The 72,089-nt window shown below is 36.8% G+C and overlaps 4 protein-coding genes across 7 annotated transcripts; all 4 read left to right on the top strand.

Moving 5' to 3' along the window:
- Positions 1-263: 263 nt before the first annotated feature.
- LOC141594820 (uncharacterized) lies at positions 264-1,096 on the top strand. Its single transcript, XM_074414812.1, has 2 exons — positions 264-320; positions 410-1,096. Exons 1-2 carry the CDS (start codon positions 264-266, stop codon positions 1,094-1,096), a joined length of 744 nt encoding a protein of 247 aa, XP_074270913.1.
- Positions 1,097-12,136: 11,040 nt separating this feature from the next.
- LOC141596557 (uncharacterized) lies at positions 12,137-16,396 on the top strand. Its single transcript, XM_074416763.1, has 9 exons — positions 12,137-12,285; positions 12,411-12,491; positions 13,765-13,854; positions 13,942-14,108; positions 14,831-14,900; positions 15,131-15,210; positions 15,467-15,529; positions 15,692-15,768; positions 16,155-16,396. The coding sequence occupies exons 1-9, from the start codon at positions 12,208-12,210 to the stop codon at positions 16,253-16,255; spliced, it is 807 nt and encodes a 268-aa protein (XP_074272864.1). The 5' UTR covers positions 12,137-12,207; the 3' UTR covers positions 16,256-16,396.
- Positions 16,397-17,152: 756 nt separating this feature from the next.
- LOC141596558 (bifunctional L-3-cyanoalanine synthase/cysteine synthase, mitochondrial-like) lies at positions 17,153-23,257 on the top strand. Of its 2 annotated transcripts, XR_012522504.1 has the most exons (11): positions 17,153-17,580; positions 20,107-20,216; positions 20,312-20,369; positions 20,531-20,794; positions 21,107-21,244; positions 21,348-21,399; positions 21,493-21,572; positions 21,928-21,987; positions 22,073-22,153; positions 22,774-23,015; positions 23,209-23,257. XR_012522504.1 is itself a non-coding variant. In XM_074416764.1 (10 exons), the coding sequence occupies exons 1-10, from the start codon at positions 17,398-17,400 to the stop codon at positions 22,870-22,872; spliced, it is 1,125 nt and encodes a 374-aa protein (XP_074272865.1). In that variant the 5' UTR covers positions 17,153-17,397; the 3' UTR covers positions 22,873-23,028. The 2 variants fall into 2 exon arrangements, 1 of the variants encoding a protein (XP_074272865.1); XM_074416764.1 differs by lacking the exon at positions 23,209-23,257 and having other exon boundaries at positions 22,774-23,028.
- A 1,131-nt stretch (positions 23,258-24,388) lies between these two features.
- Positions 24,389-26,582, top strand: LOC141596555 (uncharacterized). Of its 3 annotated transcripts, none has more exons than XM_074416761.1 (2): positions 24,389-24,550; positions 24,910-26,582. In XM_074416761.1, exon 2 carries the CDS (start codon positions 25,289-25,291, stop codon positions 26,459-26,461), a length of 1,173 nt encoding a protein of 390 aa, XP_074272862.1. In that variant the 5' UTR covers positions 24,389-24,550; positions 24,910-25,288; the 3' UTR covers positions 26,462-26,582. The 3 variants fall into 3 exon arrangements, with proteins under 3 accessions (XP_074272862.1, XP_074272863.1, XP_074272861.1); XM_074416762.1 differs by having other exon boundaries at positions 24,415-24,550; positions 24,757-26,582; XM_074416760.1 differs by having other exon boundaries at positions 24,415-24,550; positions 24,977-26,582.
- The last annotated feature ends 45,507 nt before the right edge of the window (positions 26,583-72,089 follow it).

The following is a 72,089-nucleotide window of genomic DNA, read 5'->3' on the forward strand; positions in this document are numbered from 1 at the left end:
AAATAAGGAAAATGATTGTGGAGGAGATTTAATGCATTGATCGGCCTTTTTATGTAACTACAAGGCATTTTAATGTATCTATTTCTTATCTTACTAATATATGAGAAACATTTCAGTGTACTTATGTCATTTATTTTAGACTCGTATTTGTTTAACATATTTTAAAGGCTATTAGCTCAATGGTAGAGCAATGTGCAAATTTTGCACAAAGATATGGGTTCGAGTCCCATATAGCCTATTAAATCGCAAATCCAATGATAGGAATGTGTCATGATGCAAGCAATACAGTGCAATTATTTAGGAGGCCATATACACCACAAGTATTACCATACTTGTCATACTTGAAATGAGATTACCAAGTTACACTATTTTTCATTCTTAGAGTAAAATAAAAATTTGTATTTCATAGGTTGACAGCATATATCTTAAGGGGGGTGACTGGCATGACTACACACCTTCAACTGACTCTATTTGGACTTGGAAGAGTATTTGCAAGGTGAAGGAGAAGCTGAAACTTGGGTTCACTGACAATTGTTGGACTCCTCATCCGAAAGGGCATACAATCAGTAATGGATATGATTGGTTGATGGGACCTTGTCCTAGACAAAATTGGGCGACAATAGCTTGGAATGAATGGAATGTTCCTAAACATTCATTTATTACATGGCTAATCATGCAGGAAGGTATCAATACTAAAGTAAAATTGCATGCCTATGGGTTCTGTCAAGATGACAGATGCATCCTTTGTGAATCACACTCTGAAACGATTGAACATTTGTTCAATGAATGTGAATTCAGTTGTAAAGTTCAGAAATGTGTGGAAGATTGGATTGGTCATCCGATTCCTACCATTAATGGTCTTTTGAGTGCTAATCGAAACAATATGAGATGGAAAATCTTAGCAATGATTATCACAGCTTACAGATACCTGATATGGGCACAAAGAAATCGAGCTCGAATTGAGCTGAGCGTGATGAGGCCGGAAAAAATTGCTGCTGGGCTGACGACGATGATTCAGACGCAAATCCGAAGCAAGTGTGTGATAAGGAAGGATATGACGGAGCTGGAGATCAGAAGTCGTTTGGGTTTCTTTTGATTCTCAGTTTGATGTAGCCTTGTGTTGTTGTTGTCTTATTTGCTTTTAGAGTCAGCTGTAATTGGGGAATGTCTTTTTTGATATATAAATATACATACTCACATTTCACCAAAAAAAAAAAAAAATTGTATTTCATAGCCAATATGGGAGTCGAACCCAAATCTTGTGCATTGCACAATGCTCTTCCATTTGAGCTAATTGACTTTCAAAATAAGTAAAACGTAAATATTCATAATGTAAAAACGGCAATGATGTCATGACGATATTATAAACTGATAAGTGGGTCATTTAATTCATCATATTTCAAAACTAAAGAATAGTGGGTCGGGTATTGAAGTTAAGAATTCATGCACCAATATCCAAAAAACGACAAAACCCACCACTGAAAAATACACCAGGGAAGAAGTACTCCATAGCCAAACTAGGAGATGCTAGCAACTAGTCGCTGTTCAAGTCCGATTCCAGCTATCTCAATTTCGCCCCAGCCTCTTATTATATACTTTGCGCCTGCCTTTACCACTATTTTATATCATGAAATTGTTTAATGTACTTAACTCAACAATTTAAAATCCTTTTTACGTGCCTCCCTCCGAAAAAAGCACCTCCCTTTTAGTCTTGACAAGTTGAGCATAAGACACAGCTAACATCATAAATTCCTTAAAATCCTCCAACAACACGGTACATCATACGTAATGTGATACCCAGTGAGCCCTATTATCGGAAATTCACTTAAAAATTACCCTTATTTCTAGTGTTTCTTAAGATAAGAAGGCAAGATTATCACCTACATCACTATCCTCTTTCAGTATCATCCAAATTCCAAACACCTATCAACAATCATATGTCAAAAATCACAATTAATATATAATATAGGTAAACATTTATTTCCTCTCCCCTGCAAATAAACAAACAGATGAAAACTCAAGTCTGCAAATACCACCAAATAAATCCTTATTTTTTACCCCTACCACATTTGTCAACAATATTCAACAACTCATCATTCAAAAATGAACCAGTCAATAACAAACTAAACTACTCACAGTTACCACGTATATTCTAGCTCCTTTCACCACCTTTTATTAATCCAAAATATGGACTTAAGTAACAACAGCAAGACAGTGTCCATGGAACTGGAGTTTGATTATCTAATGGTGTTAAGCTGATATCCGAATCAGGAATTTGGAAACGAATTTTGATGCGCCTAAACAGGAATTCAATGCATATAACTACTGCTTTGACGATTGTAAAGACTATCTAATTCACGGAACTTAGTCCCCAATTACATAATTTCAACAAATTTTGATAATTTCTCAATTTCCCTATCCCTAATTTCCCAATTTCTCCAATCTAATTCACGAAACCCTAATTTCAGAAGTATAATTCAACAATTTCGAAAGGTAATCATGAATTAAAAAATTAATCAAACCCTAAATTTCACAAACATTCTAACACGATAATCAAACCCTAAATTCAATTAATTTAATCGACGATTGAAAAAATTACAAAGAGATCAAAATGTAAACCCTAATTTCACAAAAATGAATAATCAATTTCGAAACTTTACCTCGAATTAACAGAATCCATTGATCGAAAAATCGTCCAAAAGTTGATTGAATAGTTTGATTGTCGAAGAATTTGAAAGAATTTGTTAGTCGAATCGCAAGAGTGATGTTGAATGTTTTGACAGTTGAAGAGAGAGAAAGAAAGATGAGAGAGAAGCAGTTTTGTGAAAATGATGGGTGAGCGAAGGTTTGAAACAAAATCACGTTTTATTTGGTTGATGTCGTCCGTATAATAATTATTATGATTATTAGTGGTTCTCATGGTTCTCATTATACTAGTGGTTCTCACCGGATCTCGATCCTATATATATAAGAGAGTTTTTTCGAGCGATCTGAGAGCGTCGACATCATCAAAAATCAATTTAGGAAAGTATAATTTTTGATGTAAAAAATAAAGTGGAAAATATTTTAATTATTATAATATGTATATTTCCTAAATTATATTCAAGTGATATTTCCAATTTTTTTTATCAAACTGTTACATTTTATTTGGCAAAAAATATCGTTAAAAAAATTATAAAAATAATATAATTAGCTTTGTGGTAAAAAATGCTATCATTGGAGTATAGATTTCATATTATTTGCACATATTAAAGATATTGTACTTCTTAATATTTAAAATTGTGTACTTTTTAGTATGTTTTATCCCACATTGGAAAATAGGTAGATGTGGTGAATATACTATATATAAATAGTAGAATTGAGGCATATTTGGAACTTATGTATCCACCCAAAAAAAGTTTGAGTCTCATTAATATTGTTTTAAAGAGCTCTTAAGATTTTCTATTATTATCTACGATATGATATAAAAATAAAGTGGAAATCCTTGGAAACTATCCGGGAAAGTGTTAAGAACATGAACAAGAAAAATAAAATAACAATTAAAAAATGGACGTTAAGTTTGATGGCGTGGCAATAAAATAACAATTAAAAAATAATACCCCTTTATTGTTTTATTGGTATGGATACCTCTTTCTTTTAAATGAAAATTTAATTAACTATATCATTATAATATTGGAAATTTCTCATGGTAACCTTGAACTTTAATAGATTACACATGCTATAATTAAAATATGTGCAAATGATAGGAACCTATACTCTAATGATAGAATATTTTTTTAACAAAATTCTAATTATATTATTTAAACGTAGTATATTTACCACACCTACATTATTTTTCAATATGGGACATATAAAATCTATAGGTAGAAAATATAATGATATAAACTTTTAAGAGTTCTCAAGACAATACTTAAGAGACTCAAAAGATTTTGGGTTGATGCCTAAGTTTCAAGAATATCTCCTATTTATAATCATAAAATCACCCACCTTATGCTATATTTCGATGTGGAAAAATTCTATTTTTTATATGTAGTATATTTATCAACCTTCAAAGAAAAATAATATGTATACAATAGTGGTTTTTTTTAATAAGAGATATGTATTTCTTGGTATGTTATATCTTTCATATCGAAAAATAATGTAGGCATGATGAACATACTACGTCTAAATAATTAAGTTATGTATCTCACATTGAAATAATAGTATACGGTAGGGTGATTCTATAAATATAAATAGGAGGCATTCTTGAAACTTAGGTATTAACCCAAAATTGTTTGATATAAAAATATGTACTTTTTAGTATGTTATATCTCCCACGTTGAAAAATAATGTAGGTGTGGTGAATATATTATGTATAAATAATAGAACTGTCCCATATATATACATTTTATATATTATATTAAATTGATGTTTATAATTTTGATATAAGAACTTTATATTTCACTTGACAAAAAAGTATCGTATGAAAATTATATAATTAGATTGTGACAAAAAAATGCTATCATTAGAGTTTAGATTCTATTGTATTTTCTCATTATTAAATCGGGTTGATGTCAAAGTAGGTGCAAAAAAAATGGTGTACTTAGTATGTTATTTGTCCTACATTGAAAAGTAATATAAATCTGGTGAATATACTATGTATAAATATTAGAATTGTCCCACATCGGAACATTGCCGTAAGGCAGAGTGATCTTATGATTATAAATAGAAGTCATAACCCAAAATCTTTCGATTCTCTTAAGTATTGTCAGAGAGAGCTCTTAAAAGAGTTTGTATTACTGTCTCTACAATAATGATTTCTAACCTAAGTTAATCTTTGGAAAATCTTTTAGTTATTATAATATATACTCTATATTTCTTATTTTATATTCAAGTGATGTTTCTAATTTTTATATAAAAACTTTTACATTTCATTTGGCAAAATAGTGTCAGTAAAAAAATTATGAAAATAATATTATTAGATTAATGGTAAGAAATGCTATCATTAGAGTATATATAGATTTCATATAATTTGCACATATTAAAGATGGTGTATTTCATAGTATGTTATATGTCCCACATTGAAAAATAATATAGGTGTGACAAATATACTACATATAAAAAATATAATTTTCCCACATCGAAATATAGCATAAGGTGGGTGATTCTATGATTATAAATAGGAGGCATTCTTGGAACTTAGGCATCAACCCAAAATCTTTTGAGTCTCTTAAGTATTGTCTTGGAAAACTCTTAAAAGTTTGTATCATTATATTTCCTACCTATAGATTTTATATGTCCCACATTGAAAAATAATGTAGGTGTGATAAATATACTACGTTTAAATAATACAATTAGAATTGTGTTAAAAAATTATTCTATCATTTGCACATATTTTAATTATGATAAAAAAAAAAATAGAAAACAAACGTCCATGGTAGCATGTGTAATCTATCAAAGTTTAAGGTTACCATGAGAAATTTCCAATATTATAATGATATAGTTAATTAAATTTTCATTTAAAAGAGAGAGAGATATCCGTACCAATAAAACAATAAAGGGAGCATTATTTTTTAATTGTTATTTTATTACCACGTCTTCAAACTTAACGTCCATTTAACAGCTTTTACATTAAGCCGTACCATGGGCAAAAAAATGGAACCTCAAGGGTACCATAGGCAGATTCTTAAAAGTAGAGGTAACATGAAAAATCTGACAAAATTAAGGGGTACCACGGGAAATTTCCGTATCTCAATTATGTTAAATTTTTTTTGAAGAAAAACAACGTACAAATATTAATGGAGAGTACTTGATGACCATATTATTAAATTTAAATATAACTATTAGATATAATGAGTAGCAATTGTCTGTATTCGGTATTCGAGATCTGGTTGGATGTCGAACTAAGTGCAAAAAAGATAGTGTAATTCTGAGTATGTTATTTGTCCCACATTGAAAAACAATGCAAGTTTGATGAATATATATATATATTATATATATATATATATATATATATATATATATATATATATATATATATATATATATATATATATATATTACGTATAAATAGTAGAATTGTCCCACATCAGAAAAATATCCAAGTTTGGTGATTATATTACTTATAAATAGTAGAATTGTCCCACATCGAAAGATTAGTATAAGGTAGGGTGATTGTATGATTATAAATTAGAGTTAACCCACGTATATATTAATCTTTTTTTTTTTTTTTGAAAGAGATATTTTAATAATATGTAAACAAATCATTAAACATAGATTGTAAACATTAAACCCTTATAACGTTTTTTTTTTGCATTATAAATAAGTTAATTAACCCGTTGCAACGCATGGGCATTCAAACTAGTACATGATGAATTTGGAGTTCCATTGAAATAAACGTTCATGGTTCATTTCCTCGGGAAATAATTGACAATTGAATTTACTCTAATATCAACGTGGTTGCAAGAAAAGGTTGATACAAATACAATATTGAAAATATTTAACTATTGTTAATTATTCATGACATGGTTAATTATTGATCGCCATAGATCCGTCTACATCGTAGAGGATCGAGCTGATAAACGAGATAAAAGAAGGTGATTAGAGTAATCGGTCTATTCGCCAATTTTCATTATTACTTAGCTTTTGGGTTGTTGCTTACTACGAAATATGTACAACATTATTTCAAGTCCATAACTAGCTAATCTTATGAACAACTTTAATTTTTGGTGGTTAAAATTTTTAAATACTATAAATTTCAAGTTTTTACTGAAATTTCGAGTAAAATCAAAGAACCTAGCTTAGTAGCTTTATGAGGTCTGACATTAGTAACATAACAATAACAAGATTTTATTCGTGACGGTCTTAAGCTGGTATGGTTTAAATAACTTCCTTATTAAGACATTTTTTAGGTTGGGTATGGTTTAAATAACTCTCTTTCGTTTTAATATTGTTTATGTTAGTTGTGCGTGTTTTCTTAACTTAGGACAGTTTTTAGTAAGAATTTGTGATAACACGCAAATGCATATTAGAAGTTCAATTTCATTATGCCTTCCGCTTGAATGCTCCACGAACAATATAGTTGTTGTTTCGTTGATAGTTTTAGCATAAGAGTAACTCTGATTTACTCCCTCTCATCCACTCCAAAGGTAACATGGACCCACTTTTTGTGAGAGGAAAAGCGGATCCATGTTACCTTTGGAGTGGATGGGAGGGAGTAGTAATTATTCAAGATTTGTTAATTGTCATTGGTTAATGAGTAAAAAGAAGACTTAATTTGGTGCCCATGATTTGTAGGTTGTATAAAGTGCGCGTATTTATCGTCTCTTGATGTGCGTTTGTTATATCAGTTAGTCTTGCTGAAGACGGGTCGGAGCAAGTGAAGGGTAATGTCACTCATAAAACGGATAGGGGGGATAAGGTGGGGGCACCCCCATGTGCTTCCATCTCTCCTCTATTTGGATCATTTGTGAGAGGAAATGGTATCCGTCACTCCAAAGTGACGGATACGTGCCGTCTTCAATGAGATTTTGTGTTGTTATATATGTATGCCAGATTATTGTACAACCCTAACAAGATTAGAACATTTATTATACCGAAGCTGGGGCAGGCGGCTCGGCCTCCTTTGGCCAAGTCCTATCTCAGCCAGTCGAAGCCGGGCTGGAGATGTATGAGCCCAAACCAACCAAGAAACATAGTTTTTTTATTTTTGTTTTTGCACAGATTTTACGGGTCGGACTAAATATTTCAGGCCCTAAATTAGCTTATGCAACAAATGAGGTATACGTGAGCTTCTTAGCGGAAACTCCAAGTTAATTTATTACTCCGTAGTTGTTTGCGTTAGATTTCGGAAATGCCTTATTAAGAGATAAAAGAGAAAAAAGACATGGGCCGATGTATATATGTTGCATTATGAAAAAGAGTAAAAGAAAAAAAACAGGTTTTGGGGGAAGTGGCAAATAAGCCCCAAACGTTTGCCACTACGTGCAAATTAGTCCCATAACTTTTTACTAGTGCGAATTAGCCCCATTAGTTATACCCGACGTGCAATTTAACCCAAGTAGAGATATCCGAGTAAAATTCTCGTCGGAAATTTATGACGTGGCACCGGAAAAATGACTAGGATGGATTAAATAAAATAATAATAATAATAATAATAAAAAAAAACATGAATTGTCTGCTACTCAAACGCCTCGTTACTTCCTTCTTATCTCTTTCACTCTTATATTTTTTTAAGCTCCTTCTTCAATTATCACACCACTAATCATTTCTCTATTTTTTTCCACCTCAATTTTGTTTGATGTAGCCGACACTTATTCCCGTAAATCACCATTTTTGTGATTAAAAATTTACTGGGTTTGACAAAAACTGGAAAAAAAAATGAAATTTGAAGAAAATTGAATTTATACACACTACAAGTATATACCGTCATTTTTACACGATTTGAGCTCGAAAATTAAACGAAGTTCCGCAACAATGGTGATGGTTGAGGTTGATATTGCTGTGATAAATTAAACAGAGTTGTTGTTAAACGAAATTTTACACGATCTGAGCTCGGAAATTAAACGAAATTTTTCCAGTGCCATATAAGAATGAAAGAGATAAGGAGGAAGTAACGAGGTCTTTGAGTAGCAGTAGTGACAATTCATGTTTGTTTGTTTTTTAATTTAATCCATCCTATTCATTTTTCCGGTGCCATGTCATAAATTTCCGGCGAGAATTTTACTCGGATATCTCTACTTGGGTTGAATTGCACGTCGGGTATAACTAATGGGGTTAATTCGCACTAGTAAAATGTTATGGGGCTAATTTGCACGTAGTGACAGACGTTTGGGGCTTATTTGTCTCTTCTTATAATAGGGGTATTTATTTTTTTTTTGGTCAAGATAATGGTGGTATTTATTAAGAATGTGATTATAAAATTAATTTTTTTTTGGGAAAGTATCTAGAAATTTTATGCATCTTACCAGACCATACACAGTTATTGAAGTACCAATTTGAGTTGTAGGTGATAATTATGGACTCTTATTGACAATATACTCTGTAACTATAAAGATTATCAGGATTAAGATACAAATAGATTCAATTTCGTACAAACGTGAATTTTAATGTGTATACGTGTGCTGCACAAATCATATATTATATTAAAGCAGAAACCAGTCTGCCACATGTCATTTGCTGAGAAATTTTGCCACGTGTCAACTCCGAGTTTAATAGTTACATTGAATACTTAATCTATTTATAGCCGTTATAACAAATCTTTAGTTAAAATTATTTAAAAATGTAAATAATAAATAAATCCAAGATTTAAGCCGTTATTCATGGAAAGTATAAAATCAATCTTCTCAAAATTAAAATGAGTACCCAGTTTAACAAGATGTAGTCAAATATTTACAATCTTAGACGTAAAGGAATTTGCATATAATGTTTGATCATAATTAATTTACTTTCTACAATTAGAATATCTCAACCACCTATCTTCTTCCCTTTGGTAAATGATTTTTCTTGATTTTAATACTACGTACTTTATTTTAAAATATTTCGTCTAATATCTACTTTATAATTCGATTTTCTAGGGACCTGACGTTCTATTGCTGCCTCGTAGATTGAAATATTTCATCTAATATCTACTTTATAATTCGATTTTCTAGGGACTTGACGATTTGATTGCTGCTCCGTAGATTAATTTACGAGTGTATAGGTTGTAGTTTGAGAGTCGAGTTTGAGGCCAAAATGATTGTACGTATAATGGCTTTTGAAGATTTAATTTTTTTTTTTATATTATTTATCTCAATCATTTGTTTACTTTATATATTGTCTATTGAACCAGAAATATCGATCAATTTTATTCATTGACATAACATTTTTTGCTGACAGATAAATTATAGATATACACTATGACTTGACACTTTATCGTCTCGAGACAAAGGTGGAATCTAAGAGAGGTTTGAGCATCGTCATTCATTCATTGAAATAAATAGTCTGATATAAAAAATTGGTCAGGTGAGTTACAAATCAATGTTAAATAATTATGGAGTTGATAATTGTTGGAGTTTTTAATATATAAGAAATAACTTTTAATAAATTATGATTATTGAATATCGGTTATTTATAATAATTTAGACTCGATCAATTCAAGTGGTTTTATTTTTTAAATTTTGGCATTTGTTAGTCAAATTAAATTGAATATATTATTATTTGAGATGTAATTTTGTTAATTTGATCATAACCAATAACTAAGACTTTTAATTGAGATGACTATCTCCCGATGTATCAAAATAACCGAGTGAGTTCAAAATCTTAAATACAGTAATGAGTATAATTAAATGTATATTGCGTGATAAACAAATATGAAATCAACACTAATTTTATATTCATTTTTTCATATTTTACCTCTCATAAGTTAAAAAATCAAAGGAAAATAACAGAGTACTTCGAATAAAATTAAGCAACATATATAAACTTATAAACAGTGTGTGACAAATAAGGGTGATTAAATTTTCTAACGTTTAGTTATTTATGTCGTACTAAATAAGAAAATACGTAAGTTTTTTACTTTTAATGATATTTTTCATACCACCCGTGTTATTATTCCAATTAAAAAATTAGCATATTAATTTGGCCAAATTCATTCAAAATGACTTGGATTATGATTATTCCGATTATGATTATCCTCATTAATGTCAAAAAGGGATCTTTTCCCATTAATATTCCAATGAGTAGATTGGATTGGAGTACTCCATATTACTCCCTCCGTCAAAATCATTTGTTTATCTTTGATATTCTTTGTGAGAGGTCTTTTATTCAAATGTACAAAAATAAATGAATTGGACGAAGAGAGTCTCTTTCAAGAAATGCAACTAACACAAATTGATTGAACAATTTATTGGAGACGAGTTAGATAGGGGTTAATATTGGATTCGTATAAATTGATATGTTAAATAAATCATCCTTTGATTCATTTTTTTTGTGCTCTAATGTACTCTTCACAATACTTCTTTAACTTGCAGTTACTCTAATTAAGGTTGATTTAATACAACACTAACCAATGACGTAGAAATTCACAACGGTTATGGTTGTATTTACCACCATTTTGATACTTCACATTATAAATGCATAGTTGGTATTTCTTAAGATGGGGTTAAATAACACCGTACTTGGATGGATCGGACAAGCTTATTATTAATCCCTAGATATTATGCTTTTGTCCTATGTATTTTATTTGATGCGTTTTAAGTTTAAGATGAGGTATTAGAATTTAGAACGTAAACATTGATATGCCAATGGGGTACGAAAACCATTTTATACATCTTTACTTAAATGCGTATGAGAACGTAAACATTGATACGTCAACGGGGTAGGAAAATAACATGTATCGCATTGCAATAGTTCCAGTTTGTGTAATAACAATTCGGTAAATAAAATATGAAGTTTCATACTCCCTTGAGTCCTTTCGTCCTGATCATTCATTCGTTTGCCTTTGGTTTGGACACAAATGGCAAGAAAAGAGGAGGGGGTCAATTATTAAATAATAAGTTAATCAAATTGAGTGTGGAGTATCAAATTGCTTATCAAAGGCATTCCTAAAATATAAAGGCACACAATTGATTGAGACAACCCAAAATGGAATAAGCAAACAAATGAGTGGGACAAAGGGAGTTTCATATAAGGAGTTACTTATCCTTTGCTTTTACACAATCGGTTCAGATCAAGCTTTGGTCCTGAATTTGGGTGTCAGGTAGGGTTATTCAAATTCGCTCAATTTGGACAAGTCTAAGTTACCTCAGCTGACTACTTCGACTATTTGCCAATAACTTATCAAAAGTCGAGAAAAAAAATCAGTATTTCGAATAAAAAAAATCATAATATCAAAAGTGTATGGGTAATAGACAAAGTGAAATTTTCTAAGATTTAATAATTTGCTAAATCCAAAAAATATGTAAGTTGTTACTTTTAATAATAATTTTCGGTTCCACCCGTGCAGTGCACGGGTTCAAAAACTAGTTATTATATATCCACATAAGGCATTAGCCGGGCATGAAATCTAGTATAAATATATTAGAGGAGGATTGGAGAAAGACGAACTTGATTGAATCTAGTTGGATGGTAAATTAAACAGGTGGCAGTCGATAGCTGGCCGAAAACAAAATATGATGAGCACTAAACTAACCACCCTTCATTTGAGTGGTGGCGGGGAGAAAGAAACAGGCACAGGTAAACTAACAAAGAATGGGAGACTTGTACGCCTTGGATTTCGACGGCGTTATTTGCGACAGTTGTGGCGAGAGCTCTCTTTCCGCCCTCAAGGTCTCGTAATAATCTTATCATGAAACCGTCTTACAATCACGTAATTTAAAACGTACTGTATTCGATTTCCAAGTCTATCTACATTACTGATTAGTGGCTTACCCTAACCCCGTAAAACATTTTAGGCTGCCAAGGTGAGATGGCCCAGTCTATTCAAAACCGTTGACTTATCCCTTGAAGAATGGATCGTCGATCAAATGCATACGGTAATTATTAATTGTGCTTTATATGTTAATTGCAGCTTGATTAATTTTTAATAATTGCATCACATGCTGTAGAAATGAACTGATTGCAGTCATTTTTCATCGATTTTGTGGTTGAATTGCATTGTAAGCTTATTGTGAGACCGTCTCTTCTAAGAATTAGTGAACATTAGATTGGACATGTTCTAATATGATGCCAGTTTGAATTGAAAGAGGTTGTGACAATGAAGATGATTTAGATTAGAGAGTGGTATCGTTGATAATCGGAGTTTACATTGTTGATGTTGTGGCCAATTGAGATTGTTACGGGTACTGAAACAATCAAAGTACTTGTGTGGTGAATACCGAGCTGTCACTGATGTGTAAGTGTGTAATGAACGAATTATGCACAAGTAGCAAACCTAGACGCGGAGTTGTCTTCCGAGGAAACCCCTTTGATGCCTAATTAAGGCTTGTAGGATATAACAAGACAATCCTATTACACAATACTTTCTAAAGTGTGGTTGTAATGCTGTGTTATGAGGTACTTGTAGAGTTTTGTCATTGTCTGGTAGTAGTCAGTCATGCGGAGAGAATGATGTCTTTAGGAGAGTATAGCCAAGCCGACCTCTATCATCTCCACGTTAAGTTGCAGGTGGTTCAAGGCCAACCCTTCTAATATGGGTCGATTCCCACCTGACAAGCTGATAGATATAGGCTTTCTAATTGCAATGGCTGATCCATCTCTTATTGATAGGTCGAGCTTTACTGACTCGAAATGTCTCCATCAGGGATTTTTAGGTTAGCTTTTGTATATATGTAGTGTTTAACTCACTACTTTCGAGTCTTAGACAATGCTCAATTGGTGAGTAGATTGCGTCTGTTCATAGGAAGATTCTATCTTATAGTTGGAGCTCACATTTTGTTATAGACACTTCTGCACATGTATGAGCTGAACCAAATTACGACAGAGACTTAGAAAATCATCATATGTCAATGAATGTAATTAGGCAATGTTGTTGTATAAAGTGAATAGGGCAGCGATAAACATAAAGTAAGATAAGTCCCGATTTAGTGCTTTGTTACATTTATGCGTATAGAAAGATAGGATGTGCCTCTCTTCACCATCTTAATACCTATAGCATGCAAGATCATGAAGAAATGACAAATGTTTTCTAGGGATTAGGGTGAGGGAATCCATCATGTTTTGGATATATTTTGTGCCTTGTCACTTGCTGAAGTTTAGGCTTTATTCTTGAATTGAAATAGTAGCATGAGGTTAAATGCTCTGCTGTAGGTGCGGCCGGTGGTTGAAACGGGATATGAAAACTTACTGCTTGTGAGATTGCTATTGGAAACCAGACTTCCTTCCATCCGTAAATCTTCAGTGAGTACAGAGGTCGTCCATACATTCAGTATCTTTCAACTATCATCCATGTAAACCTCATGTTTTTATTGACTTTCGATTTGCAAGGTTGCGGAGGGGCTTACAGTTGATGGCATACTTGAGAATTGGGCGAATCTAAAACCTATTTTAATGAAGGAATGGGGTGAGAACAGGGAGTTCTTGGTAGATCTTTTTGGTAAGATAAGAGATGAATGGATAGAGACGGATCTTTCTACTTGGATTAGTGCTAATAGGTGAGTTCTTTTCATCATCTTTCGGATGCTTAGGTACACATTTGCTTAAGTGAATCTTATGAATATTCGTTGATCGAAAGAGAGAATAAGTAAATTCTAGAATGATCAGAAAAGAGATTGGAGTGTTTATTTGTTTGATCTTGAATGCATCGGATGCATGATTATTGTGCACCACATTGCCACTATATGTGAGTTATGAAGCTACCGGATACATGGCATTTAAATCATCAAGCTTTTTCCTGTCAATAGGAGAGAGATACAACTTAGAAGATTGCCTTAGGCTTAGCCGCATGGAGACTCGATTGAGCAAACTGAAATTCTTACATTCTCAATTTTTTTTTCCTGTGTGATGCTGTCAATCTGTCATTAACCCTTTGTTTGGATGGAGCTGTTTGAGGGGAAAGGGAGGGGAGGGAATGGAGGGAGGTAATAATCGTTGTTTGGTTAGCAAAATGAAGGTAACTGGAGGGGGTTAAAAAATGGATCTTCCCATTTCCTTCCTCCAAGGCAAATAATAATCCCTCCACCAAAGGAAAGATTTGGAGGGAAAACTCACGCCCTCCATTCCCTCTCCCTTTCCCGTTCCCTTGCCTCCTTCCCTATCCTATCTTCCCATCCTCTTTTTCTATCAAAACACACCTTAAATGATGGAGCCCCATATCTTGCCTTAAACTTTGTTTCATATCTCCAGTTTGTAAAGAATGTGCTTTATCTGTCTGCAGAATATACCCTGGGGTTTCAGATGCTCTAAGATTTGCTAGCTCAAAGATTTACATTGTTACCACAAAGCAGGTACTTTGACTTGTCCTTTTCTGGTTCAGTTGTTTTTCATTGTACATGGGCTAGTCCATTTTCTTTTTTTGGCATAAATGGAGTCGTAATGACGTTGATACTATGACTTTCGAACCAAGGTTATGATTTTGATGATACCTATCTGAACATTAGTCCGTTTTGGTTTAGTCCATTTTTGTCGAAATTCAGTTCCAGTTTACTTACTTGCCTTCCTTTTTCTCCTTGATCAGAGCCGATTTGCGGATGCGCTACTGCGAGAGCTCGCTGGGGTAACTATCCCACCTGAAAGAATATATGGTCTGGGGACCGGGTAAGCCATTCACTTGGAACAGCTGAAGTAATTAATTTTTTTATTTTTAAATTAGACTGTTGTACTAGCCCGTGGATGCTGCACCAACTTTTATATACTAAGCATTTATCCTTGCGGAGTAGCTACACATCCAAAAGAATATGGTCTTTGGACTTAATAGCTCTCTGACAGGAAATGTTCATTTGGACTGTCTTAGGACATTAAACTCCTAAGTTCGACTCCATTTCTATACTCATTTTTGCTCAAACATCCTCAGGCCAAAGGTGGAAACGCTTAAGAAGCTCCAGAATCAACCAGAACATCAAGGGCTTACTCTCCAGTAAGATTTTAATCCTGTTGCTAGAAGCTCACATAAATGCATTTATTAACTGCTAAATTGGTTTGATTATCGACATGCTCCATTGCTATTTATTATACGTTTTATTTTACCATCTGCACTTGTTTGGCAAGTATGGTCTGACAATGCATTGATATAATACAGCTTTGTGGAGGACCGGCTAGCTACTCTTAAAAATGTTATAAAGGAGCCGGAGTTGGATGGATGGAACTTGTATTTAGGTAAAAATGCTTTGTTTCAATCATCCTTATTTAATGTTTAGATGTATGGAGCCAAATACACTATTCCTGAATTCTGATTTATTATGCTACTGCTTTTTGTTGTGAGCATTCATTTGATTCAATTCTTTGATGCAATTTCTTTATGAGTCACCGGTAGGCGGTAAGTGGCCTCTCAGTGTCAATAACACAGGGGTATGGGCCGTATGGCTGTATATATCTGAAACCCCCCTACCATCCTATTTTCGGGAGCTCTAGTGTTATTATATTTGTCATTTTGTCTAGATCTAGATTTACAAATCGCCATTGAGCATTGTGATTAAGATTTTTCACTGAAGTCCAACTATTACTTATCAGGGAGAAAATCTAATACTTGTGTAACTGAGCAGGTGATTGGGGATATAACACTGAGAAAGAAAGGGATGAGGCAGCTAAGATCTCTAGAATTCGTATGCTCGAGCTGTCCGAATTTAGCAATAAGCTAAAATAGAAATTCATGCTGGTTCTGTGGTTCAGCATACCCTATATACTGCAGTTGCCTGTTCACCTGTTATATTAATCAAAGGCTACTCCAACTGCATTTCTGTAACTTTTCTGCAATAATTTAAGCCTGGCATTATTTGACAGAGTACACATGGTTTTATTCTGATGTTGTTTAATCCGTTTTGATTCATATTCTACATACACCATCAATCCATCATAATAACATCATACATTTGCTATTGACTCATTACTTATACCACCGAAGGAAAAATCGTCACACATTTGCGACTTACTCGATCTTCCAGTTACCAGAAGACTACTCCCAGAATTTGATAGAAAAGATACAATTACAAGTTAAGGATGGAGTACAATTTATGCTGTATTCCTGGACAAGATCACCTGCCATGGAGATGACCAGGTTGATAATTGCGGTAACTTATTATGAATGTTCAGAAATTTGCAGCCGTAATTCATTTGATAGTCTGATAGTCTAATATCATTATTATCACTCTCACAAACTTTTTAGCTTTTCTTATATACTAGAGTTTATCGATGTTTATATTCAGTGGCGGGGTAAAAGGGATCAGTAGGGACTGACTTCTGATAAAAAAAATATGCCTAGTTAAAAAGCATATAAGATGTAATCACTATTTTTCCGCCTCTCCAAAGAAAAAAATCACTATTTTCCACAACCTTTTTTTTTACTAGCGGCAAAAAAGAGATGCAACTACATATTGTTCGAATTTTGAAGACCCTTGTTACATCTGTTATTAAATAGACCTGCCCTTATTCGGACTCTTAGAAATGTGAGATTTTTTGTCAAGGTTGTTTATCCTAAAATCAATGTAACAACTAGAGTAACATGTTTTAAGGAAGACACCACTGAATTTCTGGTCTTTTCCACATGAAACATGAGTTCATGACCACATAACCGTACACCCCATACCTCACTTCACACCAAACATAAAGGCACTACACTTTTGAACCACACTTATTGGCTTATTTCAATCTCCTCTCCACCCAAGTTTCTTCTATTTATAAACAACTCAGAATTCTTGCATACTTAATTCTTATCCCTTCCTTTGTGTCTTTGATCATTTTTTTTCGGGTAAAGGGAGTCACAAGGACGATTTTGTGTCTTTGATCGTCATGGCAAATCTGTCAACATACTTGGTGAAAAGAGCATCAAAATCTGTAGATATTGTCAGAATTGGATGTTTTTCTACCAGTACTAGTAATGCTGATTCTAATGCTTCCTCTTCTTTTACTCAAAGAATCAGAGACTTGCCTTTCACTTTTCCTGGTACCAACATCAAAACCCATGTTTCCCAGGTTAGTATTTAATTATCCTTTCTTTCTCCTGCTAATATCTTATAATCTTGTTACCGTTTTCTAATATGCGCCATTAGGACACGTATTACAGAAACTTAAATGGAAAGTCTGATATAATAAATATCAAGGAAATTTGAAGTAAAAATCACTTCTCTTTTTTCATTTTCCAATACGATATATATTGTCAAACTCTCTCAAGAGTCAAGGCATATGTTATTAGCAATCAACTTATGTCATTACATGTGTGAGATGTGTCGCCGACTCTATGGCTTCGGTTGGATATTCAACTTATCTCCATCATCCGAAAGGATGAGAAATGTGGATCCTACCCAGATCAATTTAGTTTCTTGCCTTACCCAAAAAAAATGATGACATTAATGTGTGAGGCCGTTGCACCGAGTCGCGGTTGAGTTATTAATGTTTTGGAAGCTCACGTAACCGTATACTGAGGTGATATGTCATATCGGTGATGGTGTAATGACTAATTCGGATATTAAAGTTTTAAACCGAGATTTAATACGATGCAAGTTTGTGTCTATCTAAGCATATTGCATGTCCAAATCTTCCATAACAACCCAAGTGACATACTTCAACTGATCATCAAGGGTCATATATTAAAGTTGTTTGGTGGGCGTTCCACTAATGATGTAACATTGATATAATAATGTCTATTTATATCTATCATGGATTACCTGGTTTATAATCCCACTCAAGTCTACGGCTAGTCTTGCTATAGACGGATATATTTATTTATAGTTAAAGACGGGTTAGATAGCTTGAAAGTAGTGACATTATTTGCCCATCACCCCACTTGTTCCTTGTCCTATTAGGAATGTGGTATTGTATTTGGCTCGTCTTTAATTATAAACGAATATGTGTCGTCTATAATGAAATTTTGTGCCACAACAATGCATTGTGAATAGATAGCATAGATTATCTACAACACATGCTATATGAGGTCTCAATTTTCCCTTCTATTTTTGGGTGATGAAATTTGATTGGTAGAGATTTTTTTTTCATTACTCAGTTGTCTACTTTTCGGATATACTCACTCCCGGTCACTATAATGTTTCCACTTTTTCGAAACGGATTATTCAACTAATGTTCCCATTTCTTTTTTTGGTAACTTTTACTCTTATTTTATTCATTCCTCTCTTCTATCACCAAACCCCACACAACTCTTTTACTCCTATTTTATTACTTTTCTTTATGTTTTAGCCCCACAATTTTTTATTTAACTACTAATAATTCATCCCTCTCTCCTATCACCACCCCACACAACTCTTTTACTCCTATTTTAATCTTTTTTCTCGAGATTGTCGCCCATATCAAATGAGAACAATATCTTTTTGGGAGGAGTATATTACAAAAATTGTAAAAAAATAATCTCACTTTTGCATGATCAATATACTGGCTCGACAGTACGGCTCCTCGTGATTTTACTAGTTAAGCTAGTTATCTACTGATGTTAAATCTTTAAAACTTCCCCTATGAGAATACGCGATTAAAAAAAAGACATTAGAACCATAAAATATTTTTTTAAGCAAACACCAAATGTGCGACTAAAGGTGAGATTATTTAGTGGGAGACATAATAGGGAAAAAAAAAACTCAGTGGATCTCACGGGATCCCTCACCCCATCATGTGAGAGGTCTCTCAATAACGCTATTGAGAGACCGTTTCTCCGGAGTTTTTGAGTTTCACATAAAGGGCGGCTCCCACAAAACTCCAACAGTTTATTTAAGCATAATTTTTAGCCTATTTTTCCAATAATGGATGGGGACATTTCAACTGAGCTCATGTGGTCCTTCCTATTCAATTATATAGTGTTTGTTTGTTGATGAAAATTCTTAGTCTATAATTTGATAATTAGTTAATCTTAATGATGATATGTTCACGCGGGATCCTATGTCAATAATTACTATTTCTACAATTCTACGTCATGTACGTGTTACTTTACAGTGACGGAGCGAGGATTTAACAGTCTAGTGCCTTCTAAGCAATGAAAAAGATGAGCTCAACTTTCTTCTGAATTTCTCCATTGCATTAGTAAATTCAGCCCGAAATATTTTCAATCTATGTTTTGACTCCTCCAACTTTGAATTTTCGCTCCGTCATTGGTTCTTGAGCAACGCGGTATGGAAAACACTACTCTAATAATAATCCGAAAATATTAGTCAACGTGAAATACTCTGGATTCATTTTACGGAATACTATTCATATAATTGTTGTTAGATGCTGACTGATGACATGGTTTTAGATATTGGCCGTGACACCGAAATGTGACTTAGTTACCAGGGAACCTCATTTTGAGGTGGTATCAACCACATTTATATTTTATAGCTAAGCGACTGAGATCAGCCCAAGACGACTGAGTCTCAGATCAAGTCTTACTCCGAGATTTAATACCATGAATTTTGTGAGGTATCTCATCTAGTGAACATGAAACCAATATGTCAAGTCTAATACAGCTTCTCTAACATTACATTAATCCAAGTTTAATTGGTTCCGTAAAATATTGTGTAGCTTATTGGAAGGACACCAATAGTTTTCCTGAAGAAAATCAGTGATGGATGTGGCGCATACATTGCAGTTAAGCAGGAGATGACGCAGCCTACTGCTAGTATCAAAGACAGGTATATATGTCTTCTCATAATCTCTACACACTTTTCTTGATTTCTTACTGTATAACCTGTTGTGTATAAAATCGTGTAATGTTTCTTTGTTCCAGACCTGCATTAGCGATGCTTGAAGATGCTGAGAAGAAGGGACTTATTACTCCTGGAAAGGTTACATATCCAAACATATAGTACTTGCAATAATGTTTGTGAACCTGCCTTATACAAGTACCTGTGCTTGAGTTAATATGAAGAGTCGTAGTAACATAGCATGTACACGTAAGCAGGTTTTCTTAGGCTAATGAGCGTGTTATAATTAATTGATTGAACAGACAGTTCTGATAGAGCCAACATCAGGGAACATGGGAATCAGCATGGCTTTCATGGCCGCAATGAAGGGTTATAAGATGGTTTTGACAATGCCATCATATACTAGCTTGGAAAGAAGGGTGACTATGAGAGCTTTTGGTGCTGAGTTAATCTTAACCGACCCTGACAAAGGAATGGGAGGAACTGTTAAAAAGGCTTATCAGCTCCTGGATTCCACCCCGGATGCTTTCATGCTTCAACAATTCTCAAATCCGGCTAATACACAGGTTCTTCACTGCTCTGCATATTACTACAAGTATTGCTTCTACAGCTAGTTACGGGTAGGTTCACATACGTAAGCACATAGATTATAGAAAAAATGTAGTTTTCTGGTTATTTTAATCTCTAAAACGTACCCCAAAATGGATTGTACACAAAACGGTTGGGAGTTGGGTCGTTGGGATGAAGAAAATATGTTTAGTCGCATAAAGAGATTGATTAATCCTTGTTTCATTTTAGTCGATGAGGTATCATGCTTTGCAAATATTATCTGATTGAGATGTTACTTGTAAGTGACCATAAAATGGCTGAAACAACAGGTGCATTTTGAGACAACAGGCCCGGAAATATGGGAAGATACTCAAGGGAAAGTGGATATTTTTGTCATGGGAATCGGAAGTGGAGGCACCGTCTCTGGTGTTGGACAATACCTTAAATCCCAAAATCCTAATGTTAAGGTACAATCATCGATCTCTTAATGATGCTACATTATGTTTTCTACATGCTGTCATGTCCTGTATTTAGTTTTTACAACACGCGTCAATTGTACTGCCTGTCTAGATCTATGGAGTTGAACCAGCTGAAAGCAATATACTAAATGGAGGCAAACCAGGTCTGTAAAACGCTAAGCCTGTGTTTCGGTGAATAGTTTTCTTGAGAAAAGTTCAAACCTTTATTGAAACTTTTGATATATTGATTGAGATAGGTCCTCATCTGATAACCGGCAATGGGGTTGGATTTAAACCAGATATCTTAGACATGGATGTCATGGAAGAGGTTCTAGAGGTAAATGTTTTTACTATCAACACCACCTTCTTATATGCGTGAAGAAGTCTAGGAACATGCTCGTATGTGTTTCTCACCAGTAAGTTTTTTCACCTAATATAATGAGAGACTTTATGACACTTATTGTCGATTAAGAACCCGGTTATCTGTGACAGCGAACTTAAAGCCCTAGTGCCCGAAGGGCTCCTGCTTTGTGAGGTCAGAGGGTTGAATGTATGCAGTCTTTAGACATGTCTTAGAAAACATAGAGAGGCTGTTTAAGGTTAAAGATCAAAATTTGAGAAGTTTCCGATAAATGGGGCATTACTTACCTTCTCGCTGAATGCTGTATTATGTTTGTCTTATATTATGACAGATTAAGAGTGATGACGCAGTAAAGATGGCCAGGCAGCTAGCACTCAAGGAAGGACTTATGGTAAGTTGTTGCATTTCTGACAACGATGTTCTGTTCATGTTTAGAGTAGTATTTTTACCAATTAAACACATTCTTGATCATGTAGGTTGGGATATCGTCTGGAGCAAACACAGTAGCTGCTCTTGAACTTGCAAAACGACCTGAGAACAAGGGCAAACTCATTGTGGTATGAATTTTACGAATCTCGTTGCTCTAGTTTTTTAATCTGGTTGTTCGCTATACACTCAGCTTAGACGCTACAACAATAAAATTATCACAGTGCCTCAAGGACTCCCACTAATGACGAGGTAGGAGCTTAGCCTTACATCTTTACAGAGAGCCCTATGCTTGGCTTAGACACTATCATGCTTCAAGGACAGTATGACCCTCAACTTTAATCCCTAAAACGAAGAATTAAAAGAAAACAAAAGAATAAAGAAAGAATCAAACTAAAGAAACAAATAAATAACAGAAATTAAAGATTGCATTTGCGCAAAAGCTGTTTCCACCCCCACCATTTCTGGTTTGCTTATATGATGGCATAGCAGGATAATGGCAAATTGTCCTAATAAAGCCTTTGCGTAGCAACTAGCATTTGATTAAGATCGAGGTATTGGGTATATTAGGTCTCTAGTTCTGAAGCTCGTGTTTCCGTAGATGGTACCAAGTACCCGTATTGGAAGTTGGAACTAAAACCAGTACTCCGTAATAGGAAACTGTTTATATTGAAAATGTTCATTTAAGCTAATTGCTACTCTTTACTCCTGAGTCTTGATCAAAATTTTGACATTTATTTCCTTTTTATAGACCATCCATCCAAGTTTTGGAGAGCGATATCTATCTTCGGCTTTGTTCCAGGATCTGCGTAAAGAGGCCGAGCAAATGCAACCAGTTCCAGTTGAGTAACTTGTACATTGTAGCTCCACGGTACTACAATAATTGAACAAGTTGTATGAAGAAGTTTGAGGGAACATCATGAAGAGTAATGTTTTTCAGGGAGAAGGGGAAACTGTGTAATTCTGTAATTTAAAGTGTTGTTTAAGTAAATAGTACTCCCTCCTAGTCTGATTGTTGGTTCCCTTTCTTTTGGGCACCAAAATTAAGGAAATGAATTTGGACCACACAAAACACCTTACCCCACACAGAATTGAATTTGGACCACACAAAACTTACCAAAAAAGGAAAGGAGAACCAACACCCGACTAGCATGGAAAAGGAAAGAGAAACCAACAATTAGACTAGGAGGGAATATATAAATAAAATATTAATAAAAATATATTGAATCGTAAAACTTATGGTTAATTTTGTCAGATTTCCCATGATAGCCTATTTTTAAGAATTGCCTATGGTATCCTTGAAAGTTTCATTTTTGTGCCCATGGTACCCCTAATATAACGGTCGTTAAGTAGAGGTTAAGTTTTGATGACGTGACAATAAATTAGTAATTAAAAGCAATGGTACTATGGAAAATCTAACAAAATTAAGGACTACTAGAAAAATTTGTTTGCCTCTTGTGGTACCAGTTTTGTAAAATGAACTTTCCTTGTTATGGAGCCCAAGCTCAAGCACAACCTTTGTAATTCACCGGTTTCGGTCATTTGTTTGTTTATTTCACTTTTAAATGTGTCTTTGTGCCCGTGAAATTCATGGTGCTCTTCAGTATTTTGCTTTTATTTATTTAGTCTTTATTATTTTATGAATGTTTGGATACAATTTTCCTCTAAATTTTTTAATGTCTTTCCCTTTATTTCACTCCAATATGACGAGGGAACTGCAAGCGTATGGGTTAAGCAAGTCGAAGTACTTTTACTTCTTAAAAATAAAATTTGACGATAAATAGAGGTATGGGGTGTTTGGTAAACAGTAGATTGGTGAATTTTCAGCATATTCAAGCCTTTTAGCATGTTTGACTCATCAATATACTAATTTACATGTTTGGTAAATGACATATAGAAACAGTAGATTGAGCTTCAATCTACTGTTTTACAATATGCTACTCCACCCAACATATTCACATTAGTAGATTGGGAAAATTGAATCTGTCAACTATTTACATATAGATATAACAATCTATTAACCTAAATCCGCTAATTACCAAACACTATTATTAAATCTGCTAATTGAAACATACTAGTCAAACCTGTCAATCCAATCTGTCATTTATAATCTGCTTGACCAATCTGCTTCTACTATTATTAATCTGCTGAATACCAAATAGGGCCGTAGTCTGGGCAGGACTGGACATCAAACCTACTAATAAGAGTAATAACAATGTTGAAATAAACTAAACCGAACTAAACTAGGCTTAATAAAACTAAATTAAACTAAACTAAAATTGAACTAAAATTAAGTCTAAAAGAACACGGTCTTATCATTCATACCTTATTCGCGCTCTCTCCGTCTACACTTCACACTCTATTAACCCATCTACAATAGGAGGTGAGTAGTAGTATAACTCAAACCAAACACTTCACACTCTATTTGCCTCTCATACCATTGCCTTTTCAGTTAATCAGTTTTGACTCCAACAAAAAATTACCAAAATTCCAAGGACATCGCATGAATCTGGGGTGGCGCCTACAAGGTATTGTTTTATTGTTTTTTCTTACCTTCTTACCTTTGTTCCGATCATTTATTGTCCTATTTTATTTATGAGTATCTCGGTTAACTGTTGTTCTTTCTCTTTTAATAATGAAGTTATAAGTAATTTAATCATTCACACCCAATTTATTCACTATTTAGTAATTGACTCCTTTTTTTTTGCTTGGTTTTTGTGTGCCAAAAACAAAGGATAACAATTGACTTGGAGGGAGTAATTGGTAACTGCTAGTATGAAAGATAGGCTAAAGAATAGTTGTTTATTAGTGGGTTAGATTAGAAGAGAAGGTATAAAAGAGAAGGTGGTTAACTATACTAATTTTTGGTTCGACTATAATAGTACAGATTAACCGTAGGATTATTTGCACTGTTGATGAAAGCAAGTCATTTTGAGTTTCTGTTGATTTGGTAGAGTGAGAAAGAAACATTATTAATGAAGATTCAAACCGGGAAAAAGTCAAAGTCGAAGTAGAGTCGCAGGATACGCAAAAAAAATAAGGTGGACCAGTATCACGAAATATGGTTCGAGATCTTAACGAGGCTGTCTATCAAGACACTTTTCGCGGCTCAAGGTGTGTGTAAGTCTTGGTGGCTAAAGGTATTTTTGCTCCAACAACGTTCAAAATCTCGTTCTCTGCCTTTGTGTGGTTTTATACTCAAATCGAATAATACCAATAATGTTCCTACGAGTTTCATTAGCTTGATTACCAGAGAGGCGACATTAATGCGGTCTACTGACCCGGGAAGTCATATTGTCAATATCCCTTGTAATGCCAATGATGAATATAGATTAATGTCTGACTTATCATTCGACTTTGGTGGTCTATTTGGAAGAACCCGTTCTCCAACTCCATTCAAATTCCCAAGTAGCATTACCGGAACAAATTTGTCTTTTAATTTTAACGGGTTATGCATAGATCAAAGACCTCAATCGTCTAACACTTGCTTCTTTGCTATACATCGAGGGTTGGTTCTAGTTGTTTATGATGATGGTAATTACCTTGTGCATAATCCACTCACGAGGGAATTCACCCGATTGCCAAAACCTCCTAGCTTGAACAACCAATATCAATCGAAATGCAGCATTTCACTAGTAGAGAAAACCGGTTTTATCATGAAGGGTACTAGGAATACTTTGAGTTATGGGTGGATTTATTTTGTTTTGAGAGTTTGTCGCATTTCCAAAGTAATCGAGTTGTATAAATCAAATGACCGACCTTCATGTTGGAACGTTTCAAAACTTGGATTGGATGAAGAATTGATTCAAGCATGTTGGTGTTGGGAGAATACGGTTGTACTTTCTGAAGTTCATGCCTACTTTCTATTAACAAACAAGGATCGCGGAGTGACAATAAGGGTCTTAAGACGCCCAAGAGTTGGAGCTCCCCCAAAAGTCGTAGCTTATGGGTTTGCTTTACCTAATTGTGTTGTGCAACAAGGATTCCAAAATGCAAGATTAGGGGAATGTAGAGATTATCTTCATATTTCCTACTATAATGCTAATGGAGTTTGGATTTGGAAACATATTGATAACGGCAGGACTCTCACGCTGGAAGCATGGGTTCCGTTATTTGAAATAAGCTATCATAGACAATTGTGTAAACCCTTGGCTATGGAGTGTTTAGGTAATGTGTTCAAGTCAGGCAATCTAGTGGTGCCTCTAGCCTTCCATCCGGAGGCTCCAATTGTGTTCTTTCGGGTTAAGTCATGGATCGTTGCTTATGATAACGACAATAAGGACACGTTTGACAAGATAGCTGACTTTGGATTGGGGGATCCTGTATCATCATCTGTGTCCGTCTTTCCGTATTCTCCATGTCTCGCTTCTCCTGTGATTAAAAGATATGGTCCGTTTTTTAAATATTCACGGGTATTAAATACCGTGATGCGTTATTAAGAACCCAAGTGATTTTTCACTTGTAAGTTTATCAATGACTACTGCATTTCTTAGTTCCCTTTTATTTTTCTTCTTCTATCTGCCTTGAATAAAATTGTTTCGGAAGTTGTATTTCAAGTCTTTTTACTTGTCTGTTAGTCAGTTTAGATGAATTGTAGGAAAAAGTTGCTACTTGGGTTCTAAATTGCTCAAATGTCGTTATAATAGGCATTCCGTATTATCTTACCATGGAAGCATCTTCTACATGAACACGACAATATAAGTTATCGTGAATGTATCTACCTTTACAATCTCAACTGTAGTTCATAATTGTGTGATTCACGGACCACTAAATAATTATCTTTCATAGTTTTGGACTAAGATTAATTGATTATGATGATGAGGTTGACTGTATGCGATGAATGGCCCGAGGATTCCCCACCAACATTCCAGTTCCATCTGAACCCGGGATTGGAGCCGGGTACTGTCCATTCCATTCATTCTGTTCTAAAATGCTGTTCATTTTCCTGGCGCTTCTCATCTTACCCACCGTATTGGCATTTGTGTCCATCACGGGCACACTGGCCCTTTGGAGGCGGGGTTTGAGTCGCGTATGAGCTGAAACAATGGAAATCATTACAACAAGAGACATGAATATAGTAAGCATGATTTAGTAGCCATGTCTACTGCTTTGAATTCCCTAGCGTACCGTCATTCAGCATTTTAAGTTATACATCTCAGCCATAATTCATGCATTGAGGAGAAATACCAACACAGAATGAAACAGAGTAACAGAAAGCTACTTCATCTTTTAAGCTGATGCAATGTCTTATTAATTAAGCTAAAAGATAGCACCATTTCGTCAGTAAGATGAAAGAATAAGGTATCACATTTCCTCCAAGATTACCACTTCCATCAGACTTCTCTAATATCAAATTACACTTCCCCTGACTCCCTCGGAAATATAAATAAAGAACTACACGAGAAAAAAAAAGGTTACAAATTTTGCATACCAGTAACTCATAAAATACTGATGCAAAGGCTAATAAGCTCACTCGAGCCAAACATAGATAGCATAGGTTACAAATTTTGCATACCAGTAACTCATAAAATACTACTCCGTAATAATAATAATAACTTATTTAATAAGACATACAACCTTCCTTAATTAATACGGAGTAATAAAACTCTAAGACCCTCCTCCGTTAATTTTCCTCTTCTTCGTGGCATCACCATCATCACCATCATCATCATCATCATCTTTTTCTCCTTCTTCACCACCCGCAGCCGTCGCACCACCATCGGGGCGGACGCAGAAATTTCTTATAAGGGGGGCACCGGAAAAAAATCTCTAGTACATTATTTTTATATTTACGAACATTTTAATATTTTGAATTTTTTTTTCTCTAAACTAATGTCGTAGAAAGTAAAAAAAATGACAAATTAATTGGTTTGATTGATATTTTTTTTAATAAATAATGTTTTAGGTTGATTTTTTTTTCTCTCTAAAATGCAGTAGATTTTATTATATTTACTTTATAGTAATTGATAACATCCCTAAGTGCAAGTGGTTCAATGGTTATGTAGTTGGTATATTACCTTAACGTCTAGAGTTCAAATCGTGTTGCTAACATTTACCTAGGCTGTTGGGCAAAAGTTAGTTAACTAAAAAATTGCAAAAAAAAAATCTAATTTTCCAAAAACAAAGCTCCGATTTTCTAATTTCTCACCCCGACTCATTCTCTTTTTTTTTTTCCAATTCAAGACCCAAATTATCGAGTATTTTCTTCTTTAATTAGTATACTTAATTTAGAAAACTCTTCTTCTAAGGCTCTCATTTTGGCAAAACTACCGAAAAGGAATCAAAACAAAAAAGCTAATCAAAACACGAAAAGGTAATCGATAAGGTAGTGAAAATTAGGAGCTGATAAGGTAACTGATTATATAAAAATGTGTTTGGCAAACTAGCTGAAAAGGTAGATGATTTTGGTAAAATGACGTAAAAGGATATGAAAATCAATATCTATCTATCTATATTAATAAAGGAAGCTTGTAGAGAGTCTCCAACTTTGCTGAAACACAAAAAACAATACTAATCTGACCGCAATACCAAGTAGAAGCATTTGTTATTGGGTTACGTTGTTTGTTATTGATGAATTTTGGTATGACATGAATTCTACAACAAAACAAATACTTTCATATATATTTAATTAGCTTCAACGTCTATGCAACTATATATATACTCCTATATTGTATATCAATATGTCAGTTTCTCATCCTCCTAAAAAAATATAGTTCCATGTTTCTTTATTTTTTTTTCTCAGCGCTTCATAATATTGTATGTTTATGTTATGGTGTTCAATTTTTGGAGTTTCGACCATCGAGGAGGACTGAGATTATTTGTATCTTAGTATGTACGCCTTTTGTTATTAATGTTTTGTCGTAATATAGATTTTTGTATTCTCTTCTAAAAGGGTAATACTAATACTGTAGTATATAAAACATTGAAACGCATCGACAATGAAAACATCAATGGACAACTACGATATCGACCTTTGTGAACATCAGGCCGAGTATATTGTTCACCTGCTGGCTATGCGTAGTAATTTAAAGATTTATCATATTTTGTTCTTTGAGTTACTCAACAAATTGCATGATAATTTCGTTTTTACCGTGTTCGTAATTTGATCACCGACAGCTTGAGAAAGCTTGGAACTTGATCCATATTGACAGAAAAGCACCAGCAGTAGAGAGAAAAAGATATGACGTGTATGGTACGAACTACTTCTCCCTTGACCCTAGAAATATAGTGTTAATTAACGAGTACCTCTTCTAAGAGTCTAAGACTATGCCACAATAAAAAAAAAAAAAAAAAAACTGTGTCAAAAATATAGTGTTACCGAGTACGTGTTTTTTTTGTTGAACCAACAAATATAGTGTTACGGAACTACCTCTTATAATCGGTGATTCGGTGAATGTATTGGTTTTAAATTAGATTGGTTTATGTGCTTAATTATATGAGTAAATTCTATTTACGTACAATACTCATGAAGATTTTTCACAAACTAAAATTTATACTATTATAATGGAAGCTAATCTCTTATTCACAATTTGACGATATCTTTTACTCTCTTGATACAGTTTGCCTAGCACCGCGTTATGGAGGATGTTGTCAATGTTGTTGATTCCATTAACAATTTTGAGATATTCATGTGCCATAAATTTAAATAAGAAGGGAATTAGTATGCTTTGTTATTTGCATTCTTATAGAGTAGTTTTATTAAATTATACGTAGAAATCAGCGAGCCAGATACATTGTTTTTAGATCGTCACAATCAACTGATATCTATCGATATTAGTATAGCACTTTTATGAGTCTTCACCATAAGATGAAAATACTTTTGCCAAGTACTTTTTGAATCGTTAAAGAGTATAAAAATTCGTTTTTGATTCTAACAATGAGTAAACCCAGTGAAATAAATAAAATATTAAAAAGGTCATGTGTTTGTTTCCCGTTGTAGTATAAAAAGTATCCTTAACGTAACTCATGCCCATAATTAAATATGGGTCGTTAAATATTTTTTCTGGTGAAGAAAATCGGTCGTTAAATATTCGAGAGGTCTTAATTGCGAAATAGAATACTCTCTATTACATTATAGAGTTGTTAGCAATATAAAATACGGAGTATAACATTAACACAAGCACACCTTGACTATTACTTTGTATTTTGTCTTTAGAAATAAGAGTAATAATTAACCCAAGCACACCTGACTATCACTTTGTATTTTGTCTTTAGAAATAGTAATGTCCTTATCGTAAAATGAGAACTATGAGTAATGAGAATTTATCTAGATAAGATATTGTTTAAATGTACATATCAATAAGATTATTTAATCTAGAAAACGATTAGAACTTTTGCTTATATATTAGAAATGCATAATGTTAATTACTGAATCACACTAATTGAATTGAAAGTTTTAAAAGCTATTGCTATTATTTTGATTTTTATGCGATTACAAAGATCACAAATTAAAAAAAAAAAAATAGATTTTTGAAATCAAAGATCATAGTAGTACCACGAAAAATAAGGTAAGAACTAAGAAGAGCTTAATATCTTACCCCTATAATAAGAGTTCTAAAGATCACAAATTAAAAAAAAAAAAATTAGATTTGGAATCAAAGATCATAACACGAAAAATAACGTAAGAACTAAGAAGTGCTTAATCTCTTACCCCTTATGACCCGAACTGAACTTAATGGAGCTGAAGTGAACTGAACTGAAGTAAGGAGTTAATTTGTGAAGAGAAAAGCTGAACTGAACTGAACTAAAATTAAGTCCAAAAGAACAAATGTAAAAGTTCTAAGGGGAATGGTGTATGTAATTAGTTGAGTTCTATTATAGTTACTAATTCATATACAGAGTATCACCGTATGATTTGTAGTCTTATCGTAAACTTACGATTGCATTGCACTACTCCGTGACTTCATTGCTATATACTTACGATTTGTAGAGTCCTATTGTAAACTTACGAGTTGTAGAGTCCGTCCTATCGTATATTTTTGAAGTTTATCATATTGTTATGACTTAGATTCAAATGAGCTTTGAATGTAAACGTTAGTTAAGGTAGTCTACGAGACAAAGGGTGAAAGGGTATTAAGAAATTGTAGTTTATTATATTGTAGTTTATCGACCGTCCTCATAAATTATTTTTTGTGTAGTTTCATAACTATTATTTCGTATTTTTTTTTTTTCCAAATTTAGTTCCTTTTACATTAATTGTGAATTAGTGAAGAGAATTTGTAAGTAAATACTAAATACGGTACAATACTAGCCCTATTTTGTTTATAACATAAATATATTTTTCTTGTCGTCGTTGGCATTAGTCTTAAAACTAATCGAATGCTTTTAGTGAATTAGAAATTATAAATGTATTAGTATGAGTAACTTAGTCAATTTGTTGTTGGAGTTGGCATGGAGCCACTTTGTCGACAGGAGTTGAAATTAGTAGTAGCTGATACGTGCCTAATGTATAGTCTTTTTAGCCTATTTCAGCACGTATTTCTATGCATATTTATACTATTTTTATGGTATTTTGCCCCGAATTGGCTACTTTGGTTCGTTTTGCGTATTTTGTAGAAATGAACGCGAAAGTAGTGGAACCATACTCCTTTTCGTCCTTTTTGCATGCATTTAGAGGAGACGGGATTGTTCCAGAGAGAGATACTGCATTTGGAAGCGTCGTGGCACGCATTACGAGGCACTTAGGTGAAGACGTGAGTTGAAATGAAGATAAAGTGCTCGATCGAGTTGTTTCCCGATCGATCGAGTGGTTTCTACACACGATGGTCGATCGAGTGTTTCTCGATCGATCGAGTAAGTCGCAACAAGACCATCTACTCGATCGAGTGACTTATTGGTCGATCGAGTAACTTTTGCTGGAGAGTTGGTCGATCGAGTGGTTTTATCCACTCGATCGAGTGGTTTCGTCATTATGGGCTTTTAAGCAGTCCGTGTGATGCTTTATTTCGCAAACCTTAGTTACTTTTTCTATTTAAACCTATGCTAATTAGGTTAATAGACATGATATCTTGGATCTTATCATCTTTTACTCTATCTTTCACAGTAGAAAACTTTTACTACGTTACTTTTATTCCTCTTCACTGTTACTTTACTTTGGGATTATTATTGCTCGGATTCAGTTGCTCTTTACGCCGGATTCGCATGGATTGTAATTCCTTCTCTTCCCTTATTAATAATAATCAATTGGTTGCTTTAATTTCTTGTCTGTGTTATTATTTCTTCCCCCTAATTTCCATCATTGCAAATTATTGTTTATTCATTATGTTTTCTGCTGGAACTTTAATTGTTGTTAGTTTAATTAAGAATATGAGTAGCTAAACCCCTTTCATGTTGGGATTAGGGGATCTGCGGTAGAAATGTGACGATGTAGTGAATGAATTAGACGAATTAATTACGAGACTCTGTCACTATAGCAATTTAACTGTAATTTCCGACCTAGTTGAGTGCACGCTTCTATGTCACCCTTTAATCTGGCTAAAATTAATCCTGGATCGAAAGATTGGACTAAATAGGCCTGCTATAAACAGTGGACTACCCTAATGAGGATGAAAGTTAAGTTAGTGGTATTTTAGGATAGAAAGTGGACCGAAAGGACCTTTTAACGTCCGTCTCACATCTAGTTAAATGCGAATCATTTACGGTGAGTCACAGGACTACCGTAGTGAACCGAATTCCCGACATGTCCCTCTCTTATTGATAGTTTAAATCGATTTTATTGTCTTTATTGCTCTTTACTTTAATTCTCTCCCTTTCAAACTTCGTAGTTTAGAACCAAAATTCAAACAAACCCCCAATTGTTACCATAGGATTAGAAATAGATGACTATAATTACATTACCTCCCTGTGGATTCGATACTCGATTTGAACGCCTCGCTACATTTTAGTTGAGACCGTTAGGTTTTATCTTTGATAGGGTTGCGATAGCCGTGTCAAATTTTGGCGCCGTTTAGGGAGGCAATTGTTCAATTTATTAGCTGTTTTATTTTTAGTCCTTCTCAGTTTAAGGAACGCCGTTCCTTAGACTATTCTTATATTCCGTCTGTAGTTTCTTCTTATGCGCAGGTCGCAGGGTGGTCCACTACTACCATTCGATCCGGAGATTGAGCGAACCTTGCACGTAAAGAGGAGGTTATTCCAAGACCAACAGTCGGAGGAAGAGCCCAATTCTCGTTCTAGCTTTTACGAGAACGAGTCATGACGAGGAAAATCCACCGTCTTCTCCGTTTCCAATTCATCGGTTGAAACCGTTACTTTTCGACTTTCTACAAATGGTCAAGAAGCAACCATTGCCAGTCATTCTGAACCAACAGTGAAGATCTCTATAAGGGATTTGTACTACCGGGGAGGCGAGAAAATTGAACCGAAACCGCTTATATCACTTGATCGAGAGAAATCAGTTCGTGGGAGCTACAACTGAAGATGCAGCTCAACATATGGAGACCTTTATTGATTACTGCTGCTCCATACCTCCTCCCATCGGGCGTGATGGCGGATCGAGATAAAAGAAACCATGTTTATTTTCTCACTCCGCGATCTTTGCAAGGGAGTGGTATAGGGATTTGGACCGAGCCGCTCACGGTATAACGTTTGGAATTCACGGCCTTAGCATTCTATAAGAAGTAATTTTTCTGCATTGAGGACTATTGCCATTAGAGCTCGGATAACGAGCTTTAAACAAGGGCCTGACGAGAACTTTCACGAGGCATGGGTTCGATTTAAGAAGTTGGTGCGAACCATTCCGCACCACGGGTTCGAGAAGTGGAGTCTATGCAACCATTTCTATAACGGGTTGTACGACGATCAGAGGGCCATTTTGGATCTGCGACCAATGGCCGATTTCTTTGAAAACTTGGGAGCAACCAAGGGGTGGAAGATCATAGATGATTTGGCCATCCATAAGGTTGAATATGGGAACTCGAGAGGAAATCAAAGAAGAGTCTTGAATCTTCTTCGTCGCCGCACTTGAAGCCCTCACTGCAAGGTTCGACAAGTATGAGTTAGGAGGAGTTTACAAGGGGGGCATGTACCAGGTTAATGCTGTGACAGACGGTCCCTTCGTCTGTAGAAGATGCGGAGGAGAGGGACATATCTTTGATCATTGTCCCCATTCCTATGAGTCATGCGCTGCCTTCCAACATTACAGGCAGAACAACAGTTATTACGAGCCGAATGTCCACCCCAATTTGAGGTGGAGTAGCCAGAATGTACTCAATCCTACCGCCCCTCCGAATCAGCAGCAGCAGCCATACCTCCACACAAGAATCAACAGGGCTATCAGAAGCCTCCTTCTTTCAACCCTCCTAATCAAGGTGCATCATCTCCAAGTGGGGTGAGTGAATTGAGTGAGTTAAAGTCTATGATGCAGTCCATTTCGAAGCAATTACAACGAGAAAGGACGCGTCATTCAAGGCACTTAAGACTCAAGTTGCCCAACTTGCTGCGAATCAATCCTCGAGAAAGCCGGGTCAATTACCGACTCAAAATGAGAAGAATCCACATGAGACGGTAAATCTGATAGAATTGAGAAGCGGTCTTTCTTATGAGGGACCGGAAGTGCAAAAATTAGGCCCTAGGGAAGCTGTAATTGATGATGAACAGTACTCTGGCGTGAATAATGAGCTGTCAGCCAAGAAACAGCTCGATCGAGTGGTTTTTAATGCTCGATCGAGTGAAAATGGTGAAGAAGTTGGTCGATCGAGTGATCTTTATGCTCGATCGAGTGAAGCAGATAATGAGATTGGTCGATCGAGTGGAAAAGTTGCTCGATCGACTGATTTTGATGAGAAAACTGCTCGATCGAGTGAGCATATTGGTCGATCGAGTGGCATTGATGACGGGAAGCTTATTCGAGAGCCTGCTAGTGCTCGTTTAAGCGAGAAATCACCGGAGAGACCTCGTTCGAGATGTAAGAAGCGTCCAAAGGATACAGAACTTGCACCGGAAGATACATTGAAAGCGAGAAACAAGGGACTCGAGATACCAATCACGGTTCCCTTCCCGAGGCGGTTGCAAAATACCAAAGTTAATCAACAGTTTGGCAAATTTGTTGAACTTTTGAAGAGTTTGGAAGTCTCCGTGCCGTTCTTGAATTCTGACTAAGGTACCCTCTTATTTAAAGTTTATGAAAGAAATTTTAGCACGTAAGAGGAATATTAATGACAATGAGACCGTAGCTTTGACCGAGGTAGGGTCATCCCTGTTTCAAAGTAAGCTACCCCTAAGCAATCGGACCGGGTAGTTTTTCAATTCCGTGTCATATCGGTATGCATTTGATTGATAACGCGCTATGCGATTTAGGCGCTAGCGTAAGTGTCTTACCTTTGTCTCTGGCTAAGAGACTTGGTTTGACAAAACTGAGTTGCACCAACATGACCGTCCAGATGGCCGACCGTAGTTTATCACGGCCACTAGGTGTAGCGAGAAGACGTACTGTTCGGATCGGGAAGTTCTTTATTCCGTTGATTTTGTCGTCTTAGATATCCCCAAGATGCACACACCCCTATTATTTTAGGGAGACCATTTTTGTCTACTGCCGTGCGGTAATAGATGTCGGGGTAAGACTTTGACCTTTCGGGTAGGGGATGAGGAGCTGATTTTTCATCGCCTAAGTTCCGGAGGGCTCCCATGCAAGCTCGGCCTTGCAATGCCCTCTCTTCTATTGATCCTATTATTGATACTCCAGATGAAAATTTGGAGAATATTTGTCATTATTGTTAACCCTCCGCCTCGATCGAGAGCAAGAAGGAGGAAAGTTCGTCTGTTTTCCTTGCTGCAGTGCAGATAAAAGCAATAAAGGAGTTGTCAAAGGACGTTGTGCAACTGTTGTCAATCAAACTGGAAGTAAGGAGGCCAAGGAAGATGACAGAGGAGCAAGGACGAAGAAAGTTCGAGCTTACATAGATTGGAACTACGTTCCTCCTACTGTTGCAAATGGTAATTCAAGCTCATGGAAATTAAAGAGGACGGTCAATGTTGCTGAGGTGACGTCCTCCAGTCAGAAGCCCACCGAGGGGCTACTGAAATTTGATGGGAATTGAACGGGGAAATGCCCCGTGTAACACTTTGTAATAGATAATTTGTTTGAAATTCTTTCGAATTTGTTTTATTGCGTTTTAATTAGGACAATTAGTTTTAGACAATTTTTAGCGTAGACGTAAGACTATAGACTGTGCTTTTGCGTATTTGGTATTTGGGAAACTCTTGGATGTGTTTTTATGCAGGTTTGGGGAATTTTCACGCAATTCAAGGAAGAAAAGACGAAATTCAAGAGCCTACGAGAGGAAAGTCCTCGATCGAGTACTTTCTGTACTCGATCGAGTGAAAATATGGTCGATCGAGTAGTTTATTTACTCGATCGAGTAAAGCCAAAAGAGGAGCTGGTCGATCGAGTGAGTGTTTATCGATCGAGCAATAGGGACATCAAAAGTCCTCGATCGAGTGATTTAAAACCACTCGATCGAGTGAAATGAACAGGACACGGGAGTTTTCTAACTTAAACTCTTTATTTCCTTTTCTAATTCATTTGCATCCCTAATTCCGTCTAACCCTTCCCCCTAATTGCGATTTCAACTCCCCCAAATCCCCATTTTCTTGCCCAAATCACCAAATCCGTCACCTACATTTCATTGCTTGCATATCAATCTTCAAAAGCCCCTTGATTTCCCCTCTATTTGTGTCCATTTTCGCGGTTTTAAAAGGGATTTAGGGTTTGCGGGTTTTTTTTTGAAATCCGCCTTTGTTGCTTGTTTACTTGAGGATTAATTACATTTGTAGGTTCATCATCATCAAGTAAGTGTTTCATTCACCCTCTTTGCATTTTTTCTTCGATTAATTCGAATTTCATGAGGTGATTTTGAACTAGGGTTTCGAAAATCCATGTCTAGTCGATTTTTTTCGATTTAATTGTGTTTATATGCCCTGAATTCGCTTGCTTAATGATCATATTCCAATTCCTCGCTGTTGTTGCTTGTTTAATTCGAAATCTGCGCAAGAATTCCGCGACTAGGGCTTCTCACTCGAATTTTTCGACTGTCAGACGATCTATATGCTGCCATGCTTTGTTTAACTGCAGTTCTTGCCTACTTGCTGCTGCTGTTAACTGTTTTTCCGTCCCCTATCGCCATTACATGCTGTAACTTGTTGGGAATCTTGTACTGTGAGTCGGAATTTTCGACTGCTAGGAGTCTTACAAGCTGTCATATACAGTCTTCGTGCTGCTTTTTAGTCTCCGTTAGCAGTCATTACATTGTCACTTTATCACCATTCACATACTGCTATTTCGAAATTCCAGAGGAATTGTTGGATTTTATCTCGTTGTAAGTCGAATTTTTCACCGATAGGGCCTTTATGTCTTTGTCACATCTTTGGTTAACGTGTTGTTTTAACCACGGTTAGCAGCCGTTTTTCTTATCATGCCCTTTACCATGTTGCAGGATGGATACTAGTTCTTTACCTTCCACTAGTACGTCCTCCAGTCCGTCCTTGAGCGAGTCAGTGGCCCCTGCTGTTGCCACTGGCTCCACCTTAGCCACCACTGCAGCTTCTGCTGCTGTTCCTGCCCCTACCAGGCCTTTATCTATGCTGGACAGAGGATTCACGCCTCGTTTCCCGACGCCGGTATCTTGCCACCTAGGCGAGTCGGAAGCTAGCTGATTAGCCATTACTTCCGGCCCTTCGGGGGCGTTGTTATTCTGAGAGAGGCCACTCTTACTCCTTTAAAGGAGATGCCCACGGTACGTTTCGCTTCCACGGATCACCAGACTCGGTTATCCGCTTTACTTCATTGCCCTCTCTCCTCCACCCGTTTCATTGCACGGACTGACCTGGAGACCTTAGGAATTTATGAGGAGGTCTGTAGTTTGTTGAATGGGACGGGAATGTCGGGTCTGATTACCTTGCAGGAAGCTACTATTCGTATCCCTACATACGAGTTTTTCAGCTCCTACTCATTTGACACCGACTCTTATGCTGCCAACCACTCTAGTCCTTGCATTCACTTTCGACTCCGCAATGAGTCGCACCATTGGACTTTGGCCAGGTTTGGGGAGGTTCTAGGCCTAGTTAGTGACGGCCCCATCGACCCACCTCGGGATATCCTCATTCACCGCTTTGGGCGCACTTTCTCACACTCCTTACCCCACGCGGAGGGGAGCCCACGTTCACTTACCGGCTCCCCGTTACTTCTTGCGACTTATAGGAGAGACTATCTTTGGGCGACCTGAGCCCAATAACGTTACCAACATTGAGCTAGCGATTCTCGCGGGGTACCTTAACATTGACTACGGTGCCCCGTTTGTTCTAAACATTGCTTATTTAGTAGCTCAGCATTGGAACGGAATTGGGAAGAGGGTCAAGACCTCTGTTGTCTGCGGCGGGTTAGTGACTAGGATTGCCCGCCATCTTTACCCCACTGAGCCTGGACTTACCGCGCCTGATAAGCAGACCTACCTTGACTTGGCTGCCATGGTTGACTTCGCTTGGTTCCCAAAGAAGAAGGGCGCGAGGACGTGGAAGATTTGTGGTTCCACGTCTGTTACCTTGCCGTGCCCTACCCTTCCTCCACTCATACCACTCCCGACTGCTGCTGAGGGAGCGAGGCCACCTCCACCCACCTACCACCTTACCCTTACCCCTACTTATTCTTCTTCTAGGAAGAGAAAGCGGGAGGCCGGAGAGTCTTCTTGCTCTCAGGCTCAGACTCAGGCTCAGGCTGGACCGACTCCCACGCCTACGCCTCCACTTACCCCTCCTCCTTCTGGTTCGGCCTTGTCGGCCAATTTTGTTTGACCTCCTGTTTTAGGGGCGCCCGAGGTCATGGACCAAGGGCGTTGGGATGCCTTGCTTCTGGAGATGTGCAGGTACATATCTGAGATGAGACGGGATCAGGCTCTTGCCTTATTCCCGATCTACGAGTTCCATATCCGAGCACGGCGACCGATTCCAGAGGGGTGGCCGCATCCCTCCTTCTACCGATACCCAGAGGGTGGGTACCCTCCACTCCCTTCTGACTCAGAGGACTAGGTGGAGGAGACACCGGTAGCACGGGAGTTGCGGCTGCGGGCTGAGCAGGCGGCACAGCGAGCTGCCAGAGAGGAGACGAGGGATCCCTCATTTACACCAGGTGCGGAGGATGAGGCTGGAGATGACGATTCGAGGTTCCCCTAGTTTGTTGCTGGTTTGGGGAAACCGTCTTGTTGAGTCGGAGTACCGGGGAGATGGAGATGGCGGCGGCGACGACGACGAGTAGCTACTGGTCTACTCACTTCCCCAGTTTTCTGGCTGGTTTGGGGAAGTTCGTATTTTGTATGTATTTCTTTCTCTTTTATTTTGTCTCCTTTATTTTATTGCTTTTATTTTGTTTATGGGTTGTATATTCCCGTTCCCCATATTTCTATTTGGTGTATCTTTGGAGGACAACGAGGGCGTTGTCCGTTTTGGTTTGGGGAGGGTATTGCATCCTTTTGAGTCTGCATCTGCATTTGTTTTGCATTCACGTTTACTTTTCAGCTTGCATTGTTCTTTATTTTCCATCAAAAATACAAAAAAATTAGAAAAATTTCAAAATTCAAAAATTTCACGTTTATTTTTGCATATAGGTTGAGTCGGAACGGTAGATTTCCATGATGACAATGCACTATAACTTGTCAATTTACTTGAGCCTTACACTTTATTGATAGTTTTTAGCTTGTCATACGCATAGTCTACGAATTTCTGTTCAAATATAAGCTGACTGTTTAGACTTGACCTATAAATTGGCAAACTACTTCAAAAATTCTGAGTTTTTAGAGCCATAACTGGTGACATTCATGACCAGTTCATTAGGAATTTTGAGAGTAGTACTCCTTGCATAGCATGTTCATCTCATTTGCACATTTATGACATTCAATTTCTTGTCAAATGCACATATTCGGGTTTGTGGTCGGTGTCACATGCAGGGAGGGCTTGCAAATTTCCCTTTCCTTATATTTTTCACCCACTTAGCTCCACATTAGCCAAAACTTGCCCTTTTGACCCATTAGCTACATCCCAAATTAAGCCTGCCTTGTCAAGCTAGTTTAGTATGTCCTTTTGTGGTATGATTTTCCGTCTGCAGTTTGGCTCATATCTCATTGTATGGAGTTGGTGTAAATAGAGGAAGGAGGAAAAGAAAGAAAAAAAAAGAGAACTGAAAAAGAAAAGAAAGAAAAACGTGAGAAAAAAAAAAGGAAAAAAAAAAATGAAAAAATTGGAAAGAAGGAAGCTGGAACGTGAACAGAAAAAAAGAAAAAAAGAGAGAAAAATGAAAAAAGAGTTGAGAAGATGTTCGAAGACGTACAATAGAAAAGGGGTTGTTTTATTCCAGTTAGTTATTTCAGACGGTGTTTTAAAAAGGAAATTTTGTGACCGTCTGACTCCTCCGTTTTATCCCATATCTTTTTGAGGAGATTGTGTTTGAGTCTAGTGAGTTTTGTGCCAAAGAAGGGCACTTGTGCTTAGTCTTTCAGTCAGTTGAGATCCGGATGGTTTTATTATGGTCCTGTTAGGAACTAGCTTGATGCTTTTACCTCCACATTTCCATAACATGTTTTGCCTTTTCTCACCTGAACCTCACTGTTCCCAAATTATTTGCAAGCCCTCGGCTGTGACGGACATTATTGGTTGGAGTGTGTGCATTAGTACTTGAATTGTCTTTCATTTTTGTTGCATGCATGCTATGTAGGTCGCAGTTAGGTGAGTGACTATCTTTTCTTCTCTCTTTTACATATAACATTCACCCTTTGCTTCATGAGAGAAGAGTGACCACGTGAGAGTCCAGTTTTGTTGGTCTTGCAAGGTCGATAGGTCAGCTTTATTTACGAACTTGACTTATAATTCGTTTTGCGTATTGATTGCTTGGCTTTAACTGTTGATTTTTGTTGCATTAAATTGGTTCAAGTAGACAAGTTAAGCTAGCTCTGAGTTATCATTTCCGTTCCATTAGTTTAGTTTTGAGTTTACTCGAGGGCGAGTAAAGGTTTGGTTTGGGGGGATTTGATACGTGCCTAATGTATAGTCTTTTTAGCCTATTTCAGCACGTATTTCTATGCATATTTATACTATTTTTATGGTATTTTGCCCCGAATTGGCTACTTTGGTTCGTTTTGCCTATTTTGTAGAAATGAACGCGAAAGTAGTGGAACCATACTCCTTTTCGTCCTTTTTGCATGTATTTAGAGGAGACGGGATTGTTCCGAGAGAGATCTTGCATTTGGAAGCGTCGTGGCACGCATTCACGAGGCACTTAGGTGAAGACGTGAGTGAAATGAAGATAAAGTGCTCGATCGAGTTGTTTCCCGATCGATCGAGTGGTTTCTACACTCGATGGTCGATCGCTGTTTCTCGGTCGATCGAGTAAGTCGCAACAAGACCATCTACTCGATCGAGTGACTTATTGGTCGATCGAGTAACTTTTGCTGGAGAGTTGGTCGATCGAGTGGTTTTATCCACTCGATCGAGTGGTTTCGTCATTATGGGCTTTTAAGCAGTCCGTGTGATGCTTTATTTCGCAAACCTTAGTTACTTTTTCTATTTAAACCTATGCTAATTAGGTTAATAGACATGATATCTTGGATCTTATCATCTTTTACTCTATCTTTCACAGTAGAAAACTTTTACTACGTTACTTTTATTCCTCTTCTTCTTTGTTACTTTACTTTGGGATTATTATTGCTCGGATTGATTTGCTCTTTACGCCGGATTCGCATTGATTGTAATTCCTTCTCTTCCCTTATTAATAATAATCAATTGGTTGCTTTAATTTCTTGTCTGTGTTATTATTTCTTCTGCCCTAATTTCCATCATTGCAAATTATTGTTTATTCATTATGTTTTCTGCTGGAACTTTAATTGCTGTTAGTTTAATTAAGAATATGAGTAGCTAAACCCCTTTCATGTTGGGATTAGGGGATCTGCGGTAGAAATGTGACGATGTAGTGAATGAATTAGACGAATTAATTACGAGACTCTGTCACTATAGCAATTTAACTGTAATTTCCGACCTAGTTGAGTGCACGCTTCTATGTCACCCTTTAATCTGGCTAAAATTAATCCTGGATCGAAAGATTGGACTAAATAGGCCTGCTATAAACAGTGGACTACCCTAATGAGGATGAAAGTTAAGTTAGTGGTATTTTAGGATAGAAAGTGGACCGAAAGGACCTTTTAACGTCCGTCTCACATCTAGTTCGTCTGAATCATTTACAGCTGAGTCACAGGACTACCGTAGTGAACAGAATTCCCGACATGTCCCTCTCTTCTTGATAGTTTAAATCGATTTTATTGTCTTTATTGCTCTTTACTTTAATTCTCTCCCTTTCAAACTTCGTAGTTTAGAACCAAAATTCAAACAAACCCCCAATTGTTACCATAGGATTAGAAATAGACAGCTATAATTACATTACCTCCCTGTGGATTCGATACTCGAACGCTTGCCCTGCTACATTTTAGTTGAGACCGTTAGGTTTTATCTTTGATAGGGTTGCGATAGCCGTGTCAGTAGCTACTCTATATTTTGTACCTCGACACGCAATAGTGCTTCAAGAGACAGAATATTACAAGTGGCCCGTGCATCGCACGGACATTAAATCTAGTATATATATAAAAGAGGTTTTTTTTTTCAGGCACTCAGAGAGACTCCAACTATTTCTAAACACGTTTTTTATTTTCATTAATTAATTCACTTAAAAGATAATTCTTCGTTTTAATTTTTTATTAATTAATTAACTTAAAGATAATTTTTCTTGACAAATCCCCCCTACTACTAAGAGAATAAAAATTCTCAAAAGTTTTCCCTCCAAACTCCACCTACTTATATAAGGAAAGAAATAAAATTTTCCAATTAAGCTATAATCCTTTTCTTAAAGCATGACTTTTTTTTATCAAATTCTAAATTATAATTATATATGATTTTAATCAAAATAAAATAAAAGGAGTATAAAATTATAAAATACAAAATCGTTAATTTTTCTTCAAAAATGATTTAATGCATACTTAAACTATATAAAACAATAAAATAATATTATTAGCTACGTGAAAAAAAACTCATTAAGATAATTTAAGCAAAGTTATAAATTAAAATCATTAACTTTGTGTTAAAAAAAATCATGACATACTATGTTTTTTTTCTCATATTAAAATATAATTAGGTGAAATATAAAAATCTGAAGGTATAAAATTTGGAATGAATCCTCCTATATACTAAGAGAATAAAATTCTCCACAGTTTTCCTCCAAAAAGGTATCAAGCTAAATAAAAAAATAAAAATACTTCTTGATTTAAATTATTATCATTTCATCAAAATATAACCTTTTAATCAAATAATAATATTTTCTTTGAAAATCTAAATTATAATATTTTAATTAAAGAAGATAAATTCACTATAATTTTATAAACTGTAAATTTCTAAATTTTTGTTATGTATTACTCCCTCCTATTCCGAATAAGTGTCCCATTTGGACAATTGCACGAAAATTAAGAAATATAGTTAAAATAATGAAAATTATTTTATAGGGGTAAGAATATAGGAGTTAAATAATGAAAAGTATTGAATATGATGGGTTAGGGGTGGTTGGGGTGGTAAATATAGAAAAGAGCCAAGGGTAAAAAAGTAAAAAACCATGTCCAAATATGGCAAATGGGACAGTTATGTGAATTGACGAAAATGGCAAATGAGACACTTATTTAGAATAGGAGGGAGTATTATATATGAGAGAATGACTTGACACTTTTTATATAAAACAAAATATTAAACTGATATAATTAGCTTCATCACAAAAAAATAAAAAATCATTAACATAACTTGAGAAAATTTATTATTTGTAATCATTAGTTTTATGTTAAAGAAAAAAATCATTAAACATATTTTATAACTTTACTAAATTCTCTTGATTAGTTCATAGTTCATTTTTTTCTCATATCGAAATACGATGAGGTATATGAAAAATATGAAAAATTAATAATGTATCAATTTAAAATATTTAAATAATAACTAAAAATAAAACCTCTATATATACCGCAAATGTGCGGGATTTACACTATTAAATATCAATAGTATAATTGTTACATTCTCTAATATTCCTATCTAAAAAACCGCGCATTTGCGCGGGATCTATACTAGTTATTATATAAAGATAATAAAATAGGCAAGGTATTTGATTAGGACACAAACCACTTCATCTATATATAAACTTCATACCATCATACATTTTATTCTACACCTAAAATTTTACATTTTATGTCACATAGTTTGATCATTAAGGAATGCGGTAATATGCACTATTGATAAAGAATTCACGATTCTACTTGCATTACAAACACATCGACAGCAAGCGGTGCTTAGCTAGCCTTACAAACGGGTAATCATTAATTATGAGAAAGTATTTTTGAATGCTGTAGTACTCTCACCTGCGTGTATTATTTTGTGCAGATCATACTTTTTCTATGCAGATTGCATGAAAATGAAGAGACGGTGGGTTACCAAAGCATGCCTCAATCATTTTCATCGGCAAGAATTTTTTTCTTCTATTAATCAGTGCGTATATTGTCATAGTATATCGTCAAAGTATAATTATGTTATGTATATGACCACAATTTACTAAAATTTTGCCACGGATTATTAGTATTTTGCCATGAATATTGTTACATTATTAGTGTTTTGCCACGATTATTGTTATTATTGTAGTTGTATTCGAATTTTTTCGTCTTGTTTATTATACTCATTTCCTTCCGTTCATTTGTATATTAAAATAAAAATTAATGTTGGTTTTGTTCCTAAGATTTATTCTAACAATAAAATCTCTAATAGTATTTGTTTTGATGTTTAATGATTGTTTAATTTACTTTTAGAATGAAAACCAAATTTTAATGATTCTGTATAATGCTACAAAATCTTTCAACATTTTCTCTTCTTTTTTAAGAAATTAAATAAAAATAAATATCTGATGGTTTGGCTTGCTAATTTTTTTTAAGGTCCCCAATTTACACTTTCGCCTAAGGCCTCGGAAAGCTTAGAAACGGGTCTGATCGTCAGACATGTTGTGGAGGGTGTTTCTTACACTGTTTTTTTAAATAAAGTTATAACTTGTGAATTGTGATGTTAATCAAATGCATAATATAAATAGTACTAACGAATGTATGAATGTATGATGCATGATATATGAGTGTATGAACGCATGATATGATATTTCGTATGAATGTATGATGCATGATTTATGAGTGTATGAATGCATGATATGATATTTGACTGAACTTAATAACTAAGTTATACGGAGTAATCCTTATTACACCAGAGGGAAAAAAATAAAAATGGATGATATGATATTTCGTATGAATATATGATGCATGATATATGAGTGTATGAATGCATGATATTGACTGAGGTTAATAACTAACTTATAATAGATAAAATGAAATAAATAAAAATTAGAACCCATGATGTAGTAGAACAAGTCGACAATTTTAACCACTGAGCTATACAGGCATCTTCTTGTATTTTTGTATCGCTTATTAATATTTAGCTCATTCCTAATATTTTAGCTATTTTAGGGTAGCATAATTAATTTTTAAACCGATTTTTTTGGATTTGGGGTGCAACAAGGTAGCTTCGCCACTGTCTATAACTAACAGATTTTGAAACCTCTCCTCGTTTTTATTTTGAAACCTTTGGTTATGTTAGTTGAATAGTGATGAGACGGACGTATGTGACTATTTTATGTTTAAATGTAACCACAATGGTATGGCCGGTGTTACAACTTATTATGGTAACTTATTTTTCAATAATGGTCACATTTGACGGTAAAATAGTTACAAAATCTCGTCATATTTCTTTAGACCAAAATGGCCCGTGCCCGTATGAAGCAAGACCAACTCTGTATCGCAAATTTAGAAGCTTTATTTACATACTTTTGAGCAGTAATGAGACGTTATTAGTGTGATCTTATTGCCAATTCCGTAATATAGTTTGAATTGCATAATAATGGGGATTGATTTATTAGATGATGAGTGTGTGGGTTGTAAGAAGTCGGAAGATGATTTAGTTTGGAGTTGTTACTGTCTTGGAGAGAAATTGATTGTTGGAAATATATCAGTGGTTGACACTCCGTCGACTGTCAATGGCAAATGCTAAACTTGGATAACGATAGAATCACGAATCGTTTTCCTTCAAGAGTATTTCGACATTTACATTTGTGTCGGGTTACACGAAATCTCTCGCAGGACAAGACTATTGATTCTATCTCGTTTTTAACAAATAGAATCGAGAGAATAAAAATGGATTTTGTAATTTGTTTGTTCTTTCAAAGTTGAAAAGTTTCTGATTTTTCTTAATCATTTTCATTTATGCATAATCATTTCCAATGGAGCCAAAGATTCATTACTCTTTGGTTCTGGATTATGATGGAATAAAGCAAAATGACTCACTAAAGTGGCTACGCTTCTTTATCTTGTGAAGTAGTGGTCCTTCGATGCAGTTCTCGACGCAATTTTCATCTTAGATCATTCGGAAACAACCTCTTTGTGTTGCTAATACAAGGGTAAGGTTGCGTACATCCGACCCCCTTACCCCGCAATTTGCGGGAGCCATTGAGGCACTGGGGTAATGTTGTTATTTATAATCATGTATATATACAAGTAGTATTATGCACAAATGAGAAAATAATTAGTTATTTCCAAAAGGCACCTTTTGAGACAAGTTCAATTAATGCAATGTCGAATAAATACCCGATCGGGGTCGAAATAACGCACTAGAATAAACATCAAAATTACTTGTCTTCAAAACCCGTAAGCTCAATTATAGCTTATACAAGTATGCACTCCGCATTCCCTAACTCGTATTATAGCGAACCGAATTTACTTGACTTTAACCGAATCCCGACTACACTCAAATGTATCCAGTGATTCACTTAAATCACCAACATTCCTCCCTCATTTAAGTGTAATCCTTGATTCATTTACAACAAACCAAACCAAACTCATACATAAAGTGAAAATGTCAAGCGGTTTGAATTTCCACCTTAGTGAACTACACATTCCGCATTCGAGTATTGGAGTGTCTCTATGGATTGAACTCATATGAATACATGAAGATAAAACACATATAAGTTCAAGACAACTCCATAAGTTTATTACCGACACTATGTTACATGGTCTAATGTTCCTACCCATTCATGTAATACTCCGTATTTTAGTTGGAGTACTCGGTCGAGTACTTGGTTGGTACTCGGTGGAGTGTGTTACTCGGCCGAGTGCACTTGACCGAGTAAACCGGTTCAGCGAGTGTCACAGTTTTCATTATGTTTTGACCAAGAGTTTTGTTTATAACTCTTAAGTCGTTTATAAAATCATTTTAACATCTCTAAAGCTATTTCTAAAACTAGAGAGAGGGAGAGGAAGAGGATTTGTCGAGCCCTTCATTTGATTGAAAATTCCTCACCGATTTCAACCTAATTCGATTTCCCTGTTTGTAAGTCAATTTCATTCAATTGTTTATACTATTTTAAAATCGTCGTCTTCGAAAAGTTTGAAAAGAGAGCCCTATTTATTTGAAGTCTAGTTTATGCATATCAAATTTCGTAGTCAAATTCATTATGGTTTGTCCTAGGTGATTTATTTATGAACATGTCGCTGAAAAGTCCGCAAATCTGATTTGGTTGTGAAAAATAATTTGAAATCCTAATTTATATGTCGATTCATTTTTGGGGCTTTTTCATAAATCATATATGTAGAGTCTATATGACAATAGGATTTGGAATTTCTGAAAAATAATGCTTTAAACTCGTTTTATGAATCAATACCTTTTATGCGACAGATTCTGTCAGCTTATGGAAATCAGTCTGAAAACCCTTGATAAGTTTGGAATTTGAGAAACCTTTGTTGATATAATTTGTAGCCAAGACTCACGGGGTTCCAATCCAATAGGCCTTGCATCTATTCGATTTTTCTGGAATTAGTTATGTATTTTATACCGAGTCTGTCATATGCTGGAAAATCAGGAAAAGTCGTGTTAGTTCTTTAAGTTGATATTCCTATTAAGTTATGATGAGTCTAGGTTATGTGCATGATTAATTGATTGAGTAGGTGGTAATTATATATAATTATGTTATGTAGGTGATGGATATGTGAAGGATCATAGTTGATTGCTTGTGTGTGCTTGGATTGCGAAAAGGTAGGGTTTCCATACTCAGTTCCTGTTTAATTGACTTGAGATGTATTGTTGTATTGTGTATGATAGTTGTCTGCTGATCATCGTTGGTGTGTTGGTGCGGTGGTGGTGTGGTGGTTGTGATGATGTTGTGATGATTGTGGTGGAGTCACTTGCGGGAGTTGCTTCACACCCTAGTTCGCCCTCCGTGAAACCCGCCACGGGAGGGGATGTGCACATTAAGGGACAGGGTTATCGCTCGTTGATGAGCGGGATTTAGGTGGGGATTGGATGCGGTCCCCATGGCGGCGAGGATTACCTGTTGCGATGGGTAATGCAGCGGGGCTACACACTTCGGTGTGTAGTCAGAATCGTGTGAGATCGGGAGACCAGGGGATGGAGGATGATCGGTGGTTGCTTTATACGCTTGTCTTATTTTAATTATACAGTAACTGACCACGTTGTGTTTTGTAAAATCTGTGGTGATCCATTCGGGGATGGTGAGCAGATTGTGACAGGTGATGCAGTTCTTTAGCTATGGGACAGTTATAGGGAGTCATCACTCGAGTCTAGTTTCCGCCGTCAAGAGACTTAGCTTTCATTTCTAGTTGTTTAGCTTTCACAGTTGTATATTGGTTTTGGATTTTTGGAACATGTAAACATTAATCAGTTATACTTTAAATTGTGTTTTGGATTGGTAACTTTGATATACTAACCTCGGGCAACCGAGATGGTAACAATATCTCATGCTAAGGTAGTCCTTGGTAAGGTACCTTGGTATGAGGGGGTGTTACAAAGTGGTATCAGAGCCGACGATTCCGGCACCTAAAACTAATGAACCCAATGAACTTAGGGAGTCTAAATAAAATGAACACGGGGATAGTTCTTTGGAGCTACCGCAAAGACTTGGGAGACGTCCCGAAGTCGCATTGAGGCCCTTACGATCTCGAGTCGGTCACATGGGGGAGTCTTGGTAACCGTTGTGTGCTTAAAGTCATGTGTGCTTTAATTGTAGTTGTGATTTTTGTGAAGTTGTTGGATGAAGTGAGAAAGTAATTTGTGTTATACGTGTACCTTTAAGTATATATTGGATGAAGTATATTTTTTTGGGTTGAATAGAAGTGATTGGAGTATATGTAATGCGATGTGGGGTATGTCTATATGATCATGATGATGTTAATGTTTGGTTTGTTGGTAGTAGCATGTGATTAAGGTCATGCGTCTTTATATATGAATGTCGTGTTTAACTTTCATGTGAGTATGATAAAAGTTCAACTACGTACTGTTTTTTAGCGATATTGAGTTGTTATTGTTGCCTTATGCATGTTCAAGTTGTTTTGGTTTAGAAAACTTGATTTGTCCAAGACCGATTATGGTAGGGCTATATTAAAACTGTCATAAGTGGAGTTCTAAAAATGATATTTTTGTAATTCCAATTGGAGGTGATAGCTTGTTATCTTACGATTCTAACGATAGGTCACATGCCCAAAATGACCAAGTAACGAGTGAGATATGATGTTGTTTTACTTAAAACGGACAGTCTTGAGAATCTGCGCGATACTCGACCGAGTAGGCCCTACTCGGCCGAGTATCTTTCATACTCGACCGAGTAACTCATACTCGGCCGAGGAATCTTTCTGTGAAAATCCCGTTCAGCTTCTGGAGTCGTGAACTCGGTCGAGTAGTCTCACTACTCGACCGAGTGTCCTGTACTCGGTAGAATACGTCATGTACTCGACCGAGTTTGTTTTATGTGACCGAATCTTATGACCAATTGTACTACGTGATATTACGTTTTTTTTACTTTGTGTTTGATAAATGCTTGGTTAAGTACCTGGGGAAGACAAGTACAGTAGCATAAAGAATTGCAAGGAATAAAGATTGAAAGATGGTTTATTTCTCAGATTCTGCCTCTTAATTATTTTGGCTGTTATTTTATACATGGTTAAGATATGTTAACTAAATTTTTTATATGTGTTAGTCTCGTGTGTTAGCTTTCAATTGCCGATGGTCTCATGCCTATACGAGTTACGAATTAAGAGAAATAAATATTTTAGTAAACAGTGGTCAAAATGTTACTGCATAGTGCCAATTTCGACCAACCAATTTGTAAAATTTGCCATTTTATATGTATACATGATTTTTGAGTGATTCTAACTCTCCTAATTAGTAGACTCGTAGAAGTTTCCATATTGATAAACGTCACCTGATATGGATGTGTCATTAATGAATTATGATTTTTGCAAGGGGTATTGCTCTTTCACATACGCCTTTTACTCTTTCACATACGTAGTTTACACTGTTACCCTTCTCATTTATTTCTTCCTTTACCCATTAGATTTTTTTCTCCCTTTCATAATCCCCTTTCACCATTAAATCACCATCATCTATCTCCATTAACCACCTCACACCTCCATTAACCAACACCTTGCCGGAAACCCATTACTCCGGCCGACCCCACGCCTACCGGAGTAATGATTTACGGAAAAAAAACAAATAATGATTTACGGAAAAAAAAACAATGAACAGTAACCCCTACCCTGCAACTTCGCCTCCCCCGCACTCACCCTCCCCCGCTACGCCCCACCCCTGCGACTCCGACCACCGCCCACCTGACCCGACGACCCTTCTTCACAGCTCACCACTCAACATGCCTTCCGCCATCAACATAATTGAAGAACTTTTAGGGTGATTATAAACCCTAATTTTAAGACAAAATAATGAATAAACAATAAAAAAGTTTTTAATAATAGTTAAACAAATTAGTATTACTTCATTAATTGAAGAATTTGAAGAATTGTAATTCATTGTTCAAGTTGTAGAATAATTAGGTTTTAATTTTAGGGGAAATGAAAACCTAATTTGTTTAGATTTAGAAAAAGGGTAGAGGATGGAAATTTTATGAAAAAAAGTATGTGAAAGAGTAAAAGGCGATGTGAAAGAGCAACACCGTTTGCAAGTTGACCTTGAAATGTGACAAATTGCTGATAACAATCTGTTTTGACCCGTCGGTTTGGGAAAATCATTATAAATTGATTATTTGTGCTTTGGACCTAATTTTAACTCTCCCCATTCTGTGACTCTCTGTATTTCTAAAAAGTCTAAAAACTCATGTATTCGTTAAGTTGTTATTTATTGGTGATTCTGGAAGTTATAGCATGTTTTATAGTGCCTGTGAATGTGTGTCTGATGACAAGTTTCTAATAAAGGTTATACTATGAATTTCGAAATCTTAGTTTCTATGTTTTGGCGACATGTTTATGTGTAATTATAAGTAGCTTAACCTATAAGCTTATGTGGAATAAGTGATGACATTGAAAGATTGGGGGTGTCGTGTCTTATATGTCACTTATTACATAACGATGTCTGCAAATAGCATGAACATGAATGATAGCTAGGATTGATTAAGTGGATTGATTGTTGCACATATTATAGATACTAACAAGTGTGATTACGTGCAAGTAATTTGTGGTCACCTAAGCTAACGAGTCTGGTCGAGTCAAATATGTTACATGGTTGATTATTATATTATCGGCATGAATATGGGATAGAACACAGTAGGTGTTAAATGAATCGTTGTAGAATGAGGTAATTCATATAATAGTCCATGAGTAATGTACGATGAGTTAATGGTGTTAGTAATTATCATGTAAATTAAAGTAGACATACAAATAAGAAGCTAATATGTTGAAACGGAAGTATTAAGTGATTTATTTGTATAAGATTAGTCTAGCATGTCTAGTGATATGAAAATATATGGTTGACGGTGCAAATAGATGGCTTATGTGATGACGTGAGCAGCTGAATGATAGTTAATTGATGGTAATATAATGGTGTTGAAGTGTGCATTTTTATTTATTTATTTAGTGATCCACATGAGTTGACATAGAACATGTTATTAATCACGATGCAAATGATGATTGTCCTAGTATGTATTGTGCTTGTAAACAAGTGTGTAGTAATAATTCGAACATGTGTGGGTACCGAGTTTGAGCATGATGTGGAATTACGGGTTATACATGTATAATTGATTCATGTGCATATTTTTAATTTATTTTCCAAATAGTACTAATGTGGATAAAAATTTGTGCGTAATAGCAAGAATTAGCAACTTATACTATGTATGTACAACTTAATGAAAGTAATAAGCATGAGTAACAATAAGATGGCTTTTGTTGTTTACATCCCTTGTGCATTCTTGATAAGCATTTGAAATTGGTAACTCTGTTAGGAAGCTTGATAAGTAGCATAACAAGTCAAGCATGTTAGGTTATTTGAACTAGTATAACATTGATATGTAATTAAAGGTTGTGTTATTACATGTGTTTATTGTTCGAGTATATGTGCATAAACAATGATTTGGTCTCGTCCTTTTGGTATTAGTTGGCTAAGTGAGCTTTGTAATACTCCGTATTTATAAGTCTTGGGGTACTCTATCGAGTAGGCCTTACTCTGTCGAGTAAGGGTAAGTTGCGAAATAAAATAGTTTCTGACCTGTTGGGTACTCGATCGAGTAGCTGGGGCACTCGATCGAGTAAGGGGGTACTCGATCGAATACCTTGGGTACTCGATCGAGTGTCCGGTTTTACGGGGAGTTTTCTCGGGTTTTGTTAATTATGCGATTAAGGTATTTAAGTTTCATCGTCATTGTTTTAAATCACTTTTACAAAACCTAAAACCCTGTTTAAGAGAGAAAGCAACCAGTTCATCTTCCTAATCGCATTCTTAGCAATTCCCGGAGTTCAGACGGTCAGTTCTTGTCGTTATTCGTATCGTTGAGTTCCTTGCGTCGAGGGTAAGATCTATGTACCCTTTTTACTGTTTTTCACTTGTTTTGGTTAAACCCTAATTTAGAGATTGGGGGTTTAACCAAAACAAGGGAAAAAAAGTAAAAAGGGTACATAGATCTTACCCTCGACGCAAGGAACTCAACGATACGAATAACGACAAGAACTGACCGTCTGAACTCCGGGAATTGCTAAGAATACGATTAGGAAGATGAACTGGTTGCTTTCTCTCTTAAACAGGGTTTTAGGTTTTGTAAAAGTGATTTAAAACAATGACGACGAAACTTAAATACCTTAATCGCATAATTAACAAAACCCGAGAAAACTCCCCGTAAAACCGGACACTCAATCGAGTACCCAAGGTACTCGATCGAGTACCCCCTTACTCGATCGAGTGCCCCAGCTACTCGATCGAGTACCCAACAGGTCAGAAACTATTTTATTTCGCAACTTACCCTTACTCGACAGAGTAAGGCCTACTCGATAGAGTACCCCAAGACTTATAAATACGGAGTATTACAGTCTTCCCTCCTTAAAAGGAACTTATTCGTCCCCGAAGTTCAAACCACTACTAAACAAAGGTACTCCCACAACATTCCCGTCTCAAAAGCCAAACAAAATTTAACATAAAACATGATACTAACCCAACTTGTGACACCCTTAAAAAAAATAGCGTTATCTAATTACTTAAATGCGTAAATTCTACGGAAAAACTGGTAGGATATGTTTGTAAATGGTTCAACTCGATAAAACCTGCAATTTCAAAAAATTTTCTTCCTAAACCATTCACAACCAATCCAACTCAAGAAGAGTGTCAAAAACCCTGCAAAAGCTGATAAACTAATTTACATACATAACTTAAGACGCGGAAATATAGTGATACAAACCCAAAATAGAAAAGGGAGACATATGTCCCTTCAAATTATATACAAACCAAAAGTTAAAAGGTTATATACATAACCAAAAGATAAAAGGTTTCTACAAAAGAAAGCCAAACTAGGTCCAAGGTTCCTTGCTCACTAGCTCGTCTGTGACCCCAACTAAGCATCAACAACCTGTCAATCGCATTTTATACAAACACGAAAGCCACAATTCGGTGGGGAGTAACCCGAGTCCTCCCGAGCCACGAATCGTCAAAATTAATGTAACATGTAGTAAAACATGTAAACTATATGATAATTCATCTAATTTCCAAGCATCCTAACATTTGAATGCTAAATTGACTAATTTAAACTATCATGTGAAAAATTTAACAAATTGTAATCCAAACTCTATCAACCATAGCCGGCTTGCATCTCACCTTCTATGATTCATAGAATCATCAAACAAGAAAGGGCAATATATCAAAGACAGGCATAAGTTCTTAGTCCCGTCAATAGTCACTTTGTAACTCGAGTCTATACCACGAGGTAGGGAAGGTAATCGAACCGGTATCTTGGCTCAGCGGTTAATATTAATAAAACATGGCCAAGAGACAACACAACCCTAGCCTAAAATCATGCTTGAGACCTAGACATGCGGATACACACCACCGCACCCAAGACCCACTATTTTTCTAAAAACAAAGTGAGTACCCTAAGGAATCCACCAAAGGGTTGGCTAGTACTTAAGCCGACCACTTACTATCAAAATAAGTAACGAGGTCATGCCCCAACTTGGATATAAATCCACTAGTCGGGAACACAAAGGCTATCAAGCAGTGAACATATACTCGTCAAAGACTATAAAGACCTATCTATGATGAAGGCCGAAGTACTCACCTAGGACCTAGTCCCAGCTAGTCCCAGCTTGAATACTTTAGCCCACACCACACAAGACTCACCACACAAGTCAATTAAGACACCCACTTAACCATAAGAGGGCAAAAAGTCCAACTTACCAACCTAAATGCTAACATTTTATCATGTGAAAGGCTATATAAATGTCTATTCAGCATACAAATCCAACAGTATCCTCAATAAGTATTCAATATTAATTTCTAATTCTAGCAATTTTAACAATATTAAAGGCTTTAGGGGAAACTAGGGCCATTTCTACAATACAAAACACTATTAAATTCAATAAGCTATACATGTGAACTAAAGCTTGATAAATGGCCTAAAACAAGAAATAGGCCGATTATCTAAATCATTCAACCGAATTGTTACCCGCAACCCCAGCCCTGCGACAGGTACGGGTCAAATTGCGGCTGACCAATCACTCAATTAACTGACATCGCATCAGTTAAAGGGACTAAGGCTCAGTTTTCGGCACAATCAACAAAACATTACAATTATCGCTATAAAATTCATTTTGAGCCTATTAATTACAATTTCATTTTGTAAACTATCCTAACATGTGATAACTATTAATATAAGCACAATTTTACCATTAACATAATTTTTATTACTAGTATGATTCAATTCAAACTACTACCCATTTGTTACTTATATTAATTATAACATTAATCAACCTAAAATGACCAATATTGTACGAAAAACCGCGAAACAAGCACGGACCAACCCGGGCCAACCCCAAGGCCGGCTGTGGGCTGCCGTGGGCCTGCCGGCTGCTGGCCGTCACCCCTACACCACTATTTTTCCATTTTTGTTTAGTAAAAGACCGTCTGAACACTAATTAATCGTTCCCAATTCAACTTTGTTAATTTAAACTAACAAAAGGCATAAATTAACCATGCATGCAACAAATTTTAACATGTGAAAACTACAACTCAAACAAAAATCACCAAACATACAAAAACAACAAAGCATGTGACGATCTTTCGTCGAGTAACTCGAAATATGTTACCTTAAGCTAGAAAAAGAGCAATTAGCACCTCAAAACCCAAACCCTAACAACAACTAGCCGCTATCCTCTACAATATACGAGTCCCTGAACTCGTCCTCCAATTCTTCACCTAAATAAACAATAAAAACACCATAAATAAGCACAAATACCGAAAATACCGTAATTTCGTCTTAAAAAAACTTCAAGAAAACTGAAATTAAATTATACCAAGTTGTAGATCGCGACGAGAGGATTCTGGAAATGTAAATTTTGTGAAAATCCGATAAGAAACGAAGAAATTAGGGCGATTTTGGCTTGATTTTTGTTGAAATGTGTTTTGGAATGTTAAGGAAGAAGAAAGAAAGAAAAAAAATCAGAAAATGGAAGGGGAAGGGGGCTGGTCCGCGGGAAAGGAAGAAAGGAAAGGAGGGAGTCGGGTTTGAGTCGGGATTTTTCGAGTCGGTTTTGACTTGTTTCGATAATAATTAAATCCGTAAGTCAAATGCAAATTCCGTCAAGACCAAAGTTTTTAAACACGAGATTACAAGAAAATTGAATATTCATACTACCCATTTCCAAATTCGTTTACCCAACGTTCAAAAGAATTGTCATTTTCCCCGCGATACGCCCTTAATTCGAAATAAAAGATTTTACACGGTTTAAACTATTTTTAAACATTTCAAAACTATCAAAATAAATACTTTTCTTCAAAATATAATAAAATTATATTTCTTTGAATTATTTTTACTTTAAATACATTAATGTCAAAATTTACTTGATTAATTAATTATTTTCGAAATATATTAACGGTCCGAAATTTACGGGGCGTTACAATCACCCCTCCTTTTAAAAAGTTTCGTCCTCGAAACTTAGAAGGAGAAATTATAATTATAAGAAAATATAAGTATCTTTTCAATGAAACGGTGATACTCTCGTTGATCAGACAAGAACATCCATATTCATATCAAGATATAAAAATATTTCTACATCAATAAATGAGAAAACCCATTATTGGGACGTCACCAACAACGAGATTCAACATTCACTAATGTTAAAACCATTGAAAATCATACAAGCATTTTCAAACTTTTAGTTTAAAATTCTATAGTAAGAATACTATCTTTACTATTTATGATTATACAAGGCTTAGAAACTCGGAAAAAGAGTAAGAAAAGGAATACCTTACGAGAATAATTCAGGATATTTAGCTAACATAGAAGCTTCAGTCTCCCAAGTCTCTTCTTCGACATTTCCACAACGCCAAAGAACACGGACTAGAGGTACAACTTTGCTTCTAAGTTGCTTATTGGCTTTTTCAAGAATCCGAATTGGCCTTTCTTCAACCACCAAGTTAGGCTCCAATTCAAGAATCTCTTCTTGGATGATATGGCTAGGGTCACTAATGTACTTCCTCAACTGAGAAACATGGAAGACATTGTAACCTTGCTCATTTGGGGGCAATTCTAAACGGTAGCAATTTGGACCAATCTTTTCAATCACCTGAAAAGGTCCAATATATTTAGGGCTCAACTTCCCTTTAACGCCAAACCGTTTCACCCCTTTCATAGGTGACACTTTAAGGAATACTTGATCATCAACCTCAAAGGAAAGTGGTCGACGACGGACATCAGCATAAGACTTTTGACGGTCCTGAGCGGCTTTCATCCGCTCCCGAATGATCTTAACTTGTTCAATGGACTCGGTCACCAAATCAGGTCCTAACGTTGGAACATTTTGGGTTTGATCCCAACATACAGGAGTACGGCATTTTCTACCATACAGAGCTTCATATGGTGCCATTTTAATGGAGGCTTGATAGCTATTATTGTAAGAAAACTCAACCAGAGGTAAACATTTCTCCCAAGAAGTTTGGAAATCTAAGGCACAGGCACGAAGAAGATCCTCTAAAGTTTGAATTGTTCTCTCAGTTTGACCATCAGTGGCGGCGTGAAAAGCAGTGCTCATCAATAGTTTACTACCTAAGGCTCTCTGTAATGCAGTCCAGAAACGAGAACAAAATCGAGGGTCTCGATCTGAAACTATATCTTTAGGAACCCCATGATAGCGTACTACTTCATTCACATAGGCACCAGCTAGAACTTCTAAACCCCAAGTCTCTCTAATGGGAATAAACCGAGCACACTTAGTCAATCGGTCCACGACCACCCAAATAGCATTCTTCCCAGGGGAAGTCCTGGGTAAAGCCATTACAAAATCCGTGGATATAGACTCCCATTTCCAAAGAGGAACATCCAAGGGTTGAAGCAAACCCCCGGGCTTTTGATGCTCTATCTTTACTTTCTGACAGGTGAGGCATTTACTGACATACTCCATAACTTCAATCTTCATCCTAGGCCACCAGAATTGCAATCTCAAATCTTTGTACATTTTGGTACCTCCCGGATGAATGGAGTAAGGAGAAAGGTGTGCTTCATCAAGAACTCTTTTTCTCTAATCAGCTGCACTCGGAACATAGATTCTACCATGATAACGGAGATACCCATCATCATCAATCTTACAATCCTTTGCTTGCCCAAGTTGAATTTTAGCTCGAATGGATATGAAAGTAGGATCATTAGGAAGGCAAGTACGGATCTTACGGTGGAAGTCAGGTTCAGCTGACATGGCATCAAGATGATGAGAGCCCCTTTTTACAAGGCTTACTCCCAATTTTTGAAGTTCTAAAGCAAGTTCAGGAGGTAAGTCCCGAAAAGAATTCAAAGAATGACAGGATTTTCTGCTAAGAGCATCAGCCACCACATTAGCTTTTCCTTCATGATAAATTAGATTGGCATCATAGTCATTCACCAATTCTAACCATCTTCTTTGTCTCATGTTCAGCTCTTTTTGGGTAAAGAGATATTTCAGGCTCTTGTGGTCGGTGTAGATGTTGCAATGGACTCCAATGAGGTAGTGTCTCCAAATCTTCAAAGCATGTACTACCGCAGCTAATTCAAGATCATGAGTCGGGTAGTTAACTTCATGAACTCTAAGCTGTCGAGAGGCATAAGCAATGACTTTCCTCTTTTGCATCAAGACACAACCTATACCATGCTTAGAAGCATCACAGTAAACATCAAAGTCCACTCCTTCTTCAGGTAAGGTCAACACCGGAGCGGTAGTCAACCTCTTTTTCAATTCCTGGAAGGCATTTTCACATTCTTCAGACCACACAAACTTAGACTCTTTCTTCAACAATTTTGGTGAGTCATCGGCCTAGCAATCTTTGAAAAATCCTTCACAAATCGTCGATAGTAACCCGCCAAGCCAAGGAAACTACGGATTTCAGAAACATTGGTTGGACTTTTCCAATCAACAACGGCTTCAATTTTGGCTGGATCTACCATAACGCCCTCTTTTGAAACGACATGCCCAAGGAAGGTCACTTTAGGTAACCAGAATTCACATTTGGAGAATTTAGCATACCATTTTTCACGGCGCAAAATCTCTAAAATAACACGAAGGTGTTGGACATGTTCTTCTTCAGATTTAGAATAGATCAAGATGTCATCAATGAACACCACAACGCATTTGTCAAGGTGTTCTCTGAAAGTACGGTTCATCTGATCCATGAATACTGCTGGAGTATTGGTCAATCCGAATGGCATCACCGTAAACTCGAAATGACCATATCTCGTACTGAAGGCGGTTTTAGGAATATCAGCTTCTCGGACTGGAATTTGATGATAGCCCGAACGAAGATCAATTTTAGAAAAAGTAGAAGCACCTCGAAGTTGGTCGAAAAGATCATCAATTCTAGGAAGAGGATATTTATTCTTGATAGTAACTCGATTAAGTTCACGATAATCTATGCATAATCGCACAGATCCATCCTTCTTTCTTACAAAGAGAACAGGAGCACCCCAGGGTGAAGAGCTAGGTCGAATAAAACCTTTGGCAATCAAATCATCCAGCTGAGTCTTCAGCTCTTTCATTTCAGACGGTGCCAGCCTATAAGGAGCTTTAGCAATAGGGCCGGTACCAGGAATAAGATCAATAGCAAATTCAACTTCCCTTTCAGGAGGAATTCCCGGTAGCTCATCAGGAAAAACATCGGGAAATTCACATACTACAGGAATATTCTCTTTAGGAGGTAGAGAGGAAGAATCAGAAGTAGTCACCATACACAAGAAGGCTTGATGACCATTTTTCATTGCATTGATAAACTTCATAGCAGAAATTAATTTAGTACCGGTTTGTCTTTTAACCATTTGATAAGACACACGGTGACCCGAAGGGCTTGTAAGAATTATTTTCTGGTCTCGACATTCAAATCGAGCATGATAAGTATGTAACCAATCCATGCCCAAAATGACATCAAATTCTTCAAGTGGAAATTGGAAAAGATTTGTTGGAAATATAGATCCCGCAATAGAAATAGGGACTTCCGGATAGATTTTAGAACAGGAAAAGACATCACCAGAGGGTAAGGATATAGATGTACTTTCTTCTTGTGATGATTCAAGTGATAATTTATTGGAAAGTTTTATTGAAATAAAAGATAAAGAGGCACCCGTATCAAATAGTACCAAACAAGGAACATCAAAAATAGAAAATGTACCGGTAATAATATCAGGATGTGCCTCAGCTTCAGCTCGGCTCATAACAAAGATACGGCCCTTCGGCCTCACTGGCCTCACGGGCCTCACTGGGACGACAGGAGTGGTAGGAGCTGACACCTTCCTCTCCGGGCAAACATTAGCCTTGTGGCCCGGTTTGTTACAAGAAAAGCATATAATAGGATCAACAAAGCATTTACCAGGGTGTGCTGGTTTCTTGCAGTTATAGCACAGTCGGTCTCTAGTACCTTTATTATCATTAACAGCTAAAGATTGACCACCCCGGTTAGCTTGCACATTAGAAACAAATCTCCTCTTGTTTGAGTCAGAGGGAGAAGAGATGAACCTAGGTGAAGGAGTAAAGGGCCTAGAAGAGGGATATAAAGGCCTCTTGCCAAGATTAGAACTAGTTGCACAAGCTTCATTTTCAATGTCTTTTAGGGAATTTTCAGCCCACAAAGCATCGTTGTAGATTGAAACAAAGCTAGTGGAATCCCGACGGACCATGCTTTTGATCTTAGGGGAGAGCTTTTCAAGATAAAAGAAGGCTTTTTCGTTGTCATCCTTCACCAATCGAGTTGCATAATGAGCCAACTCGTTGAATTTATCGGTGAAGGCACGAATGGAAGGCTTCCTTGCTTCAACTCCATGAATCCCTTCAACTTTTGCTGTTTCAGCTCTTGAGGATAGAAACGGGCCTCCACTAACTCCTTGAAACGTATCCAGTCAAATCCTGGTTCAGCTGAAACGGTAGGCCCAGTCATGGACCACCACCGGTCTGCTTCTCGTACTAGGAAATGAGAGGCTAGCTTCACTTTATGTTCCTCCTTGACATCATACAGTGTAAAGCTTTTCTCCAGCTCCCGAAACCACCCTGTAAGAGCAGCTGGATCAATCTCTCCACCACAAGTGGGAGTGTTGATTCGGGTCAGCTGATTAGCCACCCAGGTATAGGTGCCTGGAGTACCCTCAGCAGGCGGAGGAGGAAGAAGAGCTTGTTGATTTTGTTGGTTTTGGAGAATTTGAGTAAGAACTAGTAAGATAGCATCATCAATGTCTCTTCTTGGCGGAGCCATCTTACAAAAGGGAAAAATTTAATTAGCACCTATCAATTAGCAATCACAAACAGACTACCACATAAAATCCTAATTCTACCCATCCTACCCTTCTCTCAAGTTTATTATTTAAAGGTCAAGTGATTTTTAAGTGGGGTGCACAAACGTGCGTCGGGAGCAATAGGCTCTGATACCAACTGTGACACCCTTAAAAAAATAGCATTATTTAATTACTTAAATGCGTAAATTCTACGGAAAAACTGGTAGGATATGTTTGTAAATGGTTCAACTCGATAAAACCTGCAATTTCAAAAATTTTTCTTCCTAAACCATTCACAACCAATCCAACTCAAGAAGAGTGTCAAAAACCCTGCAAAAGCTGATAAACTAATTTACATACATAACTTAAGACGCGGAAATATAGTGATACAAACCCAAAATAGAAAAGGGAGACATATGTCCCTTCAAATTATATACAAACCAAAAGTTAAAAGGTTATATACATAACCAAAAGATAAAAGGTTTCTACAAAAGAAAGCCAAACTAGGTCCAAGGTTCCTTGCTCACTAGCTCGTCTTTGACCCCAACTAAGCATCAACAACCTGTCAATCGCATTTTATACAAACACGAAAGCCACAATTCAGTGGGGAGTAACTTCGAGTCCTCCCAGCCACGAATCGTCAAAATTAATGTAACATGTAGTAAAACATGTAAACTATATGATAATTCATCTAATTTCCAAGCATCCTAACATATGAATGCTAAATTGACTAATTTAAACTATCATGTGAAAAATTTAACAAATTGTAATCCAAACTCTATCAACCATAGCCGTCTTGCATCTCACCTTCTATGATTCATAGAATCATCAAACAAGAAAGGGCAATATATCAAAGACAGGCATAAGTTCTTAGTCCCGTCAATAGTCACTTTGTAACTCGAGTCTATACCACGAGGTAGGGAAGGTAATCGAACCGGTATCTTGGCTCATCGGTTAATATTAATAAAACATGGCCAAGAGATAACACAACCCTAGCCTAAAATCTGCGCAGACCTAGACATGCGGATACACACCACCGCACCCAAGACCCACTATTTTTCTAAAAACAAAGTGAGTACCCTAAGGAATCCACCAAAGGGTTGGCTAGTACTTAAGCTGACCCCTTACTATCAAAATAAGTAACTTAGGTCATGCCCCAACTTGGATATAAATCCACTAGTCAGGAACACAAAGGCTATCAAGCAGTGAACATATACTCGTCAAAGACTATAAAGACCTATCTATGATGAAGGCCGAAGTACTCACCTAGGACCTAGTCCCAGCTAGTCCCAACTTGAATACTTTAGCCCACACCACACAAGACTCACCACACAAGTCAATTAAGACACCCACTTAACCATAAGAGGGCAAAAAGTCCAACTTACCAACCTAAATGCTAACATTTTATCATGTGAAAGGCTATATAAATGTCTATTCAGCATACAAATCCAACAGTATCCTCAATAAGTATTCAATATTAATTTCTAATTCTAGCAATTTTAACAATATTAAAGGCTTTAGGGGAAACTAGGGCCATTTCTACAATACAAAACACTATTAAATTCAATAAGCTATACATGTGAACTAAAGCTTGATAAATGGCCTAAAACAAGAAATAGGCCGATTATCTAAATCATTCAACCGAATTTTTACCGCAACTGACCTGCGACAGTGCGGGTCAAATTGCGGTGACCAATCACTCAATTAATCGACATCGCATCGGTCAAAGGGACTAAGGCTCGTTTTTAAGCACAATCAACAAAACATTACAATTATCGCTATAAAATTCATTTTGAGCCTATTAATTACAATTTCATTTTGTAAACTATCCTAACATGTGATAACTATTAATATAAGCACAATTTTACCATTAACATAATTTTTATTACTAGTATGATTCAATTCAAACTACTACCCATTTGTTACTTATATTAATTATAACATTAATCAACCTAAAATGACCAATATTGTACGAAAAACCGCGAAACAAGCACGGACCAACCCGGGCCAACCCCAAGGCCGGCCGTGGGCTGCCGTGGGCCTGCCGGCTGCTGGCCGTCACCCCTACACCACCATTTTTCCATTTTTGTTTATTAAAAGACCGTCTGAACACTAATTAATCGTTCCCAATTCAACTTTGTTAATTTAAACTAACAAAAGGCATAAATTAACCATGCATGCAACAAATTTGAACATGTGAAAACTACAACTCAAACAAAAATCACCAAACATACAAAAACAACAAAGCATGTGACGATCTTTCGTCGAGTAACTCGAAATATGTTACCTTAAGCTAGAAAAAGAGCAATTAGCACCTCAAAACCCAAACCCTAACAACAACTAGCCGCTATCCTCTACAATATACGAGTCCCCGAACTCGTCCTCCAATTCTCCACCTAAATAAACAATAAAAACACCATAAATAAGCACAAATACCGAAAATACCGAAATTTCGTCTTAAAACAACTTCAAGAAAACTGAAATTAAATTATACCAAGTTGTAGATCGCGACGAGAGGATTCCGGAAATGTAAATTTCGTGAGAATCCGATAAGAAACGAAGAAATTAGGGCGATTTTGGCTTGATTTTTGTTGAAATGTGTTTTGGAATGTTAAGGAAGAAGAAAGAAAGAAAAAAAATCAGAAAATGGAAGGGGAAGGGGGCTGGTCCGCGGGAAAGGAAGAAAGGAAAGGAGGGAGTCGGGTTTGAGTCGGGATTTTTCGAGTCGGTTTTGACTTGTTTCGATAATAATTAAATCAAGTAAGTCAAATGCAAATTCCGTCAAGACCAAAGTTTTTAAACACGAGATTACAAGAAAATTGAATATTCATACTACCCATTTCCAAATTCGTTTACCCAACGTTCAAAAGAATTGTCATTTTCCCCCCGATACGCCCTTAATTCGAAATAAAAGATTTTACACGGTTTAAACTATTTTTAAACATTTCAAAACTATCAAAATAAATACTTTTCTTCAAAATATAATAAAATTATATTTCTTTGAATTATTTTTACTTTAAATACATTAATGTCAAAAATTACTTGATTAATTAATTATTTTCGAAATATATTAACGGTCCGAAATTTACGGGGCGTTACACAACTCATCCCGACAAACATACCGACACTACATATAAAAGGTGTATAAAACTCTTAAAACTGCTCGCGATCATCTCCTACCCCCCCTAAAAGAAACAAGGTTACGTCCCCGTAACCATACATACCTGATCAAAGAGGAAAGGGTAACGCTCTTTCATAGCTTCCTCTGGCTCCCATGTAGCTTCCTCGGTCTCGTGGTTAGACCAAAGGATCTTAAGCAAAACTGTCTCACCACTCCTAGTCTTTCTAACCTTTCGGTCTAGAATCTGCTTAGGCACCTCAAGATATGATAAGGACTCATTTAGTTCTAAGCTCTCTGCCTCTAACACATGTGACGGGTCACTCAATACTTCGCACTGCGATACATGAAACACATTATGCACTCTCTCTAACGCAGCTTTTGGTAAAGCCGGACGATAAGCAACTTCCCCAACTCGCTCTAAGATCTCATAAGGCCCTATAAACTTCTGACTTAGCTTGCCTTTCTTCCCAAATCTCATAACTCCGCGCATAGGAGAAACTTTCAAGAGAACCTTGTCCCCAACTTGAAACTCTATATCCCGGCGATGTAGATCTGCATAACTCTTTTGCCTGTCCTGAGCTGCTCTCATCCTTTCTCTGATCATCTTAATCTGTTCCACCATCTCATGCACCATCTCTCGGTCCTAGAACCATTTGCCTCAAGACTTTGTCGTCCCAACAGATTGGACTCCTACACCTCCTCCCATACAAAGCCTCAAACGGTGCCATACCTATCTTTGGTGTGATAAGCTGTTATTGTAAGAAAATTCTATCAAGTCCAACCTTTGCTCCCAGCTACCACCAAAATCCATCACACAAGCTCGCAACATATCCTCAAGAGTCTTGATTGTTCTCTCGATCCCGTCTGTCGCAGGATGAAATCTTTGTACTCATCTTCAAAGTTGTTCCCAACGATTCTGCAACTCCTTCTAAAACCTCGATATAAACCTCGCATCTCTGTCAGACACTATGTCCTTAGGGACTCCATGTAACTTAAGCACGTTCTTTCGATAGGCCATAGCCAATTGTGCCTTAGTCCATGTATCTTTCATTGGAACAAAGTGAGCTGACTTGGTCAGACGATCCACTATCACCCAAATCATGTTGTTACCTTGTTGACTCTTAGGCAAACCCACAATGAAATCCATGGAAATGGATTCCCACTTCCACTCAGGCACCTCTAAAGACTGAATCTTACCTTGTGGTCGTCTCTGTTCCCCTTTTACTCTCTGGCATGTCAAACAACGGGACACAAACTCAGCTGTCTCTTTCTTCATCCCAGGCCACCAAAACGTTTTCTTCAAATCCTTGTATAGCTTGTCTCCACCTGGATGAACTGAATATGGTGTGCAATGCGCCTCCGTCATGATCGTCTTTTTCAACACCTCATCATTAGGAACACACCACCTACCATCAAACCTCAAGCTACCATCTGTATGAATAGAAAAGCGGGACACTGTCCCTTTCTCTACTCCAGCTCTCCACTCAACTATCTTAGGATCCAAAGCCTGCTTATCCCGAATATCATCATAAAACTCCAGATGTACTGTCATATCACCCATGGCATCTCCTTTCTGCATCATATGTATCCCAAAGCTCGCTACCTCATCCCTCAGCCTCATCAAAGATAGAGCTGTACACAAGGAATGTACACTCTTCCTACTCAAAGCATCAGCAACAACATTGGCCTTCCCTTCATGGTAGATGATTTCCATGTCGTAGTCGCCAATCAACTCCATCCACCTCCTCTGTCTCATGTTCAACTCCTTCTGCGTGAAGATGTACTTAAGACTCTTGTGATAAAAAAATACCTTAAAGATTGCTCCATAAAGGTAATGTCTCCAAATCTTGAGAGCAAACACCACTGCACCCAACTCCAGATCATGAGTAGGGTAATTCTCCTCATAAGGCTTCAACTGCCTAGAAGCATAGGCAATCACTTTACCATTCTCGCATTAACACACATCCCGGACCCATTCTTCGAGGCATCTGTATAAACCTCAAAATTCTCGCTCCCTTCAGGCAATGCTAGGACAGGAGCTGTGGTCAAACACTCCTTTAATGTCTGGAACGCCGTCTCACAACTCTCATCCCAACGAAACCTGTTCTCTTTCCTCATCAACGCTATCATCGGTCTAGCTATCTTGGAGAAATCTTTCACGAACCGTCTGTAGTATCCAGCTAAACCCAAGAAACTCCTAACCTCAGCAACATTCTTTGGTGCTTCCCACTTTGTCACTGCCTCAATCTTCGCCGGATCCACAGCTACCCCATCTTTAGAGATCACATGCCCCAGAAAAGCAACTTTCTCTAACCAGAACTCACACTTGGACAGCTTGGCATACAACTCATGATCCCTCAAAGTCTGCAACACGATTCTCAAATGCTCCTCGTGCTCCTCCTTAGTCTTAGAGTAGACTAAGATATCATCGATAAACACCACTACAAACTGGTCCAAGAACTGTCTGAAGATTCTATTCATCAAATCCATAAACACTGCCGGCGCATTAGACAATCCAAACGGCATCACCACATACTCATAATGGCCATACCTCGACGTGAAAGCTGTCTTTGGTATGTCCACCTCTCTAATCTTCACCTGATGGTACCCCGACCTCAAATCAATCTTAGAAAAGACTGTTGCACCACTCAACTGATCAAACAGGTCATCTATCCTTGGCAAAGGATACTTGTTCTTTATCGTCACACGGTTCACTCCCCGTAATCTATGCATAACCTCAAACTCCCATCTTTCTTCTTCACGAAAAGAATCGGTGCTCCCACGGCGATACACTTGGTCTAATGTATCCCTTCTCTATCAAATCATCCAACTGCTTTCTAAGCTCCTCCATCTCCTTAGGACCCATATGGTACGGTGCCTTAGAGATTGGCCCCGTCCCTGGCTTCAACTCAACGGTGAAATCTATCTCCCTCTTCGGTGGCAACCGGAGGAATCTCCTCTCGGAAAAACATCTCGCAAACTCTCCCACCACCGGTATCTCATCAACCGTCGGAATCTCTATCCGGTCATCTCTCACATGGCACAGGATCAAAGGACATCCCTTCCTCAGATAAGACTTCAAGGTAACAGCTGCAATCAACTTAACTTTGGGTTTGACTAGAAACCCACGATAAGACACACTAACACCCTTTGGACCTCTTAAGGACACTTTCTTTTGATGACAGTCTATCTTAGCTTTATACTTTCCTAACCAATCCATCCCAACTATCATCTCAAAACCGTTAAGAGGAAACTCTAGCAAGTCTACAGGGAAATCAACTTGCCCAACTATCAAAGATACATCTCTAAACAATCTCCCACACGATACAGACTCACCCGAAGGTATGAAAACTTGCTCACTAACAGATTCATATACTCTCAAACCCAACTGTTTAACATGACTCGAAGACACAAACGACTGAGAAGCCCCCGAATCGAACAAAACAAAGGTAGGAATACCATTAACAAGGAATGTACCGGTGATAACGTGCGCATCTTCCTCAGCTGCCTTCTTCTCCATCATGAATAACTTGCCACTTTGGTCTTACGTCCGCCTCCTGAACAAGATCTTGGCTGATGCGGTCGGCTTTTAGCACCACCCTTGATTGTTGTTGTTGTTCGTCGGTGTTTTTCGATAAAATTACCGCCGTTGCGGTTGCCTCCACTCTAGTAACTCGACTTCCCGGTTTGGCCATGATCCAGCCGGTCTGTTGCTCGCGAAGCTCTGTGCAGGTCTCTGAAAGGATCCCGGTGCACTCGTGCACTCATGTCTCTTGTGGCCTACACCACCACAACCATAGCAGGTCACTCCCCAACTATTACTCACACTTCCACGGCCACGCCCAAAGGAAGCCCCAGCACTAAACCCAGACCCAGAAGAAAATCCTTTAGACTGATTGTGGTTGCCTTTCTTGTGATTCGATTGGCCACCACCCTGTAGACACCTCGTTTCTGCATCCCTCGCAAACCACCCGGTGATGATTGGGCCGCATGTTTGGTTCGCGGAACGATTAGTGACAGTTCGTAAGATTATCGTCAAGTGATTGCTCAAATATTAATGTCAACCTCTTAAATGTCATCTACGTCCCGATACGGTCGTTTTGCGATAATTAGAGTACATTTGAGTCCGGGTCAAAAACCGTCTCCATTTTTCGATAGTTGTTAAATCCCTAGTCGAATGTTGGAATGTTAGGATATTTCTATTCCATATTTCTCAAATTTTATCTTTTGGCAAATAATATCCCGTAATATTTACATAAGATATTAAAGATAATCGAATTAATTCCGTCCTACCATAACTTAAACACGGAAATCTTTCTTAGCGGAGGAAACCTCCGGGAATAGACGACAGTGTTGCGCCTCTTCCAAGAGACGACGTGATGGCTGCTGCGCCTCTTCCCAGGCCCTTCTTTGCATGATTTACGTATCTTTTTTATATCTTTCCGAGATTCACTTCCAAAGAGTCTCAGAAACCCTATTCCTTCACGTGATTAGTATAAATAGGAGCTTTCGTTCCTCATATTTCTCACGCGAGTGTCCGCCCTTCTCTTCTCCCTTTGCATTCTAGACTTCGTTCTTACTAATTGGCGCCTACGTGCTTGAACATTCGACCACGTAAGCTCGGATCCTTCCGGGTACCAGCCTTTCCGTTGCATGACCGACCAATTTGACCACTACACTCAATCAATCTAATTAATCAACTTGTTAAATCGTTTTCCTCTTTCGAGGGCACTCTTTCCTTGCATTCGCGTCGAGCATCACTAATCGATCTTCTTAGTTCTTCTCGTTCCGTCAACATGTAAGTCTGAGGGTGTATTAATCTCTCTTTTATTTATTGTATTTTAATTATTGTATCAACAATTGTAAGGTTTATGTCGAAAGTACCTCATTAAAATCGATTTCTAAAACCGTCTTTAAAACCTTTTTTTGCGGATTTCCGGAGAGCAGGCGTCGAGAAAAGACGCAGCAACCGCGCGCTCTCTTGAAGGAGCGCGGCACCTGCTGCGCCTCTTCGTGAGGCTGCCGCAGTTCCTGCTTCTTTTCTTCTTCCTCCGTCCTCTGCAATTCGTATCAAGTTTATTTCTTTTGTTTTGTTCGTCTGTTAATTCGTTCATCATGATAGTTTGATAATTCATATGCATATTAACCATCATCATTAACATGTTTAAATCGTCATAAATCCGACTCAAATCCCAAATAATCAATATTTGCGGGTTTTTCGTCATTAAATTCAATTCGAGTTTTAGGGATTCAATTCGTTCATGTTGAGTTTCTGGGATTCATCGTTGGTATATTTTCACCTGTTTAGTCATTAACCCGTCGTCATTCATCATGTTTAGTTAATAATTCGTTTAGTTAGTTAGTTTAATTAATCATTCATTAACATCGACCCTTCACATAATTAATCCGTTTATTTCCGTCTCGTCCATGTCTTACTGTTTTATGACCTCAATCATATGTAAATAATTCATTAATCACTTTCATCCGAGTCTAAAATCATAATCAATCCTTAAAATTTACCAATTAACATTAACGGTTTTGCGATTTCGGCCACGGCCGAGAACTCACCCTTGGAAAGACGCAAAGAAGCTGCTGCGCCTCTTCCAAAGGGCGCGATTCTCTTTGCGCTGTTCGGTGATTTCTGTCCCTGAACTCCTTTTCTGCCTTGACGTAGTTTAATTAGTAAGCGTATTAATCAACTAATAATCGTATTATCACCTTCTGATCCGTCGTGTTTTATTCTTATTTCTTTTTCTCAAATTATCCTTTTTAAAGGTATTGTCGACATAAATCGCCTATTCCAATGTAACTATTGTAATTTATATTTATTATTATTGTTTTCCATTTATCATTTGTATGTTTCACATGTAAATCAACATTAAATTCCAACTTCGACCCAATTGTTTGCTAATTACGTGTTTCACCGACTTAGTCTAATTCTCACATGCTAGGATTAATCTATGGATGTTGCATTGCATGCATATAGCCGACGATATATCAAGTGCGAATAACTTCCCTAATCATTAGTAGAGGCCGCTATCGAGGCGGGCGGGATTAGGTGTTCGATCAAAAGAGCTTCCTAATACGTACCCTCACCCCTTACTCCAGATCTCCGTGAGCACCCGTGTTCATTGGCATCCACGAGAGTCATTCTAGACATAGAATGCTAAGGGTAACGATTGCTTAGTGTTCATGTCACTACTTTGTGTCTTGACATGACACGAGGTATTCGAACGGTTCCAATTTCCCATAAAAATTGGTGGCGACTCCATACAAATGCAAACGCTTGTTTTCGAGCCCCTTCACCAAGCGCCCCGTGGGCGGCCCCGTCACGTTTGGCGACTCACTGGGATAATACACTTACGTGTAGCAAGGGTGAAACTTGAACAAGGTTAGGGAATAGTTTGTACAAGACAATTGTCGGTTTTCATAACTCGGTCTTCCTAGATCGTTTCATTCGGCCTTCCTAGGCCCAACCCAACCCATTCGACCAATCGTCCCGTCTAAACGGTCCTAATTCTTATTTGGGCCTAAGGATGGATAGCGATTGACGTCATCCATACCATGATGCTTACTCTTGTTTGTATCAAGGGCCTTCACTACTTGAGGAAATGGACTAGGAATTGGCCTTACTCTTGTTTGGCACGAGCCTCTCCACAGACTTCGGGTTTGATGGTTCGGTATGGCAACCCACCCTTTAAACCAAGACCCTTCTAAATGCACTCAAAGATCCGTTATAATGCTTGTATAAATATGTAAACCTTACGTGATCACCATTTCAAAACAAATCATGACGAATTTTCAAAAATCAAAACCCAATTTCAATCAAGAATTTCGAAATAGGGCCTTTAATTAGCACAAAATCCGGTCAAAACTCTGTCCGTTTGTCGTGTCAAAATTCGGGCCACAAGCCCATTTTAAACCTCACTTCGAGTCCACTCCTACGACTACACTACAGTTGACTAGGACACACATTTTCAAAGACCTTGTCTTTCTTCAAAACTCACTCAACACAATTGGCACACACCCACTTCACGAGTCAAAACTTTTCCTCTTTTAGCAAGTGTGATAGAATGGTCGATCGTGTTTTGATTCGTCGCCGATCTCTTGTCCAGTTTCCAAGATGCCTGGGTCAAGTGATGATACGAACCTCCAGCAAATTCAGGAAAGTAATGATCGAATCCTAGCCGCGATAGCCCAAATGCAAATCACTCAAGAACAAACCTATGACCGCCTTGAGCTTATCGAAGGCCGTATCTTTGATGTAGAGGGAAAGTTGCCTCCCATTAAAGGTGAAGTACTACAATTTTCCGATGACGAGTCTAAGGATGAGAATCCAATCATAGGAACAACCGCAGCTGAGAAAAGACTCCAATACCTAGAGGAGCAATTGATGTACCTTAAGGGGGATGACATTTACAGGGAGAACAATCGTAAGTATGAAGCCGTCAATTCCAAATTGCCCACTAACTTTAGCATGACGGATATCCCCAAGTTTAAAGGACATGAGAACCCTTTGAACCACATCCGCGCCTTCAAGGACTATATGTCTATCAAAGGCATCAAACCCGAGATGTTCTTAAGGATC

The sequence above is a fragment of the Silene latifolia genome, chromosome 8, assembly GCF_048544455.1.
Source record: "Silene latifolia isolate original U9 population chromosome 8, ASM4854445v1, whole genome shotgun sequence".
In the NCBI taxonomy this organism is placed as follows: Eukaryota; Viridiplantae; Streptophyta; class Magnoliopsida; order Caryophyllales; family Caryophyllaceae; genus Silene; species Silene latifolia.

Excerpts from the sequence above, each read along its gene's own strand:
- LOC141594820 (XM_074414812.1), top strand. The coding sequence starts at position 264 with ATGTGTCATGATGCAAGCAATACAGTGCAATTATTTAGGAGGCCATAT. Across the intron at positions 321-409 it reads GGAGGCCATATACACCACAA|GTTGACAGCATATATCTTAA; the intron begins GTATTACCATAC and ends TGTATTTCATAG.
- LOC141596557 (XM_074416763.1), top strand. The coding sequence starts at position 12,208 with ATGGGAGACTTGTACGCCTTGGATTTCGACGGCGTTATTTGCGACAGT. Across the intron at positions 12,492-13,764 it reads TCGTCGATCAAATGCATACG|GTGCGGCCGGTGGTTGAAAC; the intron begins GTAATTATTAAT and ends GCTCTGCTGTAG. Across the intron at positions 15,211-15,466 it reads ATATATGGTCTGGGGACCGG|GCCAAAGGTGGAAACGCTTA; the intron begins GTAAGCCATTCA and ends AAACATCCTCAG.
- LOC141596558 (XM_074416764.1), top strand. The coding sequence starts at position 17,398 with ATGGCAAATCTGTCAACATACTTGGTGAAAAGAGCATCAAAATCTGTA. Across the intron at positions 20,217-20,311 it reads ACTGCTAGTATCAAAGACAG|ACCTGCATTAGCGATGCTTG; the intron begins GTATATATGTCT and ends TCTTTGTTCCAG. Across the intron at positions 21,400-21,492 it reads ACTAAATGGAGGCAAACCAG|GTCCTCATCTGATAACCGGC; the intron begins GTCTGTAAAACG and ends TGATTGAGATAG.
- LOC141596555 (XM_074416761.1), top strand. The coding sequence starts at position 25,289 with ATGCGGTCTACTGACCCGGGAAGTCATATTGTCAATATCCCTTGTAAT.